This window comes from Dendrobates tinctorius, unplaced genomic scaffold (assembly GCF_039654945.1).
Source record: "Dendrobates tinctorius isolate UK_male_01 unplaced genomic scaffold, ASM3965494v1 ptg000081l, whole genome shotgun sequence".
In the NCBI taxonomy this organism is placed as follows: Eukaryota; Metazoa; Chordata; class Amphibia; order Anura; family Dendrobatidae; genus Dendrobates; species Dendrobates tinctorius.
Window position 1 is genome coordinate 19,144,874 of NW_027361749.1, and position 72,089 is coordinate 19,216,962.

Sequence of the window (72,089 nt, forward strand, 5' to 3'; positions counted from 1 at the left end):
TATATTTATATATATATATTTATTTTTATATATATATATATATATATATATACTGTACATATTTATACAGTCCTCAACATCAAAATTGCCACATCAAGAAGGAAAGTCATGGGAAATGGAAATCATGGGATTGATGGACATGCTACTGATATGCAAATGATAAAAAAACATTTTCTAAACATTTTGATTTATTCAGTATTGAGTCTGATCACCATGCATAGAAATACATGCACCCACTTACACATATGCATGTTATCAATTGGATTATTAATGATTGGTGAGGAATGTTCTGTCACGCTGAGCGCACTTGGGAACGCAAATCATCAAGATCCACTGCTGACAGCTCCCTTTGCAATTGCCAACCAACGATATCTCAGATGGGATTGAGTGAGATAAGTCCGAACATGTTGCAGGGCACGGTAGCACTGTTCGGTCACGCAGGCTGCTTCCAGTTAGACGAGCAATATGTCTTCTGGTGTTGTCATTTTGAAAAATGCTCCATGTATGCTTTGGAGAGCGGGCCACGACGCTGGTTCCGCAGTTGACCATTCTGTACTGCAACTTAAATTAGATGTAGCATACCAAGCTTAAGGTGTCAAACATTGTCTACACAAACTATCAGAAGACATTTTCGTAACATTGGGCAGGGAGAAAGTTGTCAGGCTATTAGTGTAATATTAACCGTATGCCACTGCTCTCAAAGATCATCTTAGTGCAGAGCCAGATGGCAATGGAACCTGGAATGGTGGTCTGTGATCTTTAGCGATATGTCCCGCTTTTGCCTTCAATACAGTGATAGCCAGAGATTGGGTCTGTAGATTAGGTGGGCAGCCCCATGAAGTAGCCTTCAGGAGGGAACATTACTTCAGTCTTAAGGCAGAGACATACTGCTCTATTTTTCGTCCGAGAATCGCATTGTAAAACTCGCACTGGCTGTCTGCTCTACTGACCTGAGCTTGACAGCTGCATAGTAATCCATCATGCTGTCATGCTCAGGTCAGGAGAGGTGCCGGCCAGTCCGTTCAGTGCGCTGCGATTATTGCAGGAGAAATACGCCAGTGTGTCTCTGCCCTTACTCTAAGTTTATAGTGTGGGAGGGCCTAATGAGCAAAATCTGAAGCCCTCTAGTCTTCATCCTTGTGGATCCAGTGGTATGGACTTTCTTCTAGAGTGTCTCAAGATCTGTTTTTCAAAATGAAAACACAAGGTTGCATGTTGCTCGTTCTCCTGTGAGCAGTCTGCACTACCAAAACATACCGCCATGTCCTACAGCATATCCGAACTTGTCTCCCATCAAGCACATCTGTAGCGTAACAATTGCAAAGGAAGCTGATGATTTGCCCAAGTGCATTTAGTGTGGCATAATATTCCTCAAACAACCATTAAAGACCTAATTGAAAACATGATGAGGTGTGTAAGTGCGGTTATATGTGTGTATAAGGCTCATACGCAATACTGAATAAATTAAGAGGTTTTGAAATTTAGTTACCATTTTTCCATCATTTACATATCATAAACATGTCTATCCATCCTGTGAGTTCCATAATTTCACCACTTTTGCTTTCATGGTGTTGCAATTTCAATGTGTGATAATTAACAAATAATTTTAAATATATTGCATGCTAATTTTTTTATTCAATGTTAGAATGTAAAATTGATGTAACATTTATAACAGGAATATGACATTTTTTTTATTACATACGTATATATACAAGTGTTTCTCACTAAATTAGAATATCATCAAAAAGTTAATTTATTTCAGTTCGTCAATACTAAAAGTGAAAATCATATATTATATAGAGTCATTACAGAGTGATCTATTTCAAGTGTTTATTTCTGTTAATGTTGATGATTATGGCTTACAGCCAATGAAAACCCAAAAGTCATTATCTCAGTAAATTAGAATACTTTAGAACACCAGCTTGAAAAATGATTTTAAAATGTGAAATATTGGCAAACTTAAATGTATGTTCAGTAAATGCACTCAATACTTGGTCAGACTCCTTTTGCATCAGTTACTGCATCAATGAGGCATGGCATGGAGGCGATCAGCCTGTGGCACTGCTGAGGTGTTATGGAAGCCCAGGTTGCTTTGATAGCAGCATTCAGCTCATCTGCATTGTTGGGTCTGGTGTCTCTCATCTTCCTCTTGACAATACCCCATAGATTCTCTTTTTTAAGAAATTCTAATTTAGTGAGAAGCTCTTGTATCTATTATAATGTCATCTACTAGAAATGCAGTCTCAGAACTGTGGAGCAGGTGTTCACCTGTAATTACTTGCAGTAAGGTGAGGTGGAGGAGATGGCAGAGGCAAACTCTGCTGTGGGAGGACCCAGGGATGATCTTTTGCTGTCGCATGTAACATTACTAAAAAGCAGAGAGTCTTTTCATAAAAAGGAAAACTGAATTGTAAAGCAGCGCTGAATTCAAGGTAAAATATACAGAAAATCCATTATTCGAAATGCTATTTATTAATTATGTAACTGAAATATTCAATATATAAATATTGATTTGTACAGAGAAAATATGTATGTTGTTATCCTGAAGTAGAATCCTTTTCTCATTTTCTACAATTTGACACCTTTTTATATCATTTGTTTAAGAAAGTAAGATACATATATACTGTGTTCTTGATGTAGTAGAAATGTGATTTACAACCAACACAATCTTCATCAGTTTTAATGTAATGTGGATAATGCGTGTGACTTTTCTTTCTTACATGTTTAATCATATTTAATGGCCTAGGTATGAAAATTATATGAAGAGGTTTTCCTCTAACTAGGTGAAAATGATTTGGCATCCTTCAATATTTTAATTTACCGCCCCAATTTCCAATTTTGCGCTTTTGGTTTTTACCTCTTCTTCCAAGAGTCATTTTTTTCCTCGCCTACAAAGTCTTATGTTTTATGTTTTGTTTTTATAGCATTTAAGAGGTTTCCACTACCTGGACAACTCCTTTTTAAATAAGTAGTTCCCATTGTAAAATAAAAGCTTCACTTACTCACCTCCTGTAGCAGCACCATTACAGCAATATCACTGCTGGGTCTCCTAGAACTTTGTTATTGTACATAAGCCCTGCAACCAATCAGTGGCCACTAATGACTTCTCTCACTTCTTCTGCCTTTCCGAGGTTTTTCCAAAGGTGGGGATATCCGATAAGTGGAAAGAAGTGAGAGCATTCAATGGCGGCTGTTGATTGGCTGCAGAGCTCATGAGGCATGACAATGTTATGCGATCTACAGTAGACCCCACGCCATCATCGCTGAAATGATGCCTATATGGGAGGTGAGTATATGGGGGTTCTATTTCATGATGGGGGAATACTTCATTTAAAAAGGTGTTATCCAGTTAGTGGACAAGCCCTTTTAGTTCTTGTGGTTTTATAGAGGTGATTATCACACATTTGATTACTGGCACTTTCTGTCTTAATCAGTAAGGGTGAACTTAATTTTTCGCTCACTGCTTTCGTATTTTGACTTAGTTTTTGTGAAATAATTTAAGAAACTCTCCCATTAATATTTTTTTTTTCATTAAATGTGTGTATGTGTATTGTGTGTAGTTTTTGTGTATTAATATACTCCCTTACCATCGCTCTCTCCGATATCAAGTGCTGTTTTCTCCTCCTCTCAGTGATGTCACTGCATTTCAGACTAGTCAGCTCGCTTATTGGTCTTCAAATATTATATAGAAGTGGGGTACATCCGGGTCACTTTCTATCTAAATAGCCAAGTATTTTAAGTCCGTATCAGGACAATGGAATGATAAGATGGCATTTACAGGTTAATTGCTATCTGCAAGACAGAAATATTTACACTTCACATCTGCTCAGATTAACTTTTTGTAGTTTGAGACTTTTGAGAATGTTTCTAATATTAAAGTATGGCCAAAATTGCCTGAGAAGGGTTATATCACTGAACCTGCACCATATTCGGAGGGAGGGACTGTGTTTAAAGGGTGTTTATTTTGTAACCAGACAGATATCTAAACTCTTGAAAAGTCGCTTGCAAGAGGGTGACGTGTAGTTTACTAAGGCTCATCAAGACATTGTGAAAAATAATATTTTTAAATCTTTATTCTGGTCATTAAAGGGAACCTGACAGCTGATACATGCTGCCCAATCCACAGAGAACTCAACCAGGTATGTTTAACTCTGAAATGCTACATTAAAAGCCGCTGGGAATCAAGCCGCACAGTTGATTAGTCAAAAAAGGCTGGTCACTGGTGGTTTCTCCACTCAACCAATGTCTGGCAAGTCTTTCCCTATACATGCACACAGGGAGAGACCTGTCACTTAGGAGACTAGATGGGAAGAACAGGCAAGGGGCAGCCTTTTTCGACTACTCACTAGTGTGACTTGGTCCCCAACTGGAATGTAACATATGTTTTTTTCATACAGTGCCTGATACATGCTGCCCTTAGACTGGCAGGACAGGGTTTCAAGTTGGAAGGGGCAGGGTGAAAACCCTCCTTCAATGAGAGCATATCCATAACTTCATAAAAGAGAGCTTTAAGATCACCACCAAACCACATGGCTGCTGGTAATAGATTTTGAATAATATCTAGCATTTTATACAGGAAGGGTATTTGGGCACTTTTTAGGTATAGTTGTTACAAAAAATAATAGATGTACCTGGAAATGCGCCCTCCAAAACAATATGACAATCCTCAGGGTCTTTATGTAACTTGGAGATTTGGACAGGTGCATAAGAGAGACATAGCTTTTTATTGTTATGTGCCAAGTAAAAAGTAGGAAAGTGTCTCTCTGCAAACTGAATGTTTCCAAGTTTTTATAGTGGGTCTCTTGCAGAAAGACCACTTCCAGCCTCTGTACTGTCTATCTGTAGCTGGGTTGTTCTTCTGAGCTAGTGGATCCACTGGTAACTGCCATGAATTCTATGGTTTCAGACAGGAACTATTTACCTGTTATTCTTATCACATACGTTTCCTGGACATGGCCCAGTGGAGAATAGTTTAACGACTTTGTAACCATCTGATCAATCATTTCTTTCATCATTTATCTACTATATGTTCTTCTAGTGACTTTTTGCCATGTATGGAAAAGCTACTTGAGCAATCCCATCTCTATAACTACATTGATTATTAGACCAAATACTCTCATGCTTTGTTTGTGCCAAATCTCTGGAATGTTTAGAGAATGAATAATGTAAACTGAATTCTCATTTCTCATTTACCGCTTTACAACAGATGCCATTGATTGTAGATCGAGCTTGGTGGATCTTATAACAATCTTCTTTTATGTGCCAGGAATCTCACTGAAGAATCGATATGGTAGCTTTTAAAGGTGTATGGACGCAGTCATTCTGGAAAGCTGTGTCTGGAGAATTTGTTGCCACTCTCATTTTTGTATTTCTTGGTCTTGGTTCAACAGTCAACTGGGGAACAGCAGATAACCCTCAACAAATAGATCTAGTACAAGTATCTCTGTGCTTTGGACTTGGCATTGCAACAATGGTGCACTGTTTTGGACACATAAGTGGTGGTCATATAAACCCAGCGGTATCTATTGCACTTCTGTGCACAAGGAATATATCACTTGCTAAGGCAATATTTTACACCACCGCTCAATGTCTTGGGGCATTACTGGCGGCTGGACTACTGTATCTTTTAACACCACCCAGTCTTATTGGAAACTTAGGTGCAACAATGGTAAATATCTAGTGTTTAGTCTATACTTAAATATGTCTAATATAACAAACAAGTATTTCTGAAGTTTTCTCTTTATAAAAAAAAAAAAAATCCTAGATTTCATATTCAAATCCAATAATCATCATCTATTGAGAATTTTTTTTTCAGGTGCCAAGGTTTTTAGAATGGATTTAGGCTATTTTGAGGGGGCTGAATTAAAACATCTCATTACTTTTGCTGAATTGGTTCTAGTTTTTGAGATAATTCATCAATGAAAATAATGCATTCCCCCAATTCCCCCATTGTGTGTTGTGACAAATGCAAAAGCGTTTGGTCTTTTTGCCTCTTTAGCGATGTCATATATAATAAAATATCCCATAGAATTATTTTGCATTTCAATTCGCAGGCTTACAATGCTATAAAAGTGACTTTTGAAGCCAAAATTGTACTGTAATTAATTAACTATTAAATAACTCATACTAGAACCAATCTAACAAAAGCAAAGTCATATTGTTAACGAGCACCATAAACTTAATATAAAACCGTTCAGACATCGTTGGCACCAAAATCACTGTACACCAGTGATATCCTCAGATTATATAGATAAAATATATTGGCCTACAGTTATCAAAAATTATATAATTTGAGCCAAATCTTGAACTCACTTCAACTCCATCACTCCATGTTTTTCCACAATAATGATAACGCTGGTGTAAATTCTACCATTGTGCCCAATGTTAAATATGAGCCTGAGAACAATGTATCAAATTTTGCACGTGAAAGCAACTTTTTTTGGTCAAATTGCTTCTTTTTGCACTTTCATTGATACACTTTCCAGTGTTTAAATAGAGTGGGAAATCCGGTGTACAAAATGTTTGGTCGCATAAATTACAACTTCTTATGCATGTTAAAAATTATTGCAATAAAAAATGTCTTTGTTCCACAGCTATGACCAGTTTAAAAACATCCAATTTTTTTGCAACTTTTATATAGAAATGCAATTTTAGAAACATGTCATACTTCACCCCAAAAGATTAACTATTTCTCTTTACTCATAATTTTTAAAGGGGATTTAGACACCTGGAAGGTATTTCTGCATTCACTCTACAGAATATGACTACATCTTGCTGAATACTAACAGTGTGTAATATACTCTCTTTTTGCCTGCTGAAAAAGACGTCACATCACCGCTCGTATGCAGGGCTCGTTCACACAACCATATTTTCGGTCCGAGTGCTGGCTGGAAAAAAAAGGACAGCAATTGGACCAATGTTATTCAATGGGGCAGTGCAGATGAGCAATGTTTTATTACTGAACGAATCTTTGTGTGTGAAAAAAATTGTAGCATGGACTAGTTTCTTCTGTAAATCGGATGAGACTCAACCAATCGAGACTGTAGGTGCTTAAAAAAACGGATGACGCACTATAGCATCTGACTTTTACAGATACATTACAATTCTGTAGCATAGGAAACTGTAGATGGTTTTCTAAATGATTAATAGCTGATGTAAAACATGGATTGCATACCAACTGCACACAAATTGCACAATATAGAAGTGAGAAATGTTCCCACTTTTGTGGATGACTGATTTTTTTTATATCTTCATATGAACCTACCCTAAATGTTTCTGTTCCAATGACAGAGGCAGTAAGAGAAGCTAGTGCTATTTCTCTGCAAGCTTGCATAACACGTATGAATGATCATGTTACGACTGCTCTAGCAGGCAACAGAGCAGAATCCAGACAGTGTGCATGTTTCACAACGTTAGGATTTGTCAAAATGCAATTGCTTGTAAAACATGGCATGAAGTTTTACCTTAAGCATTTAAAACAATGAAATATAGCAATTTGCACATAAAAGTGTCGCAAGTGCATTAAAAAAAATCCTCACACTGTGTTCACATATCTGTACTGTGCCTTCTAAGGACATCATTATACAAATAAACTGCATATTGTGTTTATTTTTCTTTATTTAGGATAGGGAGACATTTATGTTAGACTAGGTTTAGCAGAAGAATCAAATAAAGCAAAATAGGGCAAGCTCATCTGTCCAGCAGTTCTGTATCCATAAGGAGAGTTCGGCACCTTTCTCTTGAATGTCACTAGAACATGTCCAGGTCAATCCACAGATTAAATATAGAAACCTTCATTATACTGTAGATCCATTAACTCCTTCACAACATAAGACACTAAGGCTAGCTTCACACTAGCGTTCTCGGGTGCAGCGCAGGGATGCTGCTAAGCCCTGCCCCCGGCCACTCCCCCTCCGGTCAGCTCCTCCTCTGATCGCATGAGGCTGCATGCGATCAGCGTATCCTATATTTAGCGTTGGATACACTGATCGTGCGCTGACCTTGCGCTGGTCTGATTTTGCTGGCACTGCACCCTGTTGATGCTGCGCCCAGCGCACAAAATACGCTGTGTTGCATTTTTGTACGCAAAACACAGCGCGTTTTTGTGCGTTGGGCGCAGCGTCAAAAGGGCGCAGCGCCAGCAAAATAAGACCAGTGCATGGTCAGCGCACGATCAGGGTATCCAACGCTAAATATAGGATATGCTGATCGCATGCAGCCTCATGCGATCAGAGGAGGAACTAACCGGAGGGGGCGCGGCCGGGGGTGGGGCTTAGCGGCGGCCGTGCGCTGCGCCCAAAAACGCTAGTGTGAAACTAGCCTAATACATCATTTGTCAAATCCCTGTTTTTGATGCAGGAGCAGAGCCAGCATCTTTTCTTGGAGAAGAGAGATGTGTTTACCGTAATTATCGGTTTCTATGGGCTCGATTATAAGAGTGTAGGGCACAGCCGAGTTCTATACAAAGTTTTATCAGATAGCACTGGGCTCAATGTTATACTATGGTGCAGTGCAAATCTGCGATTATTTTTTAATGCCTATTCAGCATGAGAAAAAAATCTCTGAAAGTTGCGAGTTGCTCCGATATTTGGATCACGCACACCCATACAAGTCTAATGGTGCGTGTGAAACATAGGACTGCACTCAGATGTCAATGAGGAAGATGGAGAAAATAAGTTTGCCATCTTCTTTGCGACTGTGCTGCGATTGGATCACACTCAGATGAAACTTGACCCAAACTCTGACAGGGACTAAAAAATGAAGGTAAAAAGAAGTATAGAATGAAAATAAAAATATTCTATTCTTTTTCGTCATTATAAATAAATTAACCCTCACCCCCACATATTATGTATTACCATGTCTATTAAATTCTGATCCATCAAAATATAGAAATAAATAATCAAAATATCAAATTATAAAATCAAAATAATTATTGATACCAGTTTTACTGAATCGGTCCCAAAGTCTGTAGGATGTTCCAGAAGAAAAGGACTGAGGGAATACTAGTTCTTCTCCCACACGAGTTGTCAAAATCTGTTTTAAACAGCATGGTAATGGATTATTGGAAAATTATGATATACAGTACAGTTGTGTGAAAAAGTGTGTGTCCCGACCTGATTTCCTAATCTTTTGCATGTTTGTCACACTTATATGTTTCAGATCAAACAAATTTAAATATTAGCCATAGATAACACAAGTAAACACAAAATGCAGTTTTAAATGAAAGTCTTTATTATTCATGAAAAAATAACTCCAAACTTACAGGGCGCTATGTGAAAAAGTGATTGTCCTTGCCCCCTTTAAAACATAAATTAATTGTGGTTTATAACATCTTTGGGAAGCTGTTTTCAAATTCCCAAGCCACACCCAGGCCTGATTACTGCCACACCTGTTCTCAATCAAGAAATCACTTAAATAGGACCTGCTGTTATGAGCGGAGGAACGCACTAAATAAAATTAAAATAAAGTGCGTTCACCGCTCGGGGTCCACCGTGCGGTAGATGGGGTAACCGCTGCTAAAAGAGGCAGGGCACTCAGGCGGTAATGTGCACAGGGTTTTAGCTGCACTCCGTGCACTAAAGCAGACTCTGTTATATGCACAGAGCTGCCAACAAAAACATAAATACCGCTGAGTCTGTATAGGGTCACAGACTTCAGCGATGTGGACACGGTATTAAAGGTCACAGAAATAGCTTAAACACCAGGACTATCCCCTACAGACCTACCGTAAAAAATAAGGTATGAGGTGTCGCAACTGCGAACACCCGGGAGGCTGCAATCGCAGCGCGGCGTGAACAGAGCCGCAAGCAAGGCACTGCAAAGACGCTGGCGCAATGCAGGACGCTTAGCTGCTGCAAAAGGTATTGCTGGAGCGCGCTGGCGCTAGCGCTGCTACTGGTGTCTGCCCAATCACTCACACAATCGTAATATCAGAGGGAAGGGGTTTCATAATAAGTCATTCACCAGTCCAAGCATCCAATACCAAACACACAGCAGCAAGTATGAAAAATACTAGCGCATGGCGGAACAGCCATGCGCACCTTTTATAGTGACCGGGACCTTCCGGAAATCTCCAGAGCCCTGAGCTGAACCAATGGAATCAGGAGCAGGACCTGAGCACCTGACTTCTGAACTCCAATGGGAGCTCATTCCAGGAGCATACTCAGAAGCTGGCTGAAAGGACTTAGCCTCTGGAGACAAATGTGAGGATCTGGATCTCTGCATAAGTATGGCAGGACACAGATTCCTAACATTACCCCCCTCCTAAGGCCCCCTCCTCCCCGAGCCCTCCGGGCGCATACCCTGTGCCCTACGGTGGCATAGGGCTCAAACTCGTCCGAGGGCGAGCTTGGTGTCCAGGTAGGAGTTACCGTAACCCAAGACACCTGGAAGGCATCAGAGGAACCAAGGTCACCAGGTTTCAAGAGGGACACTTGGGAGATAGTAGGAGCGGGAGTGACAGAGGCACGCTGCCGCGTGTCGGCAGATGTCGCCACCCTCTGCCTAGGAGGGTTAGGCTGAGCACATAAGGTGCAAGCCTGAATAAATTTTTTTATGTCCCGAGCTCTATGGGGCCACCAATACGCATCAGCCAACATTTTTGAGACCTGCATATAGCCCCGATGGTGGTGCGTGTTAGGCACATGCGCCCATGCGAGCACCTGAGCTCTGAGATGAGGAGGGATAAAGGTCTCGCTAGCCAGTTCAGACTCTGACCTTTGCGGGAAGCTGGCTTCCGGAGAAACCGCACAGACATGGTGACAACCGCAGATGGATTCCTGGTCAGAGTCTGTATTAAAGTTGGTGCGAGACACCTCCATGGGCTCAGGAGGTAGAACCTCCAGCTCGTCTAGCTCAAGGGGTACAAAAAATTTGGGAGCAGAAACGGATTTGCGCTTGGAGTGAGCTTGCTCCATACCGCGTTACGAAAAACGGAGATCGATGCGTGAGGAGACTGAGATTAGCTCTTCCAAGCTAGTGGGAATCTCTCTAGTGGAGAGAGCATCCTTCACATGCTCCGCTAGACCTCGCCAAAAAATGGGGATTAGGGCCTTGTCAGACCATTTCAACTCGGACGCCAGTGTCCGAAAACGGACGGCATACTGGCTAACTGAGAGTGACCCCTGAGTAAGGGCGAGTAACTGCAGGGACGTATCATGCGTGACTCGAGCACTGAGAAAAACTTGCCTGATGGCAGTTAGCAAGTTAGCCATGGACCGAATCTCGGGGTCACCACGCTCCCACAGAGGCATAGCCCATTCCAGCGCCTTCCCCGACAGTAGGGAGATAACAAAAGCCACCTTGGCCCGCTCCGTAGGGAATTGCGCAGCCAGCAGCTCCAGTTGTATCGAGCACTGGCTGATAAAACCCCAACAGGAGGCGCCATCCCCAGCATATTTATCGGGCAACGGGAGGCGGGTAACTGTCGGTGCAAGGGCGGACATGGACATATGTCCTACCGCATCTGTGAGTGCCTGGACGGCAGCATCTGTAGCCTGCGCAGCTGCGAGAGACCTCTCAAGAGTAGCAAGACGAGCCTCGATCTGACGCACAAGCTGTAACAGCTGCTGCTGATCTGCCATCACTAGCCAGACCTTGGAGCTAGAATTATGTTATGAGTGGTGGAACGCACTAAATAAAATTAAAATAAAGTGCGTTCACCGCTCGGGGTCCACCGTGCGGTAGATGGGGTAACCGCTGCTAAAAGAGGCAGGGCACTCAGGCGGTAATGTACACAGGGTTTTAGCTGCACTCCGTGCACTAAAGCAGACTCTGTTATATGCACAGAGCTGCCAACAAAAACATAAATACCGCTGAGTCTGTATAGGGTCACAGACTTCAGCGATGTGGACACGGTATTAAAGGTCACAGAAATAGCCTTAAACACTAGGACTATCCCCTACAGACCTACCGTAAAAAATAAGGTACGAGGTGTCGCAACTGCAGACACCCAGGAGGCTACAATCGCAGCGCGGCGTGAACAGAGCCGCAAGCAAGGCGCTGCAAAGATGCTGGCGCAATGCAGGATGCTTAGCTGCTGCAAAAGGTATTGCTGGAGCGTGCTGGCGCTAGCGCTGCTACTGGTGGCTGCCCAATCACTCACACAATCGTAATATCAGAGGGAAGGGGTTTCATAATAAGTCATTCACCAGTCCAAGCATCCAATACCAAACACACAGCAGCAAGTATGAAAAATACTAGCGCATGGCGGAACAGCCATGCGCACCTTTTATAGTGACCGGGACCTTCCGGAAATCTCCAGAGCCCTGAGCTGAACCAACGGAATCAGGAGCAGGACCTGAGCACCTGACTCCTGAACTCCAATTCCAGGAGCATGCTCAGAAGCTGGCTGAAAAGTCTTAGCCTCTGGAGACAAATGTGAGGATCTGGATCTCTGCATAAGTATGGCAGGACACAGATTCCTAACACCTGCGTGACAAAGTGAAGTATACCAAAAGATTCTCAAAAGCTAGACATCATGCCGCAATCCAAATAAATTCTGGAACAAATGAAATACAAAGTAATTGAGATCTATCGGTCTATTCTATTCTATTCTAGCAGACATTTCTCAAGCCTTGGGACTCCAGCGAACCACAGTGAGAGCCATTATCCACAAATGGCCGAAAGCATGGAACAGTGTTAAAACATTACCAGGAGCGGCCGGCTGACCAAAATTACCCCAAGAGAGCAGCTATGACTCATACATACAAAAGACCCCATAACAACAGCCAAAGGACTGCAGGCTTCATAACCACTTAAATATAACACCTAACAAGCAAAAACTTGATAATGAACAACAATCAAATATGGTTAAGAAACCACTAAATGTGAACAATACTATGAAAAATATAGAAATTAAAGTTAAAGCTAAATGTGAGAGATACCGTATAGACTATAAAACTTCACAATGAGAATAATATTCCAAAAAGGAATAATGTATAACAAACTAAAAAAATGAATAGAATAGAACCTACTGAACATTGTATTTTTTTGTGTAACACACATTTCACATGTCATATCACTCATATAATTCTGATTAGTTTTTGCTGCATGGTTTCATATTGTGGAGTGCATTGCAATACAATATTTTAGTGCTAGCCACTAGTGATGAGCGCAAGTTCTCGTTACTGGAGTTTGCATAGCCTTCTCTGCTATGCACCGAGTATCGTGGGTGCTTGAATGATACAGTGGGGAAAAAAGTATTTAGTCAGCCACCGATTGTGCAACTTCTCCCACTTAAAAAGAACAGAGAGGCCCGTAAATGATATCATAGATAGACCACAACTATGAGAGTCAAAATAAGAAAACAAATCCAGAAAATCACCTTGTCTGATTTGGCAAGATTTAGTTTTCAAATTATGATGGAAAATAATGGATTTTCCAATCCCTCCAAAGGTTTTCTATGGGGTTGATATCTGGAGACTGGCTATGCCACTCCAGGACCTTCATATGCTTCTTGCGAAGCCACTCCATTGTTGCCCTGGCGGTGTGCTTGGGATCATTATCATGCTGAAAGACTCATCCATGTTTCATCTTCAATGCCCTTGCTGATGGAAGGATGTTTGCACTCAAAATCTCACGATACATGGCCCCACTCATTCTTTCATGTACACGGATCAGTCATCTTTGTTCCTTTGCAGAGAAACAGTCCCAAAGCATGATGTTGCCACCCCCATGCTTCACAGTAGATAGTTTGTTCTTTGGATGCAACTCAGCATTCTGTCGCCTCCATACACTGAGTTTTGTTTCTACCAAACAGTTCTACTTTTGTTTCATCAGACCATATGATATTCTCCCAATACTCTTCTGGATAATCCAAATGCAAATTTCTGATGGGCCCGGACATGTACTGGCTTAAGCAGGGGGACATGTCTGGCACTGCAGGATCTGAGTCCCTGGCGGCGTATTGTGTTCCTGATGGTAGCCTTTGTTATGGTGGTCTCAGCTCTATGCAGGTCATTCACTAGGTCCCCCCTGTGGTTCTGGGATTTTTACTCACTGTTCTTGTGATCATTTTGACCACACGGTGTGAGATCTTGCGTGGAGCCCCAGATCGAGGGAGATCATCAGTGGTCTTGTATGTCTTCCATTTTCTTATTGTTTCTCCCTAAGTTGATTTCATCACACCAAGCTGCTTGCCCATTGCCGATTCAGTCTTCCCAGCCTGGTGCAGAGCTACAATTTTGTTTCTGGTGTCCTTCGATAGCTCTTTGGTTTTCACCATAGTGGAGTTTGTAGTGTGACTGTTTGAGTTTGTGGAAAGGGGTCTTTTATACTGATAACAAGTTCAAACAGGTGCCATTACTACAGGTAATGAGTGGAGGACAGAGGAGGCTCTTAAATAAGAAGTTACAGATCTGTGAGAGCCAGAAAACTTTCATGTTTTTAGGTATCCAACTACCTATATTCCACTATAATTTGAAAAATAAATCTTACCAAATCAGACAAGGTGATTTTTTGGATTTGTTTTCTCATTTTGACTCTCATAGTTGTGCTCTACCTATGATGTCAATTACAGGCCTCTCTCATCTTTTTAAGTGGGAGAACTTGCACAATTGGTGGCTGACTAAATACTTCTTTTTCCCACTGTATGTTCGCGTCCCCAAACCCACATGTTTTTCGGCTATTAGATAGTCACAAAACATGCGGTGATTGCCTGTGTATGTCAGCCAACCCCTACATATTTGTGGCTGTATAGCAGACCTGAAACATGCGGGTGCAGGGATGCGAACATGTCACTCAAGCATCTGCAATACACGGTGCATACCCCAGCACCCAAGGCAAACTCCAGTGATGAGAACTTGCCACTCAACTTTTCATGTTACTTTATTAGTACAATTAGTGTTTTGCCAGTCATTTTCAGCCCTGAGACCAGCTTAGATTTCAATCAACTTGGAAACTTAATTATTTAAGAAATTTGCTCTAGAAGGCGCACACCCATGTGCCAGAAGTTAATACTTAAATTTCTGCTTCAGAGAGAAATAGTTGTATCTTCATATCCGAAAACACAAGTACTACACAAGTTGAAGTTTCTCACTGCACTGTATATAATTCAGAAACATTTTAATGTATCTATAATAAAGGTTTCTATTTTAATCCGTGGATTGAGCTGGACCATATATATTCCCTTGATAAAAGTCTAATCTCAAGAACAAATGATCCAGTCACCATTGCCAGACATGTTTAAATCTGGCGACTGGTATCATTATTAGCACAGGTCTTCTGTGGTTCTCAGTCAAATTTTAGCAAAGTGTCCAATGGCCCACCCTGTACTTATGAGCACAGCACTTTGGGTATGTGCACAGAATTTTTTATTTTTTTTTGAGTCAGTCAAAAACTAAGTGTTCTAGTAGAAACTGCTTCAGGAAATGCCATCTGTCTTTGTTGTGGTTTTGGAGGAATTTTATTGTTTCTTAAAGCTATTTTAAGAGTTTTTGAAGCATTTTGGAAGAGTTTTTTTCTGAAGCATCTTTTGCAGCATTTTGGTAGGACAGTGTTTAGTTTGGAGCAGATTTCATTAGGAATCACTTCAAAGAAATTACATTTTTTTTTCCCCATCAGGCATTTTCCAAAACCTAAAACAGAAGAACAATGCTCAAAAGACTTAGGCCACATTCACATATTCAGTATTTGGTCAGTATTTTACATTAGTATTTGTCAGACAAAACCAGGAGTGGGTGAAAAATGTAGGCATGGCCGTATTTGCCACTAGGCACTTGAGGGCGTGTGCCTAGGGCGGGAGAATGCGCCATCTGAGCAAGGTTGTTTTTTTTTTTTTCACATATAGTCCGGGAGCCCGCCCACCTAATAACAATCCGCCCACCCTCACTCCCACCTACGTCTTCCGGCTGCTTCGGGGCTCTCGGATCCCACGTGTCACTGTCTGTACTGCACAGAGAGGAAGAGGAAACATGTCACACTGCAGGCCCCACCCCCTCCTCGCTGTGGCGCAAAGTTCAGTTCAGTGCCCACTGCCCTGAGACAGACAGTGCTGATGGAGCAGCTGCGGGGGAGGATGGTGCAGAGAATGTTGTGTCCAGTTCAGTTGTGCAGTGCTTGGTGTACAACTACTAGTCCCAGCCAGGCAGTCAGACTCGCCTGCAAATAACACAGTAATCGTGATGCATAATTACTCACACAGCCGGCGGCAGCTTCAGCTCTAGCAGGAGAGACCGGGCCCGCTCTGTTTAAAAAAGTTTGCAAACTGTGTTTATTGTTTTATTTCATTAAAAGACTTTTTCTGGCTGTGTTTATATTTAACCTGTAACAACTGTAGGATTAGTAATAGATTTGGATAGGTGTCTTATTGATATCTCTCCATTACTAAGCCGGGTATAATGTCATCTTACAATACAAAGGTGACATTAACCCCCAACTATTACCCCACTTGCCACCGCTACTGGTCCGAGTGTTATGCGATTTTTTTTCTTGCATAGTACTTGTCCGTATTCCTCACTAGTGTGACTCCAGCCTTAAGGGGGTTTTACACATAGCAATATCGCTATAACATCACCGATTTTGTGACGTTATAGCGATATCGCTAGCGATATCGCTATGTGTGATACTTACCTACGACCAGCTCCCCCGCTGTCCATCGCTGATCGCACGAGAATGTCCGGCTCCATTTCTCGTCGGGCGCTTCCTGCTGGGCTTCCTGCTGGTGCCGACGAGCGATGCGTGGAGGTGGGCGGGAGGACATCAGGATCACTGTGTGTGAAAGGTGAGTATCATGTGCTGCGTCGCTGCTGCATCGCTGTGAGGTCTGCCTGTGTGACAGCTCACTAGTGATCATTTAGCGATGCACCAGCGATCCAGCCCGGGTCGGATCGCTGGTGCATCGCTAAATGTAAAGGTGTCTTAAGTCATACTCATCAATGGGGAGGCAACACTAAAAGTGACTAGGGCCGGATAAACTCTAAATACGGCCCTGAATGTAGGGAAGTGGTGCACATATTTCTATTATACTATTCCTCTGATTGTTCCACTCCTGATTTTGGCTTAAAAATACTGATGTAAAATACTGACCAAATACGGAATATGTGAACAAGGCCTTAATGTACGAATTGCAAAGTGTTCTTTTAAATGAACAGATAGAGTCTTTCAAGCATTTTTGAGCAATTTTTCAGGTGCTTTTTAGAGTGAAAAAAAAATATAAAACCAAAACCAATATTCATTCCAAATAAAGGCAGCACTCCATAGTAAATCGTTCAAGTGGTAGTGAGTTTATTCAGCCCACATATCAAGGTAACGTTTCGGCTCAACTGAGCTCAGTTGAGCTGAAACGTTGCCTTGATATGTTGGCTGAATAAACTCACTACCACTTGAAAGATTTACTATGTAGTGCTGCCTTTATTTGGAATGAATATTGGATATTGTGGCTGAAAATGGGACTTTCTGCCAGGGGCCAGGCACCCGAAGCTAAGTACTGTGCTGTTTCCTTTTTTTCAATAAAACCAAAACCAGAGATATTCAGAGTACTGACTATTTTTATTATTATAATTCACATCCAAAAAAAAAAAGAAAAAATCAAGGATACTGAAGACAGTGTATTATCACAAGAATTTTATTTATATCTCACAATTTTTATATAAAAATACGGTTAAAAACAAATGCACAATTGATGTGCAGGGGGCACGAAGAGACACAATATGGCCAACAGCAAAACACATACTGTATAGCGTTCAGTAAATATCAGAAAGTCAGTGATATGATCCAATATACATAATCAATATATATAATAAAAATAAAGTACATATATATTCACCCCAATATGCAGAAAATATGTATAAATATATTATAAATATAAAGTGTCCTGTGCACATATAAATAAACCATTTATTAATTATATTCCATAAATTAGTGTGGTAATGTTTATTTCAATATGCAACCACCTTCAAAAATAAAAAAGTGCCCAGTGCAAAAAATATAAGAGGCTATATAACCTTCACTACATAAAAATAAGAGATGAACAATAAAATAAAATATTACGTGCAAAAAGAATTGACAACTTAACGCTACTATGGATCACCGCTGATCACTGCCAGCCACCAACACCAATGTTGCAGTATAATTGAGTGAATGAAATAATATCACTTCTTATGGTTACTGACCAGAGTCTCCTCCTGCCCCCTGCACACAACACTCCAGCGCACGTTTCGCTCTTGCTTCGTCAGGGAGCTTTTTAGAGTGAACCCATCCAACAAACTCCACAAAAAACTGTGTGCACATATCCTTATTCTATCTCTGTGTGTTACAATAAGAAAAAAATGGGAAAATGAATACAGGGAAGAATAAATCCTCAATATTGAATGCTTTTAATAAAATGTCTTCAAATTTAGCCCAATCCTACACCAGAACTCTAATTCTAATATACTTAATTAGGAAACCACATCATAGTGTTAAAATAAATATTCCTGTCCCGAGATATTATAAATGTACTGGATGTGTCCAACCATGCAGGAACATGGTGGGATATACAACAGCTCCTGGACAGGGGAGAAAGCAAAGGAGTGTATAGACATTACAGCATGGGATCACAGTTGATTCTTTCTGTGAGGTAAAACATGTTTTTAAACGGGAAAGGAATTGTTTTGCCTCACAAAAAGCATCAGCTGTGATCCCATGCTGTCTTGTCTGTATGTCTGTATACTCTTTTTCACCCTCCACTGCCCAGGAGATGTCGTGTAATCAGACCATGTCCCTGTACAGTTAGACACGGCCATTACACAGTACACAGCAGGGGCACATTTATAAGATGATCTCAGCGCAGGAATTTTTTTCAACACATCTAATTGTGGAAATTATGATTATTTCATGATCTGTTGATTAAAATTAACTGTATTCATGGGAAAACCCCTTTAATGAGGAAGCCACATTCAAGTGATCTGCTTTGACATACAGTAGGTGTACTTACTTGTAGGTGTTTTCATAATTTCAAACATTTTTTTTAAATATTTGCAAAGTTTTGACGTCACTTCATTCTTTTTCTCATCAGATAAATGAAAGGCTTTCCATTGGTCATGGACTCTTAATAGAAATTATCATTACATTCCAGTTAGTTTTTACTATTTGTTCAAGTTGTGATCCCAGGAACAAAGACAAATCTTCAGCACTTGCAATTGGGATTTCTGTTATAATTGGACATTTATTTGCAGTAAGTTGCAATTTTTTTTAAAATCTGGAAAGACATAAATAGTGTTAATGCGCTTAAAAGAACTGAAGATGTTACCATATCATGTGTAATTCTAAAGTTTGGGTCCCCATTAATTTCAATGGTGTTCAGATTCAGCTTCAGGTACTCGAACTGAGCTTTGGATTAAAGTTTGGTCAGGTACCAGAATCCGAAGGGCTACAGGTCCACTCATCCCTATTAGCGACACTTGTTTTACACACATTTTGGGTATGTGCACATGTTCAAGAATTTTCTGCTGCAAATCCTGATGCATTGGCAGAAAAAAACACTGCGTAAAATGCATGCTTTTTTGCTGTGTTTTTTACATGCGTTTTGTGGCAGAATTTTCCCACTCTTTAGTATGAGTTAAATCTGCATTAAAATAGCTTAAAAAATTGACATGATGCAAAAGAAAAGAAAGAAAAAAAATAATGAACGTGTGCAAGGGACTCCAGGAATCTTATTCACTTTGTTGGTACTGGGAATTGTTTTGGTTTTGTGACAAATCTACATAATATAAAGCATTCAGTGAATTAAAATGTAACTTTTAATGATGTAAAATATAAAATAACACCATATGTGTCACCAAAGTACATAAAATTGATCGGTCAAGTAAGGAAGCTGATAATATGACATTTAAATCAGGCCCAAAAACTGACCATTGAAGTTACCTAAATACAGTTAGACAACAAGGAAAGTATAGATAAGACGAATTATTGATACAGTTTTAAACGCCTTATCCAAAACTTTGCATATAAATACAGATGTTTATGCATCATGCAAGTGAGATCATAAGTATAATAAGAAATGGAGTATGGTTAATGGGTATCACAGCTGATAGGATTATAGCAACATGTGTTATCCATCTTGGTGATTATATGGGAAGTACATTCTTTATAAAAATGCCCGTTTTCTTTCACTCTCTGCAGACAGCATTGAGAGTAGTAGGTTATAATGTCTCTCCATCTTTAGCACTGTGGCACTTTAGGACAAGCTAGTCCCCTGAGGATTTCGCTTGGATGAAACGCGTTGGGACAAGGTTACCCCCCGCTTTAGGGAAAGTGCAGGGCATGCTAATAGGGTTAGCTGTGGACTGCCCTTGTCAGGGCGGGAGTTTTGGGGTTTAGATGATTGCTAGCCCCCTAGGGATTGACAGGGTATTGTCCTCCCAACTTCTTTGATTTAGGAAACATGGTTTTGATTTGATCATTGAAGACTCCGATCCTGATTTCAACTTTTGGTGAGATCACTCCATTTCTTATTATACTTATGATCTCACTTGCATGATGCATAAACATCTGTATTTATATGCAAAGTTTTGGATAAGGCGTTTAAAACTGCATCAATAATTCGTCTTATCTATACTTTCCTTGTTGTCTAACTGTATTTAGGTAACTTCAATGGTCAGTTTTTGGGCCTGATTTAAATGTCATATTATCAGCTTCCTTACTTGACCGATCAATTTTATGTACTTTGGTGACACATATGGTGTTATTTTATATTTTACATCATTAAAAGTTACATTTTAATTCACTGAATGCTTTATATTATGTAATTTTCGTTGGTGATATCAGCACACGTCAATTATTGACTGAGTGCTTATTGCTTTGTAGTTTAATTTATATTTCTTTGGGGATATGGCAGGTTTTTTGTCAGTGGGCCTTAATACCGATAATTGGCTTACAGAGGCTAAGGAGGTTTTCTCTGAGCATACGTTTACACAAAAGAAATACCTACCAACGTTTAATGTTGCTTTTAAGGAACTTCAACAGGTTTATAGAGATCAGATTACATCCTGGTGGGAGGTGCAAAGTTTGGAAAATTATTTGAAAGCCAAAATTGTTCCACGTGGTCTAAGGATCAATCTAACAGCAGGTAACAGGCATAAAAATCCAACATTTATTCATAAATGGGAACGTGAGGCCACTGAGAGCTCCTTACGGTTCATGCAATTATTCCTTGAAGAAGAAAAAGTTACCTTAAATGCTCTTAATGAGAAATTGAAAGAGCATATTGAGATAACAAAAAAGTTTTCCACTGAGACAGATTTTTCAGTGAAAGAAACTAAGCTGCAGACACATATTGAATGCTTCCAGTACCATCTAAAGGAGAGGAAGCATAAACAATATTTGCGTGACGTACAGGACTTCAAGGATAATAAGGCTTATTTGGTGCTGACCCCACGTACTGGTCCCCTGGATAGAGATACTGAACTCTCATCCACGGATACAGATTATTCAGAAACAGAGGGTAGAAGTCGTCCAGTTAGGGGGAGAAATAGGGGCCGTGGTAGAGGCCGTGGTACACGGGGCCCCTCTGAGAGACCAGATAATACAACCAGTGGGCATTTTTTAGATCAAGTCTATGCTCTCAGGAACAGATCATCACAGATAAAGAAATAGGTTATCCTTTGACCGAGGTATTCTCCTCTACTCAAAATATTCAAATTATTAATCTTTCAGAGAGGATAATTGATGATCATGAGAAATCAGTATTGGGTAAGGGCCTTTCGTTTGTACCTAATTCTGATTTTGACCTTTTCAGAGCAGTCAAGGATTTGAATCTTTTTTTACGGAAGGTCAGGTGGAAAAAGTTTTTTCACAAATAAGATCTACGCATCAGCTCAGATTTGGGTATTCCAGAAGATATGCTATCTGATGTCAGATTGTTAAATTCTATTTCTGAGGTAAATCCCAACACCATGGGCATTGGCCCTTTTACTGAGTTAAAGGGGAAAAGTACCAGAATGCCACCACCTACTGGTGACCTGTCAGCAATTGATATCTTTCCAAATCTGGTTACCCAGGATCTGATTGAGCTCTCAAATAAACAGATTCATTGTCAATATAACTGTTCCAGAGATGAAATGGCAGCTATCAGCAGGTTAGAACGGGACAAGAGCATTGTGATTAAACCCTCAGACAAGGGGGGCAATGTTGTTGTCCTGGGTGTGGATCAATATCAACACATGTGTGATACAATTTTGGCAGATAGTGACACTTATGAGATCTTGGCAAATAATCCGATGGATATTTATCGTGAAGAACTACGACAACTACTGTTGGAGGCTCTTGATAAAAAGGTCATTTCTAAAACGGAATTTGACTTTATATTTCCCAACCATCCAGTGATGGCTACCTTTTATTGTCTACCTAAGATCCATAAAGGATTGGATCCCTTGAAAAGTAGACCTATTGTCTCGGGGGTAGGCAGTCTTTGCCAAAATGCTGGGATCTATCTAGATCGAATTCTATCCTCATTTGTTTCCTCCCTGCAGTCCTTTGTTAAGGACACGCCAGATCTCCTCCGCCGTTTGGAGGGTCTTACTATCGACCCCAAATCCTTTTTGGCCAGTATAGATGTGGAAGCACTTTACTCGTCTATTCCCCATGTTTATGGTTTGGAAGCAGTGAAATACTATCTAAACATGAGGGGGTGTCAACATCAGGAACACAGCCAATTTGTTTTAAAACTTCTTCGATTTTGTTTGACACGGAATTTTTTCACCTTCAACCAGAAGGTCTACCACCAGCTAAGGGGGACCGCCATGGGGAGTCCATGTGTGCCAGCTTATGCTAACCTCCTCCTTGGCTGGTGGGAAGAGACAGTGGTTTTCCGTGATGATCCTATCGAGGGGATGTCTATGTGCCGTGTCCCTGAGCTATGGACACGGTACATAGATGATATTTTCATTGTATGGGAAGGTTCAAGAGATGACTTTGTTGAGTTTGTGGCAAAACTTAACCACAATGAGGTTGGGTTGTTCTTTACATCTGTGACTGACGCATCAACCTTGCCCTTCTTGGATATTCTTATTCAAAAGAATTACAAAGGGGAGTTGCTGACATCTACATATAGGAAACCTACCTCAACCAACTCCTTACTACATTGGAGTAGCCATCACCCTCAACATTTAAAAAGAGCAATCCCGAAGGGACAGTATCTTAGGGTGCGAAGAAACTGTTCCAATATGTCTACCTTTGAGTCACAGGCTAGAGACTTGAGGGATAGATTCCTTGACAGGGGCTATCCTCCTAATGTTCTAAGGGAGGCCTATCAAGGTGCAAGTGGTTGTGTACGTTCTGATTTGTTGAACCCTACTGTAAAGAAACCAGAAAATGATACCCTCAGATTTATTACCACATTTGATAACGGGGCAATCCCAGTGAGAAATATCATAAAAAAAATTGGTCAATTTTACAAATGGACACCGATATTTCAGCCTATTTGGACAATCACCCAACAATCACTTATAAAAAATCACGATCTTTGAATGATCGATTGGTACATAGCCATTTTTCTGGTCCAAATTTGAAAACATGGCTGCACAGTGATGTGGTGGGCTCTTATAAATGTGGACATTGTGTGGCATGCTAGCACATCTGTATAGGTAAAAATTTTGTAAGTAATGTGACAGGAAAGAATTATTCCATCAGACATTTTATGAACTGTAGTACCAAGGGGGTTATCTATAAGGTTACTTGCATGTGTGGACTCGAATATGTAGGAAAGACAATCCGAGAGTTTAGGAGAAGGATTGGGGAGCATGTTGGAGATATCCTGCATAAAAGAGATACCCCGATTTCTCGACATATTCATAGCCTTCATGGAGGGCAAACTGAGTATATTAAATTCACTGCTATTGATAGGGTATTCAAACCAAAAAGGGGAGGCAACTGGGATCAGTTGCTGTTACAACGAGAAGCTAAATGGATCTTTTATCTGGATACGGTTGTGCCTAGAGGCCTGAATGACCAGATAAATTTTAATTGTTTCATTTGAATTCTTTCCTTTTTCTCTGTTTTTCAATCCCTACTGACCATCACCATTTTGCCTAAATCCCTGGTCACCTGTATAATTTAATAGGATTTATATTTGCATATATATTTATTTTGTTGCTATTGCATGTGGTCCCTATATTTTGTAGGTTCCCGTTATATCATATCCTTCTGCTCATTTATCGTTCCTCTATCTCATATGAGATAACCATTGGTTGTCATTATGATTTGAGGAACGGTTATTAACGGAACTGATGTTCCTGTTGTATGGTCGTCATCTGGTGGGTGGATACTTTGAATGTTGCACTCCATAGACGCTCATATGACATCACAGGAAATGACACTTTAAACTGATGCACTCCAGACGCTTATGTGGTGTTACAGGGAATGACATGAGCGTTTCAGGAGATTGGGCGTTTTGGTTAGCGTGCGCTCCAAGGCCCGGAAGTATGGGCGGAGGTGACGCGCAACTCTACACCGGAGGTAGATCTCCTTGTAGCCGGAAGTGACGTTCATCCCCTGTGGGTGATGTGAACGCGCGGTCCGGTATCCACCAGTCTAAGAATAGGTAAGCGTGCACGTTTTTCTGGTGTGGGCGGTGTGATCGCGCGGCCAGGTTAACGACAGGTGAGCGTGCCCGCTGTGGATTGTCCCGCATATGGGAGTGGGCGGTACATTTGGTGCCATCTTGGTAGTGGCACAGCTTGGACGCGCAGCCTGATCTTGTCTGGTGTGCGCGCCTACACCGCTGTGAGTGATGCATACTGATGACAAACATTGCGGCGCCTTCCTTGTAGGTGATTACAAGCAGGTATGATACTGGGAGACCATTTCATTATTAATGGGTATCACAGCTGATAGGATTATAGCAACATGTGTTATCCATCTTGGTGATTATATGGGAAGTACATTCTTTATAAAAATGCCCGTTTTCTTTCACTCTCTGCAGACAGCATTGAGAGTAGTAGGTTATAATGTCTCTCCATCTTTAGCACTGTGGCACTTTAGGACAAGCTAGTCCCCTGAGGATTTCGCTTGGATGAAACGCGTTGGGACAAGGTTACCCCCCGCTTTAGGGAAAGTGCAGGGCATGCTAATAGGGTTAGCTGTGGACTGCCCTTGTCAGGGCGGGAGTTTTGGGGTTTAGATGATTGCTAGCCCCCTAGGGATTGACAGGGTATTGTCCTCCCAACTTCTTTGATTTAGGAAACATGGTTTTGATTTGATCATTGAAGACTCCGATCCTGATTTCAACTTTTGGTGAGATCACTCCATTTCTTATTATACTTATGATCTCACTTGCATGATGCATAAACATCTGTATTTATATGCAAAGTTTTGGATAAGGCGTTTAAAACTGTATCAATAATTCGTCTTATCTATACTTTCCTTGTTGTCTAACTGTATTTAGGTAACTTCAATGGTCAGTTTTTGGGCCTGATTTAAATGTCATATTATCAGCTTCCTTACTTGACCGATCAATTTTATGTACTTTGGTGACACATATGGTGTTATTTTATATTTTACATCATTAAAAGTTACATTTTAATTCACTGAATGCTTTATATTATGTAATTTTCGTTGGTGATATCAGCACACGTCAATTATTGACTGAGTGCTTATTGCTTTGTAGTTTAATTTATATTTCTTTGGGGATATGGCAGGTTTTTTGTCAGTGGGCCTTAATACCGATAATTGGCTTACAGAGGCTAAGGAGGTTTTCTCTGAGCATACGTTTACACAAAAGAAATACCTACCAACGTTTAATGTTGCTTTTAAGGAACTTCAACAGGTTTATAGAGATCAGATTACATCCTGGTGGGAGGTGCAAAGTTTGGAAAATTATTTGAAAGCCAAAATTGTTCCACGTGGTCTAAGGATCAATCTAACAGCAGGTAACAGGCATAAAAATCCAACATTTATTCATAAATGGGAACGTGAGGCCACTGAGAGCTCCTTACGGTTCATGCAATTATTCCTTGAAGAAGAAAAAGTTACCTTAAATGCTCTTAATGAGAAATTGAAAGAGCATATTGAGATAACAAAAAAGTTTTCCACTGAGACAGATTTTTCAGTGAAAGAAACTAAGCTGCAGACACATATTGAATGCTTCCAGTACCATCTAAAGGAGAGGAAGCATAAACAATATTTGCGTGACGTACAGGACTTCAAGGATAATAAGGCTTATTTGGTGCTGACCCCACGTACTGGTCCCCTGGATAGAGATACTGAACTCTCATCCACGGATACAGATTATTCAGAAACAGAGGGTAGAAGTCGTCCAGTTAGGGGGAGAAATAGGGGCCGTGGTAGAGGCCGTGGTACACGGGGCCCCTCTGAGAGACCAGATAATACAACCAGTGGGCATTTTTTAGATCAAGTCTATGCTCTCAGGAACAGATCATCACAGATAAAGAAATAGGTTATCCTTTGACCGAGGTATTCTCCTCTACTCAAAATATTCAAATTATTAATCTTTCAGAGAGGATAATTGATGATCATGAGAAATCAGTATTGGGTAAGGGCCTTTCGTTTGTACCTAATTCTGATTTTGACCTTTTCAGAGCAGTCAAGGATTTGAATCTTTTTTTACGGAAGGTCAGGTGGAAAAAGTTTTTTCACAAATAAGATCTACGCATCAGCTCAGATTTGGGTATTCCAGAAGATATGCTATCTGATGTCAGATTGTTAAATTCTATTTCTGAGGTAAATCCCAACACCATGGGCATTGGCCCTTTTACTGAGTTAAAGGGGAAAAGTACCAGAATGCCACCACCTACTGGTGACCTGTCAGCAATTGATATCTTTCCAAATCTGGTTACCCAGGATCTGATTGAGCTCTCAAATAAACAGATTCATTGTCAATATAACTGTTCCAGAGATGAAATGGCAGCTATCAGCAGGTTAGAACGGGACAAGAGCATTGTGATTAAACCCTCAGACAAGGGGGGCAATGTTGTTGTCCTGGGTGTGGATCAATATCAACACATGTGTGATACAATTTTGGCAGATAGTGACACTTATGAGATCTTGGCAAATAATCCGATGGATATTTATCGTGAAGAACTACGACAACTACTGTTGGAGGCTCTTGATAAAAAGGTCATTTCTAAAACGGAATTTGACTTTATATTTCCCAACCATCCAGTGATGGCTACCTTTTATTGTCTACCTAAGATCCATAAAGGATTGGATCCCTTGAAAAGTAGACCTATTGTCTCGGGGGTAGGCAGTCTTTGCCAAAATGCTGGGATCTATCTAGATCGAATTCTATCCTCATTTGTTTCCTCCCTGCAGTCCTTTGTTAAGGACACGCCAGATCTCCTCCGCCGTTTGGAGGGTCTTACTATCGACCCCAAATCCTTTTTGGCCAGTATAGATGTGGAAGCACTTTACTCGTCTATTCCCCATGTTTATGGTTTGGAAGCAGTGAAATACTATCTAAACATGAGGGGGTGTCAACATCAGGAACACAGCCAATTTGTTTTAAAACTTCTTCGATTTTGTTTGACACGGAATTTTTTCACCTTCAACCAGAAGGTCTACCACCAGCTAAGGGGGACCGCCATGGGGAGTCCATGTGTGCCAGCTTATGCTAACCTCCTCCTTGGCTGGTGGGAAGAGACAGTGGTTTTCCGTGATGATCCTATCGAGGGGATGTCTATGTGCCGTGTCCCTGAGCTATGGACACGGTACATAGATGATATTTTCATTGTATGGGAAGGTTCAAGAGATGACTTTGTTGAGTTTGTGGCAAAACTTAACCACAATGAGGTTGGGTTGTTCTTTACATCTGTGACTGACGCATCAACCTTGCCCTTCTTGGATATTCTTATTCAAAAGAATTACGGAGATATCACCTCAACCAACACCGGAACTGCTGCAACCCACCAACCTACTGTCTCCTTCCCCACGATCCTGTAGCATGTAAGCCCGAAAGGGCAGGGTCCTCTCTCCCCTCTGTATCAGTCTGTCATTGTTAGTTTGTTTACTGTAAGTGATATCTGTAATTTGTATGTAACCCCTTCTCACGTACAGCACCATGGAATCAATGGTGCTATGTAAATAAATAATAATAATAATGATAATAATAATAACATGTGTTTACTAAAATGAAAAAAATTTGTAAGAAAGAGTCCCAATTTTTATGGCAGTTGCTTTCACCATGATGATCACCATTTCTAATGGTCTCTTCTCACAATGATGGATTATTTTGCTGATCTATATATTGTATATAAAATGGAATGTATGTGTGTATCACCAACAATCACGAAGCATCTTTCATTTCACCAGAGCTGTTCAAATGAAGATGAGCTGTGATTGGTTGCTATGAGCAACAGTTTTCCCACTCCACGACAACACCTCTGCAGACACTGACCGGGTGGGAGAAATCTAGCATCCCCGAGAACATAAGCTCCCAGACATTGTCTGTCCCCCAGAAAGGAGCTGAGAGCACATGACAGAAATTAATCAACCCATCCTGTTGTTGAGGTAGCTATTTTGGGAGGGCTAAATTAATCCTTCACGGTTGATGCAGTGATTTCCAAATTATTCTACAGTGTTGCTAGCAACTCAAATGACCACACGGAGACTGGGGTCTCTGTACGGGAGGATCGAGGCAGATCACTAAGCCCCTTTATTTTAGTCACATCTTTTATAATCTTTTACTTAATAATGCAAGGTTCTCAAGTACCAATAGCATCATTTCACTTTATAAGCTGTGAGAATCATGTGGGAATAGTGGATGAGGGCAGGTATATCTCGCCCAGATACCTTTCCTATGTGGCCTAGTCTGGTCAGTATCTCACCTGGTGAGTAATGAATAATGGGAGGCGGATATAAAAGGATGCCAGATGGTTGTGTGAGTGTCTCAGCCTGGGAACACAGAGAGCCTGTCTGTGTGAGAGACACGCGAGTGAAAGCAGTGCCCACTGTAATTGTGGTTTGGCTGGACGGGAGAAGCCTGCCAGTTGGTAGTTAGGTTGTACCTTGCTTAGTTAGTGCCGGACAGGCAAGGATTTGTTTTATGTTTTTTTTCTTTATGCATTGCTTTCACCTTTAATAAACCTGACCCAGTGTCAGTTACACCCGAATCCCGGCTGTGCGCCTGAGTTTCATGCTGAACGCACGTGACCTTTGACCCCAGCAAAGGCGATCCCGGAGTGTTTTATCACATTGTGGTGGAGAACGCGGGCATCACGTTAGAAGCATGAGCATGGAGGACGTGGTGAAAGCGATGGTACAGTCCACCGCCGTCCAGCAAGAAGCTAATCGGGTGATGATGGCCCAGCTGAAGGAGTTGGTGGACATGACAGCTACCGATTGTTCGCTTCTCCAGCAGGTGGCGCAGCGCCTGGCAAGCTTACCTGAGGTTATCCTGGAAGCCGAGTCGAGAGTGATTCACGTGAGTCGGTACTGGCAGAAGATGATGACCTAAGATGACGTCGAGGCATACCTGACCACGTTTGAACGGACGGCGGTGCGAGAAAAATGGCCGAAGGCACGATGGGCCGGCCTGATTGCCCCGTTTCTTTCCGGTGAGGCCCAAAAGGCTTATTATGACTTAGAACCTGAAGCCGCGCAGGACTTTGACAAACTGAAAGCCGAGATCTTGGCCCGGCTGGGAGTGACGACCGCTGTCCGTGCACAGAGAGTGCATCAATGGACTTATCATCCGGATAAACCACCGCGGTCACAGATGTTCGACCTGATCCACGTGACGAAGAAGTGGCTACAACCTGAGGTGCTGACAGCGCCAGAGATAATCCAGAGAGTCGTCATGGACAAGTACATGAGAGCTCTACCGCCAGCCCTGAGGAAGTGGGTAAGCAATGGAAATCCTACGACAGCAGATCAACTGGTGGATCTGGTTGAACGTTACTCCATGGCGGAAGGACTCCGAGACAATGCTACCCCTCCTCGTTCTTCATCATCTCCACGTGGAACCGGTAAGACTGTTCCAGGGAGTAGGGGAGAAGGAAAAATCCCTAAGACAGTGGGGGAGGAAACCGGGACTGCCCGCAATGCGAGGCCGAGAGTAACGAACTATGGTCTAAGCAAGGGGCCTGTTAGGTGTTTCCGCTGCCAAGAGATGGGCCACATTGCTGCGAACTGTCCGGTCACTACTGAACCCATGCAGTGCAACGTCACAGACTCTAAAAAACGCATGTCTATGGTTGCATGGGTAGTGAGTGTGAATGCCGGTCAAAAGGATGTGGAAAAATACTTGTGTGATTTAACTGTTGATGGCAAAAATGTGGTGGCATTATTAGACTCGGGAAGTGTGGTGACTCTGGTGAAGGCTAGTCTGGTGTCAGCCCCGGCTGGACCATCAGACAAATTTTCTGTAACGTGTGTGCATGGAGACACCTGTTCGTACCTCACCATGGTCATATGCATTACTACTTCCTATGGGTCTGCGCAAAGTGGGACTCGTCCCTGCGTTATTGCATGATGTTATCTTGGGCCGGGATTTTCCCCACTTCCGGCAATTGTGGGAGAATCAGTTGATGCCCTCGGGTAATAGTGGACATGATTCTTCTCCCAAGGCGCGTGTGGGTCCCGAACCCCTGGAAGAGGTCTCCCTGGAAGACTCGGGGGAAGAGTCTGCTGGAAATGACCTGCAGTTCCCGTTTTCAGTCATGGCGGGTGATACGGAGGAGACCAGGGAAGAGGAGGAGGCCGACAGCCGTCCACCTCCCCGTTTGCCAGATTTGGAAGTTCAGAAAGATGACTTCCAAAGCAAGCAAATAAAGGATCCTACCCTTTCTCAGGCTAGGACAAATGTAAAAGTGATAAATGGGGTACCCGTAGAACCTGGCTCTAGGCTGGCATATCCTTACATGGTCCTGGAGAATGATTTACTATATCAGATAGAGAAAAAGGGGGAAGACACGGTGCAACTATTAGTCGTGCCAAAACCCTACCGGCGACAGGTGCTGGACCTGGCCCACGGACGTGATGGGAGGTCACCTGGGTGTCCAGAAAACCACCGAAAGGATATTACACTGTTTTGTTTGGCCAGGCATGCATCACGATATTCGTGTATATTGTGAGTCTTGTCCTGACTGCCAAGCCTCTGCGCCTAAACGCCTTTGGTACCCCTACCTATTATTGAGGTCCCATTTGAGAGGATTGGGATGGATTTAGTTGGGCCCCTTCCACGGTCTGCACGTGGACACCAACATATCCTGGTCATCTTGGATTATGCCACTCGTTACCCGGAGGCCATCCCTTTGCGTAACACAGCCACCAAGACGATTGCCAAGGAACTGGTGCATGTGTTTAGTCGGGTCGGAATACCAAAACAGATACTCACCGACCAGGGGAACCCCTTTATGTCCAGGGTAATGAAGGAGCTCTGTCGGTTGTTACAAATCAAACCGTTACGCACATCCGTGTATCACCTTCAAACAGACGGGTTGGTCGAACGGTTCAATAAAACTCTGAAGCAGATGCTGAGAAAGGCGATAGACAAGGATGGGAAGAACTGGGACTATTTATTTCCGTATTTGCTTTTTGCCATCAGGGAAGTGCCCCAGTCTACCACGGGGTTCTCGCCTTTCGAGTTATTGTACGCCCGACGTCCTCGTGGACTGTTAGACGTCACCAAAGAATCTTGGGAGGGTCAGGTCACTCCGTTTAAAATGGTGATAGATCACGTATCCCAAATGCAGGACCGTATTGCGGCTGTTATGCCTATCGTCAAAGAACACATGATGCAGGCGCAGGGAGCCCAAAAAAGAATCTATGATAGGGGCGCCAAGATCCGTACGTTTGCACCCGGAGATAGGGTGTTGATCCTGGTCCCCACTGTGGACAGTAAGTTCCTAGCAAAGTGGCAGGGCCCCTTTGAGATTAAGGAAAGAGTTGGTGAAGTAAACTACAAAGTATACCAGGCAGGTAAACGGAAACCTGAACAGGTTTATCATGTAAATCTGATAAAACGCTGGAAAGATCGGTCTGCCTTGTCAGCGGAGCTGGCCCGTCCCGTCTGCTCAGAAAAACCCGGGCAGACTACTCTAATGAAACATGACATGGTAACGGAACCTGTTGTCACAGTTCATGTGAAACCCTACAGAATTCCGGAAGCGCCGTGAAGCCGTTTTCCGAGAAGTGAAGGCAATGTTAGAGTTAGGTGTCATTGAGGAATCGCACAGTGCTTGCTCCAGTCCGATTGTGTTAATTCCTAAACCGGACGACACAATCCGGTTCTACAATGACTTCAGGAAACTGAATGCGGTCTCAAAATTTGATGCCTACCCTATGCCCCGGGTCAACGAGTTAATAGATTGGTTAGGAAAAGCCCAGTATATTACGACCCTAGTCCTAACAAAGGGGTATTGGCAGATCCCTCTAGCGGAGGCTGCCAGAGAAAAGACGGCATTTGCTACGCCGGAAGGTCTATTTCAGTATGTGTATATGCCGTTTGGACTGCACGGAGCACCGGCGACCTTCCAGAGACTGATGGATCGAGTCCTGAGGCCACATAGGCAGTACGCTTCGGCCTATTTGGATGACATTGTCATTTACAGCTTGGACTGGGAGACTCATCTCCAGAAAGTCCAAGCTGTGATTGACGACCTGTGGGAGGCAGGTCTAATCGCGAACCCCAAGAAATGTTACATTGGGCTAGAAGCTGCCCGGTATTTGGGGTATGTAATTGGGAGGGGTGTTGTGAAACCCCAGGTCGATAAGATTCAAGCGGTTCAGGACTGGCCGCAACCTGTCAACAAGAAGCAGGTGCAAGCCTTTCTGGGGATCGCCGGCTATTATCGCCGGTTCATACCCAATTTTGCAGCCATGGCTACCCCCCTGATGGATCTTACCAAAGGGAAAGACTCCGTCATGATTAAATGGAATTTAGCGGCTGAAGAAGCCTTCCATAGCCTAAAACGGGCACTTTGCTCTCAACCCGTACTGGTGACTCCGGACTTCCGCAGCGAGTTTGTGGTACAAACGGATGCCTCTGATACCGGTATCGGGGCCGTACTGTCACAAGTGAGGGACGGAGTGGAACACCCAGTCCTCTATCTCAGCAGGAAGCTGAATAAACATGAGCAAAAGTATGCGGTAGTAGAAAAAGAGTGCCTAGCCATTAAGTGGGCTCTAGAGGCCCTCAAATATTACCTGGTGGGCAGAAAGTTCAGGCTGATCACTGACCATGCCCCTCTCAAGTGGATGCACTTGCACAAGGAACGGAATAGCCGGGTGACCCGGTGGTTCCTTGCCCTGCAGGCCTACACTTTTACGGTGGAGCACCGCCCAGGGGTACAGATGGGGAATGCAGATGCCCTGTCCCGAGTGCACTGTTTGGCGGGTGTCATTGCTCGACCAGAGTGGTCTGAGCAGAGGGGGGGATATGTGAGAATCATGTGGGAATAGTGGATGAGGGCAGGTATATCTCGCCCAGATACCTTTCCTATGTAGCCTAGTCTGGTCAGTATCTCACCTGGTGACTAATGAATAATGGGAGGCGGATATAAAAGGATGCCAGGTGGTTGTGTGAGTGTCTCAGCCTGGGAACACAGAGAACCTGTCTGTGTGAGAGACACACGTGAGTGAAAGCAGTGCCCACTGTAACTGTGGTTTGGCTGGACGGGAGAAGCCCGCCAGTTGGTAGTTAGGTTGTACCTTGTTTAGTTAGTGCCAGACAGGCAAGGATTTTATGTTTTTTTTCTTTATGCATTGCTTTCACCTTTAATAAACCTGACCCAGTGTCAGTTATACCCGAATCCCAGCTGTGCGCCTGAGTTTCATGCTGTACGCACGTGACCTTCGACCCCAGCAAAGGCGATCTCGGAGTGTTTTATCACAAAGCCAATAATATTGCAAGAAAACTGGAAGCTACATATATGTCCGTATCCAAATAGAAAGTAGTATAATGGCATATTCTTCAGAGTTTTACACCCCGCCTCCCTTATCTTGCACCTGATGGGAACAGTCTGGTTTCATGACAGCCCTTGCCAATTACAAAAATGTATCTTACAGCAACAAAAATGAAGAAACAAAACCTTCAGAGAATGGACAAATGAAACTTCAGCTCTTATTTTAGTATTAACCCTTCACATTCCCCCCCTGGATAAATTTTGTTAACACATATGCAGCATCAGAGGTGCTATCCCAAGCTAACAGCTTGAGGCGTACTGGTCTTCACATGGCTGATGCCGTGTTATCAGTCATGGCTGTCGCGGCGCACCCATCCCCCCTGTATACTGCAGTTCACGAATAACAATTTTTGATGACGGTGGTGGAGATCTTTTGTAGGTAGCCCTGTGCTTGGCTTCAACATCTTCATCAAGTAGCCTTTTGAGATCGGTGCAGAGAAGAGCAGGGGCAACGACACCTTTGGTATCATCATTAGCTGTCTTAGTGCAGACTTTCCTAATACATACAGAAATACACCAAAGAACAAGGTTTAGTATCACATATACAACAAGGATACAGGCAGCAATGTGTAACAAGCTTTGTATGATCCCAGCTATCCAGCCTCCAGTTCCCTTAAATCAATTGGCTGGATTGAGAAAGGAGAAGGTGTCTGACCACCAACTGTCCTTAGTACGGTCATTGTCTTTATCGTATCGATCTCTGAGTCATTGAATATCTTCTAACTTTAACTTTTAACTTCTACCAATACTAATATGGAAAATGCGAAAAACCAAAACATTATGCCCCCTTATTTGCTATTGGCTTGTTGGGTGATGAGGAAGACTTGATAGGGACCGTCATACAAGGGTTCTAGTCCGTGCTTCCTGACATGCCTTTTCACGACTACCAAATCACCAGGCTTCAGGTTATGACAAGTGTCGGTTTCTGCTGAATCTGGAAAAGAAGAGGAAACTAGAGCATGGGTGTTAGCAAGATTTTTACTAAGCTGAATAACATATTGAACAACACGGTCAGTTTCTTCTGATAACTGCTGAGGCTGTAAATTTGCAACTGGGGGCCTAGCACCAAACAATATCTCATATGGGGACAGGCCATATTTTGCAATAGGGGTAGTATGAATGTGGTATAACACAATGGGTAGGAGCTCTGGCCATGGAGCCGTAGTCTCCTGCATCATTTTGGTCAATTGTCCCTTCAGTGTGCCGTTCAGCCTCTCAACTTCACCACTGGATTGTGGGTGGTACAGAGTATGGAGGGCTACAGTGGATCCAAGCATTGTCAGAACTTTTTGGTACACATGAGAAGAAAAGGCCGGACCTTGATCACTTTCAACAACTTCTGGAACCCCATATCTGCATATAACTTCCATCACCAGTTTCTTCGCTGTAATTTTTGCAGTCATGTTGGTAACGGGGAATGCTTCCGGCCAACTGGAGAACATGTCAACAACAACCAAACAGTATTCATACCTTCCAGACTTAGGCAACCTGATATGGTCCACCTGGTGCCTTTGGAAAGGATAGTCGGTAGAGTTGAGCGACTTTTGGTTTTTTACGGTCGCGTTTCGTTTCGTGAAACCCGACTTTTCCAAAAGTCGGGTCGAGCAAGATCGTCCGATTATAGGGAAAAGTCAGGGTCGTCCCGAAACACGAAACCCAATGTAAGTCAATGGGGAATAAAAGTCGGCAGTGAGAGGAGGACAGGAAACACACCAACAGTGCCCATTTGAATGCCAAAAGCATCAATTCTTCTTTCTTAAGCTTGTCAACCTTAATTAACTTCATAATACAAGTTACACACTGAAAAATGGGGGTTATTTGGCTACAAACTGTGGGGGGGGAGGGCTGGATCCAGGTTTTCATGTGCCCTGGGCGAAAGAGCGCCCCTTTAACACATACCACAACTCATCATGCTCCGATACGGCAGAGAAATAGCGGTATAGTACAATGAAAAATACCTCACTTTTTACATCTCATGACGAGGCCCATCTATTTCTCCATACAGAATCATTGGTCCCATATAATGTTTGAAACATAATATGATGAGCTCCACATAATACTACAGTATATGTTGGTCCCCATGGATGAAGCTCCACTGTCTTATGGGCCCAAATAATGCTCCAAACATAATGGGCCCCATTTCTAATGCTCTAGTGTATAATGGGCCCTGTAAATGCTGCTCCAGTGTCTGATGTCCACCTTTGGAATGTTCCAGTGTATGGTGGGCCCCATCTATCATTCTCCAGAGTAGAGTGCTCCCCAAAAATTGCTGTCCCAACATTGAAAACAATCAAATAAGTCTCCTCGCTAGGGAATCCCTGTACTTGTCTGGACAGGTGCTGTAGCTTGCTTAACAGCTCGCCAGCCGTTCTCACGCCCAGTATGGATTACACGTGATTGCACAAAGGTGAGAAAGGGTACCGTATCCCCAGATAACATGTATGGATAGCGTACACATTCAAAATATATGTCTCAGGAGGCAGGCTCAGACGGTGTTAGGCCCAGTATGGATTGCACGTGATTGCACAAAGGTTAGAAAGGGTACCGTATCCCCGGATAACATGTATGGATAGCGTACACATTCAAAATATATGTCTATACAGCATGAGGCAGGCTCAGACGGTGTTAGGCCCAGTATGGATTGCACGTGATTGCACAAAGGTTAGAAAGGGTTCCGTATCCCTGGATAACATGTATGGATAGCGTACACATTCAAAATATATGTCTATACAGCATGAGGCAGGCTCAGACGGTGTTAGGCCCAGTATGGATTGCACGTGATTGCACAAAGGTTAGAAAGGGTACAGTATCCCTGGATAACATGTATGGATAGCGTACACATTCAAAATATATGTCTCAGGAGGCAGGCTCAGACGGTGTTAGGCCCAATATGGATTGCACGTGATTGCACAAAGGTTAGAAAGGGTACCGTATCCCTGGATAACATGTATGGATAGCGTACACATTCAAAATATATGTCTATACAGCATGAGGCAGGCTCAGACGGTGTTAGGCCCAGTATGGATTGCACGTGACTGCACAAAGGTTAGAAAGGGTACCGTATCCCCAGATAACATGTATGGATAGCGTACACATTCAAAATATATGTCTATACAGCATGAGGCAGGCTCAGACGGTGTTAGGCCCAGTATGGATTGCACGTGATTGCACAAAGGTTAGAAAGGGTATCGTATCCCTGGATAACATGTATGGATAGCGTACACATTCAAAATATATGTCTATACAGCATGAGGCAGGCTCAGACGGTGTTAGGCCCAGTATGGATTGCACGTGATTGCACAAAGGTTAGAAAGGGTACCGTATCCCTGGATAACATGTATGGATAGCGTACACATTCAAAATATATGTCTCAGGAGGCAGGCTCAGACGGTGTTAGGCCCAGTATGGATTGCACGTGATTGCACAAAGGTTAGAAAGGGTACCGTATCCCCGGATAACATGTATGGATAGCGTACACATTCAAAATATATGTCTCAGGAGGCAGGCTCAGACGGTGTTAGGCCCAGTATGGATTGCACAAAGGTTAGAAAGGGTACCGTATCCCTGGATAACATGTATGGATAGCGTACACATTCAAAATATATGTCTCAGGAGGAGGATTTGACGGCCCAGATTACACAGCAGAGGAGCAGGGAGAGGTAAAGATTGCAAATGCTGGGGCCCTGCCCAAGCAAGGGGGGCCCACTCGTGGGCGTCGGTACTGGCACTGGGCCCCTCATAGTACAGCGGTGTGTCTGACGGCGGGTGTGCACCACCACCGTCAGAGACACTTGATTGCACTATGAGGGACCCTGTGCCAGTGCCCGCGCCCAAGAGTCAGCCTACCCACCTGTCCAGGGCAACGGCACTCGCACGGTGTCGTGCGGTAGATGGTGACCCCGGCCATTGGGGGGAGGCAGCACAGTTAGGGAGTTTTAGAAAGTGGCATATGTTGATGTTGGACATTCAGCTGATGCAAAAGGCGAAATAGGTGAAGTACCAGGAAGAGGTGGACCAAACCAAGCCATTTTTCTGTCACCCTATGTGTCATCAGGGGAAGGTGGGACAAAATCCTTGGAAACCCATGCGTGGTTCATTTTAATGAAGGTTAGATCATCCACATTTTGGGTTGACAGACGGGTCCTTTTTTCTGTCAGGATTGATCCAGCTGCACTGAAGACTCTTTCCGATAGCACACTTGCAGCTGGGCAAGCGAGCTCCTGTAAGGCATATTGGGCCAATTCAGGCCAGGTGTCCAGTTTAGCGGCCCAATAGTCAAAGGGGAATGACCTGTGTGGGAGAACATCGATATGGAAGGAAAAGTAGTTTGTTACCATAGTTGACAACTGCTGTCTCCTGTCACTTTCCATCGATGCAGTATTACCAGTTGTGTGAGCGGTATTTGAAAAATCAGTCCACAACATTGTCATGAAACCCCTGTCTCCAACGCCACTTCTGCTGTGTGCACCACGAACACCTCTGCCAAGCTGCCCCCGGCCCGTACGGCTCGTTTGAGAACCATCACCGCTGCTGTGTGCTGGGAATGCCTCAAGCAACCGATTTACCAGAGTTGCTTGTTTATTAGCCAATATTAGGTCAAGGTTCTCCTGTGGCATGATGTTTTGTAATTTGCCTTTATAGCGTGGATCCAGGATGCTGGCCAACCAGTAGTCGTCATCGTTCATCATTTTGGCAATGCGGGGGTCCCTTTTTAGGATCCGCAAGGCATAATCGGACATGTGGGCCAATGTTCCCGGTGTCAATGATGCACTGCGAGTGCTGGGTGGAGGAGCACTTTCTGGCAAATCCACATCCCTCCAGTCACGCACAAACCCTGTACCAGACCTTGCCACGCCAACATTTTCACTTGCCCCACGAGATGCATCCTCCTCCCCTAAGTAATCATCCCCATCATCCTCCTCCTCCTCCTCTTCTTCCTCCACCTCGTCCAGGAGAGGTCCCTGAGCAGACAATGGCTAAATGTCATCAAGGATTCCCTCCTCATCAACATTGGCTGCAGACGCCTGCTCCTTAAGGTGCGTCAAAGTTTGCATGAGCAGACGCATAAGTGGGATGCTCATGCTTAGGATGGCGTCGTCTGCGCTTACCAGCCGTGTGCATTCCTCAAAACACTGAAGGACTTTACAAAGGTCTTTCAGCTTCGACCACTGCACACCTGTCAACTCCATGTCTGCTCTCAAAGTGCCTGGCCGTGTATCCTCCCACAAATGCATTATGGCCTGCCTCTGCTCGCACAGCCGCTCCACCATGTGCAGGGTGGAGTTCCACCTTGTTGCAATGTCGATAATGAGGCGGTGGTTGGGAAGGTGGAGCAATCGCTGCAGCTTCTGCATACGAACGGAGTGTACAGGCGACCGGCGGATGTGCGCACACAGTCTTCGCACCTTCTGGAGCAGGGCTGTTAACTCCGGATAATTTTTGAGGAAGCACTGCACCACCAGGTTCAAGGTGTGAGCCAAGCAAGGTATGTGGCTGAGTTTTGAAAGGGCTATGGCTGCCACAAAATTACGGCCGTTATCACTAACTACCTTGCCTGCCTCAAGATGTACACTGCCCAGCCATGACTCAGTTTGTCGCTTCAAGTACTCGGCCAACACCTCGGCGGTGTGTCTGTCGCCCAAACACATCATCTGCAACACAGCCTGCTGATGCTTTCCACTAGCTGCTCGATAGGGGGACACATCGTGTGCAACAGTGGCAGCTGCAGATGGAGTGCTCGTACAACTGCGCTCTGTGGACGAGCTTTCGCTTCTGGAGGAGGTGGAGGAGGATGGTCGAACGCCTACAGCCAACTGTTTCCTATACCGTGGGCTAGGCAGCACTGTCCCACCACCGCTGTCCCCTGTGGACCCTGCATCCACCACATTAACCCAGTGCGCAGTGATGGACACGTAACGGCCCTGGCCATGCCGACTGGACCATGCATCAGTTGTGAGGTGCACCTTTCCGCTCACTGACTGCTTGAGTGCATGGACAATGCGGTCTTTCACATGATGGTGGAGGGCTGGGATGGCTTTGCGAGAGAAGAAGTGGCGACTGGGTAGGTCATAGCGTGGTACTGCATAGGCCATGAGTTCGCGGAAAGCTGTGCTTTCCACCAACCGAAAGGGCTTCATCTCAAACGAGATTAGTTTGGCAATGTGGGCGTTCAAACCCAGTGTACGCGGATGAGAGACTGAGTACTTTCTTGACCTACTCATAGTGTCTGGGAGGGTGAGCTGGACTTGAGAGCTGCATATGGTGGAAGTAGCGGTGGACAGGGCGGACTGAGAGAGGGTTGATGATGGAGTTGGTGTTCTTTCTGATGGCCTAGAATCAGTCTTTCGTTGATATAACAGTGGGATTCCCTGACTGCTGTGGTCTTGCAACGACACCTCAACATTTGCTGCTGTGCTAACCGGTGGGCTTACAGTGGGGGAAACAATGTAGCGTTGCTGACTACCTTCGTTGTGATCAGTTGCACATGTGGCACTTGAGGTTTGGTGTTGTGTCCACGCTTGCAAGTGCATGCTGGTTAAATGTCTAAGCATGCAACTGGTATTCAAATTTTTCAGATTTTTCCCTCGGCTAAAGGTCTTTGCACACTTCTTACAGATAACCTTGGCCTGATCATGAGGATTTTGTTCAAAAAAGTGCCACACTGCACTCTTCCTACTTTGGCAGACATTTTGCGGCCTAGCACGCTGTGATCTTTTGACCCTCTGGACAAGCTGTCCAGCAACTCTTTTGATGTTTGGAACCTGTCTTTGGAGTGCTCCGGGCCTGCCAGATAACAGCTGTTGTGATGTCGATGTCTGCTGTGGATGCTCCTCATCTGAGCTATTGGAAGCAGCACCCTCTTCCCCCAATGGATGCCAATCTGGGTCAACAACTGGGTCATCCATCACCTCCTCTTCTATGTCATGTGCACCTTCCTCTGTGTCACCGTGTATGGTGGTATAGTGTGCGGGAAGGGGCACCTGAGTCTCATCAGGGTCAGAATCTGGCTCTGTACACTGCAAGGACAATGTAGTGCTCTGAGTGAATGTACCAGCAGAATCATCCATCAGCGGCTGTGCATCAGTGCACTCCATGTCAGATTCATCTTGGCCTGGGTAATTCACCATTTGACTTGATAATCCAGGCATGGTATGTGAAAACAGCTCCATGGAGTAATCAGTAGTATGGCCTGCGTCATCCTTCAATCTTGGTTGGGGTGAAGGACACAAGGAAAGGTGTGGTTCATGAACATGAGCCTCCAATGACGACTCAGTGCTTTTACTTTTTACAACTGAAGAAGAGGAGGCGATAGAGCTGGAGGCTGAGTCAGCAATGTAAGACAAAACTTTTTCCTGATGCTCTGGCTTTAAAAGCGGTTTGCCAACTCCTAGAAAACTAAGCGTTCGAGGCCTTATGTAGCCAGACGATGACGCAGGGTCAGCACCTCCTGCATTCGGTCCTATTTTGCTCTTGCCACTACCATCAGATCCACCACCAACACCATCATTACCAGCTGCCAACCCCCGCCCAATTCCACGGCCTCTTCCACCAGCCTTCCTCATTTTTGGTAGAAATGTAGACAAAATCCAACAAACTATATAGTAATGTAAAACAAGGTACAAGGTGTCTATAGGACAGGGGAGATTTTGAATTTCTGCACACACTTGTGGACAGTGGACACTTTTGGATTGTGTGAGGCCCACTGATATCTGAGCGCTATGTGACAGGCTCGATGGCACAGCTGTGACAAAAGTGACTAGAGGATAAGGGAGATTTTGAATTTCTGCACACACTTGTGGACAGTGGACACTTTTGGATTGTGTGAGGCCCACTGATATCTGAGCGTTATGTGACAGGCTCGATGGCACTGCTGTGACAAAAGTGACTAGAGGATAAGGGAGATTTTGAATTTCTGCACACACTTGTGGACAGTGGACACTTTTGGATTGTGTGAGGCCCACTGATATCTGAGCGCTATGTGACAGGCTCGATGGCACTGCTGTGACAAAAGTGACTAGAGGATAAGGGAGATTTTGAATATCTGCACACACTTTTGGACACTGGACACTTTTGGATTGTGTGAGGCCCACTGATATCTGTGCGCTATGTGACAGGCTCGATGGCACTGCTGTGACAAAAGTGACTAGAGGATAAGGGAGATTTTGAATTTCTGCACACACTTGTGGACAGTGGACACTTTTGGATTGTGTGAGGCCCACTGATATCTGAGCGCTATGTGACAGGCTCGATGGCACTGCTGTGACAAAAGTGACTAGAGGATAAGGGAGATTTTGAATTTCTGCACACACTTGTGGACAGTGGACACTTTTGGATTGTGTGAGGCCCACTGATATCTAAGCGCTATGTGACAGGCTCGATGGCACAGCTGTGACAAAAGTGACTAGAGGATAAGGGAGATTTTGAATTTCTGCACACACTTGTGGACAGTGGACACTTTTGGATTGTGTGAGGCCCACTGATATCTGAGCGCTATGTGACAGGCTCGATGGCACTGCTGTGACCAAAGTGACTAGAGGATAAGGGAGATTTTGAATCTCTGCACACACTTTTGGACACTGGACACTTTTGGATTGTGTGAGGCCCAATGAATATCTGAGCGCTATATGACAGGCTCGATGGCACAGCTGTGACCAAAGTGACTAGAGGATAAGGGAGATTGGATTGCTTTTAAAAAAGCAGTTTGCGGAGCAGTGGGTAAACAGCAATGCCAGCCTGTCAGGAAGCCTTAGAAGGCAGCCCAACAACCAACACCACTGATACACCACTATATAGCCTCCCCTTGCACTGCACACACAGTGACTGGTGTGTTGTGCAGGCCAAATTGCTAGCAGCAGAAGCAGTTTTTTTTTCTTCTCAGCAGGACAAAAAAAAAAAATTGGGATTGCTTTTAAAAAAGCATTTTGCGGAGCAGTGGGTAAACAGCAATGCCAGCCTGTCAGGAAGCCTTAAAAGGCAGCCCAACAACCAACACCACTGATACACCACTATATAGCCTCCCCTTGCACTGCACACACAGTGACTGGTGTGTTGTGCAGGCCAAATCACTAGCAGCAGAAGCGGTTTTTTTGTCTTCTTCCCTGCCTAACGCTCTCCCTACAGAATCAGCAGCAACCTCTCCCTATACTAAGATCGGCAGAAGTAAGATGGCGGTCGGCGTGCACGCCCTTTTATACCCCCTGTGACGCCCACCAAAGCAAGCCAATCACTTGCATGCCCTTCTGAAAGATGGTGGTGACCCGTGCCTTGTCATCACGTTGCCCACAGTGTCCGTGGATCCTGATTGGCTGAAAAAGAGCGCAAAACAAACTTTTGAAACGCGACTTTGGCGCGTAAGTCGCCGACCTCGTGGCCGACCTCATCCTAGGGTCGGGTTTCGTTTCATGAAACCCGACTTTGCCAAAAGTCGGCGACTTTTGAATTTTTTCGACCCGTTTCGCTCAACTCTAATAGTCGGGCTTAGCAAGATGCTTTGGGGGTACACGTTGAAGTTGACCGGGATTACAAGTATGACAGATATTACAGGCACGGTTGAGTGCTGACAAAATTGTGGAAATTCCCGGGGCCCAGTAGAATTTTTGCACCAGTGTGAGGGCCTGATTCTTTCCTCGATGTGTCGGTCCATGTGCCCATGTGGAAATAGCAGGGTACATCCGCTTAGGGAGACACACAAGTTGTTCCTTTTTCCAGAGACCATTATCCATTCGTGCCCCATCAGTCTTCCATTGCTTCACCTCTTCGTTTGGAGACATTCTCTGCGTTGCCATTAAGCGGTCTCGCAGGGTTCGACAGAAAACTTCAGTCTGTGGTAGATCATCAGGTTCTTGTAGGGTCAATGCTTCTTGTAACTGTTTACGCTGAGAGCATGTGGTCACCATAGTTGGTATAGTTGGTTCAACGGGTAAGAGAGTGGCGGCTTTTGCTTGCATATCCGCAAATGCGTTGCCAACAGTCTGTGGTCAGGTCCTAGGACTGTGCACCTTAACTTTGATAATAGCCACCTGAGTAGGTAATTTGATCGAGTCCATGAGGGTTTTAACAGCTTCAGCATTTTTCACCGGGGTTCCGGCAGTAGTAATAAACCCTCGATTGGCCCATAGAGCCCTAAAATCGTGAGCAATACCAAATGCATACCGTGAGTCCGTGTATATATTAGCCCGTCTGTTCTTGGCCAAAGTACATGCAGTAGACAGAGCCTGGAGTTCTGCTTCTTGTGCTGACTGTGAGGGCGGGAGCACAGCTGCGTGCACTACAGTGTCCTCTGTGGTAACAGCATATCCCGTGTGGAATCTATCAAACTCATCAGCATATTTTGAATCAGTCAGAAGTTGGGAACAATCATGTTGGAGGTAATTCTCATCACTGCCATCTTTCCTTATACTTCATTACACCGTCTTTCAAGGCATTGTAAAGGGGTTGCATTATGCGGGATGCATCCGGTATCCACTGACAAAAATAGGTGCATAGTCCAAGAAAACGCTGGAGTTCAGTTTCATCTTTTGGGAAAGGAAGGGAGCTGACAACTATTTTTCTTTCTTCTGTGAGGTGTCTGGCACCCTGAAGGAGACAGTAACCCAAGAATATCACTTGACCAAGGCAGAACTGAAGTCTGGAGGCCGAAACCCGACAGTTCAGTGCTGCCAGATGCTTAAGGAGGCTAACAATGGCAGCAATGGCAAAAGACACCTGCTCATATTTTTTTTTTGCAAACTGGTTGGGACTGTTTTGGGCCCCTTGTGACATAACTGTCCATGTTAACTGTCGTCTCTGATAAGTGAATGCAAATAGAAACTGGCAGTCTGGGTGTAACGGAATGCTAAAGAAGGCATTGGTAAGATCAATAACTGTAAACCAAGCAGCATCCTGGGGTATTTGGGACAAAAGAGTATGTGGATTAGGCACCAGGTTTGAGAAACACTTTTACTGGTTCTACAGGCATTTTCCCTATATCATTTGGCCCTTTTGACCAGAGTTTAGATGGTATCTCTGAGATGTATGGGGTGAGTCATTGATCCTCAGGCAATATTGGGGGTGGATCTGAGCCTATCAGGGCCATCATAACCGTAAGAAGGGCATGCAAAATACAGATTTCCTCACTGTCTTCATCTACATAGGGATTATATAACGTAAGAACCATCTGACCATCATCTTGGAATTGTATTCTGGAGCGGAACTGTGATAATAAATCTACCCCCAATAAATTTACTGGACATGTGGGGGAGATTACAAACTGAATAGTAACCTCGGGGAAGGGTTTTATGGGGTTTATAAAAGTATATTAATTCGGTCTGCCATCTACTCCGATTAAAACAAGCTCTTGATCTGAGAATTGAATAGGGATATCCGTAGGTACATCTGATGACTTGATTATAGAATTGGCCGCCCCAGTGTCTACCATGAACTTAACAAGGGTGTCCCCTACAGGGAGCGTGACGGATGAGCATGCCCCAGGTTTGGTGGAGGACATTGTGATGGCAGACCCTGGTTGGCCACCCCTTCAGTATGGACAATTATCAGGATTTTGGGGCTGTCCGTAACCGGGGTATCCTCAGGGGTTCCCAGTATTTAGATTACGATTGGAAGAGAGAACTTGAGGGTAGCATCTATCAGCGGGAGTGTGACAGTCGCTCTGAAAGTGACCAAGTCGCCCGCAGCGCCAGCATTAGCAGGGAGGGGCTGAGGAGCAGGGTTCCCAGTAGCTGAAGTCTGAGGGGGGCCAGAGTTTGCTGTGTGCTCCAGTGATAAGGAACCAGCTGTGTACTCGCAGCCGCGCTGTGCACAATAGTGGGGGCTGCTGTTTTTGGAGGAACTGGAGCTGCTACAGCTGCAGCTGCTGGCTTATTTTTCTGTTTCCCTGCTGCTGCAGAACGGGTTAAATTCTTCTGAAAACTTTTTATTACTTTCAATGCATCATCCAGAGTGGAATTCTCAACATCAGGTCTAACTGACCTTATCGCCTCTTGCAATTCGGGTCTGAGGCCGGACATCAAAGCTGCCACAAAAAGATGTGTATGGGCTTTATTATACAGTGAGAATCCCAGATCTCTAAATACTACCATACGACGCCCATAGAACGTCTTGGCAGTCTCCCCTTTGGCCTGTGTGATATCTGTGAGAGAGATAGCTTGGTCTGCTAATTTATCTTGTGCCCAAACCTTTAAAGCATTGCAGAAATCAACACCACTCTCATAGGTTTCCCCATCCAGATTCAAATTATACATTATGCCACCCTCGATAATTGGAAAATACCCCTCCCCAACTTTTACTCGAAGTATGTGTAATAGATCTCTTTGGGGAGTGGAATAAATCTCTCGATTTGCTGCCATTTGTCTGTAGAAAGCAATGGGGGAAGTCTCTGGATCGGGTAATTGATTGCCAACAGTGTTTATTTGTGATGGGGTGAAGGAATTATACTCATAACCACTAGCAATATTAGACATAGCGGGGACTGAGGCTAAAGGTGGATGATAATAGGTAGCAAAGGTGGGGGCTGCTACTCCCGGTCTCTTTGTACAATTGTCATCTAGCAGGGAGACCTCTTCTTTCAAATCATCACTTTTAACTATTCGTCTTCCTAACACATTAGTATCAATCTTAGTGTCTTCTTTAATCACATTCTCAATTATTTCCTGTACCACAACACTTTCAGTCTTTTTCACAGTGTTAGACAATTTTCCTTTTTCCACATATCAATAAAAACAATCAGAATTCACTTGCTGTTCAATTTCCACATAACCTTCATTGTTATGATTGAGTCACCGTAGGAGGCAGACACAAAAATAGAAGCTAAGTCCAGAAAAACAGAGAAGTTGGCAACTATCAGATTGCAGACCCCTGAACCTATCAACACAACTAGCAGTAGCCGTGGGGGGTTCCTACAATGCCCTAGACCCCTCGATCACAGCCGGAGCGCTAAATAGCCTAAAGACAGAAAAGGAAATCTAAACTGCCCCAGAGCAGACCCCAAAGTAAAAGGCAGCCCCCAACATATAATGACGGTGAAGCAAGATGAAAAAACACTCACACAGATAGAAAGATAGGCTGAGCAAACGATGGGGCCCAAGCTAGCTAAACAGAACAGGAAAGGAAGGTTGCTGTCTGAAATCTGCCAAAACCCTATCAAAGACATAAGCCAACAAGCTGATATGAAAAAGACCCTGAAGCAGCTAGGCTTCAAAAACTAAATCATCACTCAGGTATTTTCAGAAGACAGAGCTAAAGGAATTCAGCACACCCCAGCAGGGAATGGCAGAAATCCAGAAAAACAAAGCAAAACAAAGTCTAAGCACAAATGCAAAAGGCCGAGCAGAAAACTTAGCTTTAGAGGAGCAGGAATTCAGACTGGTCTCCAAGGATCCCACAGAGAAATCACCCGCAGGGCAGAAGGGCGTTGGCAGCCTTATATCCAGTCAGTAACTCCACTCAGCCAGTCATCATCATCAGACTCAGGTGTTTGATAATCAGGCTCACTACCTTTCTTTACCGGAAGAGGGAGCTCCTCGGGTCTCAGTAGTGAAGGGGAAAATGAACTCACAACACTTCATTATATAATTCATGTGCCAAGCCACGGAATTCCTCAGCGCCTTCAAGTAATCCATCATCAGTCAACCTTCCTTTATTCTTTTTAATGCTTTCATCCCTTAGCGTAGGCTGCAACCTCCCACCCTTAGGAAATCCCAGAATCGAAAATATTTTTCCTGCATGCCTGACAGATTTATTTCCTCGTCTTTGAATCATAAGACTAACAGTATCTGATCCTTCACACAATTCCAAGCTTTTCTTTTTCTTCCACAGAAACATAATTCTCTCCTTTAGAGCTAAATACCCTTGCTTCAATTGTGCACAATACTGGAGAGGCCATCTCAGTCTGTTCCACATGGTCAATAATCCCCCTCTGGGATTGCCCAAAATTCGCGGTACTCAGTGAAAGGAGGAGGGCGTCTCAGACTATCCCTCCGGACACCTCTGGTTATATATATCTATCTATATAATTTAGATTGTGAGCCCCCTCGTGAACAGTGATGAAAATGTGTGCAAACTGTAAAGCGCTGCGGAATATCTTAGCGCTATATAAAAATAAAGATTTATTATTATTTTATTATTATCTATATATACCTGAGTTATGTATCCTACCCATCTTCGATCACATCACCATGCCCAATACTAATAATGATTGGGAATTTCAGGATATTTTGACTATAAAGAGAGTCACAATCACTGGTCAATCCGGGGTGTCTGTCCCTTATGAGGTACGGTTCGAGCACTGGGCCCCCAACGGGACTACACCTCTATATGATTCCACCCATGAATCACCCCACCACGGGGACAAACCTCAGATCCTCTTTGCAGCAACAAGCACAGGAAAACCACACCAACCGTCAGTCTGAACAGTATAACTGCCAACTTACCGTGGTTGTCGTGGGGGATGATCAGTCCCAATTTTCCAGCACCTGTGTCCGCTCTGAGGGTCCTTTGTCTTGTTGTCCTCTGGGGGCAGAGGGTTCCCAATTCCTGGGCCCCACGTTGCGTGCCAAGCTGTCGAGGTAGCTATTTTGGGAGGGCTAAATTAACCCTTCACGGTTGATCCAGTGATTTCCAAGTTATTGCACAGTGTTGCTAGCAACTCAAATGACCACACGGAGACTGGGGTCTCTGTACGGGAGGATCGAGGCAGATCACTAAGCCCCTTTATTTTAGTCACATCTTTTATAATCTTTTGCTTAATTATGCAAGGTTCTCAAGTACCAATAGCATCATTTCACTTTATAAGCCAATAATATTGCAAGAAAACCGGAAACTACATATATGTCCGTATCCAAATAGAAAGTAGTATAATGGCATATTCTTCATAGTTTTACACCCCGCCTCCCTTATCTTGCACCTGATGGGAACAGTCTGGTTTCATGACAGCCCTTGCCAATTACAAAAATTTATCTTACAGCAACAAAAATGAAGAAACGAAACCTTCAGAGAATGGACAAAACGAAACTTCAGTTCTGATTTTAGTATTAACCCTTCACACTGTGCCCATATACCCATCACACGTTCTCCATCCCATAGGCACATCTTCCCTCTTAAAGGGATCTCCGGTATGGAAGTCAGGGCAAATCCATCCAGTGCTTTGGTTTTGACCCCAGGCCTCTCTTAAAGGGATCCCCGGTATGGAAGTTAGGACCGTTCCACTCAGCTCTGTGGTTCTGACCCCAGGGTCTCGTAAAGGGACCTGTCAGGAACACCACACTGCACTTGCTCACTGAGACAGTGCGCATGTCCTGAGTAAGACAAACTGTGCTCTAAGATACCTGTGGAGTGGGCAGCAGCAGAGAAGATGTGTGCTTCAGACCAGCAGGACCTGAAGCTTGTGACTGCTGGGGGCATGGCCTAAACTCCAGAGAGCTAGGAGCTGAAGGAAAACTCCTAGCAGGGTAAATACGGGACAAAGTTACCAAGGGGCATAGACAGGGATATAAACAGATCAGACCGGGGTCAAAGCACGAGATAGCATGACAATACCAAAGGATTAGACTGAACGGATAGACAGGACGTAGCCAAGAAGTCAGAAACCAGAGAAACAGATATACAGTACAGAATCAACAGGCAAACTCACAACGGAGGACAGAACCGGGTCAGAACCATATAAGCAAGCTAGAAAACAACGAACAGGCACATAGGGGTCCACACACTCGGCCAAAGACAAAAGTATAACTGACGGGGATTGGATTTTCCCAGGGCTATAAGAAGCTCTCCCTGAACCAAACAGAGGCCACAATAATTAACCCCAGGCGTGCAGATCAAAGCCTGCACTGGGCTCAAGACATTAGCCCCTGACATGCAGGTCAAAACCTGGACTGGGATTATGATAGGATCATTGGTATGGAAGTTAGGGCAATTCCACTAAGCACTCTGGTTCTGACCCCAGACTCCTCTTAAAGGGATCCCCGGTACGGAAGTGAGGGCAAATCCACTCGGTGCTCTGATTCTGACCTCAGGCTTCTATTAAAGGTATGGAAGTTAGGGTAAATCCACTCAGCACTCTGGTTCTGACCCTAGGCTCTCTTAAATGGATCATTGGTATGGAAGTGAGGGCAATTCCACTCAGTGCTCTGATTCTGACCCCAGGCCCCTCTTAAAGGGATCCCCAGTATGGAAGTGAGGGCAAATCCAAACTGCGCTTTGATACTGACCCCCGGCTTCTCTTAAAGGGATCTCCGGTATGGAAGTTAGGGTAAATCCCTCAGCGCTCTGATTCTCACCCCAGGCTTCTATTAAAGGGATCATTGGTATGGAAGTCAGGGCAAATCCACTCAGTGCTCTGGTTCTGATGCCAGACCTCTCTTAAATGGATCCCCGGTGTGGAAGTTAGGACCGTTAAACTCAGCGCTCTGGTTCTGACCCCAGGCTGATGGGATGATGTGGGATATTAGGGGGTAGTAGTGCGGTGGCTCTGGCTGACGGGATGTGGGATATTAGGGGTAGTAGTCTGGTGGCTCTGAAGGGATGATGTGGGATATTAGTGGTAGTAGTCCGGCGGCTTTGACGGGATGATGTCGGATATTAGTGGTAGTTGTTCAGTGTCTCTGGCTGATGGGATGATGTGGGATATTAGAGGTAGTAGTCCGATGGCTTTGACGGGATGATGTGAGATATTAGGGGTATTAGTCCGGTGGCTCTGACGGGATGATGAGGGATATTAGTGATAGTAGTCCGGTGGCTCTGGCTGACAGGATGATTTGGGATATTAGTGGTAGTAGTCTGGTGGCTCTGGCTGACTGGATGATGTGGGATATTAGGGGTAGTAATCCGGTGGCTCTGGCTGACGGGATGATGTGGGATATTAGTGGTAGTAGTTCTGCATCTCAGGCTGACAGGATGATGTGGGATAATATAGTGAATGTGGCTATGCGGAGTGGGTGGGGCTCTACACTCAGCTTTATATATATAGATATATAATCATGATAATTTGTTATAACTAACCATAGTTAGTTACTATGCCTGGGCAACGCCGGGCTCTTCAGCTAGTATATTATAATAATGAACCCAAAAAAGGTGTGTATCTTCTGAGAGCTGTTTCGTAGGACTGCCTGATTCAAACAGGGGACAATTATTGTAAGTAGTATCCTCTAGAATATAACCAGATGGTACAGTAATGGGGTGGCTGCCTTGTGTCTGAAGCACTTTCCACCTAGATCAGGGCAAGGGTCTCACCATTCGCAAATTAAATTGTTCATTAATTAACCATCACAGTTGGTGGGTCTTTGAACACATGGAGCCACCCATACCAAATGGATCTACCCTTATTTTTATAGTGAGTCCCTCTTTATGTTGCTTGTTCTTTCAGATTAACTACACTGGAGCGAGCATGAACCCAGCAAGATCCCTTGGCCCAGCTGTTATTACATGGAAGTGGGAAAATCACTGGGTAACTGTTAACATCCCTCTAACATAAATAGTTATTATAAAATGTTCCTTTTCGTCTGGTATTTAAAATATTTTTAGTTTTCATGAGTATAATCCCAAATCTAATATTTATTAATTCAATTAATCTGTCTCATACATGAACCTTCACTTGCATGGCAGAGCTGGTCACCATTCACTTAGGGTGCTTTAACACTGCATTAGTTACACATTCATGGGTCCCTTCGGGGCTAGTGTCCGAACCTCCCCTGAAAACGGGAGTTTTTCACTCTACGTTTTTGTATTTCATGTTTAACCCTCCGTCAGGAACAATATTCGCACTAACTCAAAATGGAACAATGTGCCTGTCAAGCGCAGGCTAGAAAAATGCCTAGAATATCTAATTTTCTCAATTTCAGTGATCTAAAAGTGATCAGAGACCTTCATAGGGATGTAATAAAAGAGACTACACATTATCAGGTGCAAAACAAACCCATTTACTCAACATAAAAGTAATAACTTTGATATACACAAATTTCAAAACTCCTGAGAAGTACACTTTCATTTGTAAGAAAATCTGCCTTATTTATATGAAATATCCACAAACCTTTCTCTATCAATTCATAAAACAATCTAAATAAACAATAGTAATGACTAAAAACATTACATACCATCCTTATAAAGTGTGATGTGTTCGGGACCAATGAGCCTGAGAAGCCAGCACAGCTATATCTTCCTTCCTGAAGCTCTGCAGACCAACTGTGGTATCAGGTTTCACACAGCAGCTAGAGCCAGGAGACTATCTAGAGGGAGGGGGTTTCCTGAAAATCTGGTGAGAAGGGAGAAATGAAAGTAGAAGAGCTGCGCCTGTCAGATCCATTGTTCCTGACGGAGGGTTAAATAAAGCTGTTTTGATTTTGATACCTCCTATTTGGCTTTTACAAAACTTTATCAATACAATTATACGCCTATTACATGTGTTCTCAGTGTGCGCTAAACATGCATATATGTTTTTTACCTGCAAATTTTCCACATCTGAGGCCACATGCACACGTTGAGTATATGGTGATGGTGAATTTTTTACCTCAGTATTTGTAAGCCAAAACCAGGAGTAGATGAAAAATACAGAAGTGGTGACGTGTTTCTATTAGACTTTTCTTTTGATTGTTTCACTCCTGTTTTTTCTTACAAATCCAGAGATAAAAACTCACCAAATACAGAACATGTGAATGTTGCCTTATGCAATTCTATGTGGAAAACCACACATAAAACTTAGTGTACCCGCAAGAGAAACCTACAAGCTGCAGATTTCGAACCTACACCTTAGTACAGTTTGCACTGAGTAAGAAAGAGCACAAAGGTTGTGAGATTTTTAGAAATCCCATTCACTTTGCTGGAACTATAAGATGCAGCAAAAATAAAAATTGATAAAAATTCACCAAAAGCTCCTTGTAGAAACTTACCTTACTGTACAGTGATGGATGCCCAGTTTGGCATAGATGCTGGTCACACTGTGCCCACATCACACTAGCTACTGTATGTCCAGTGTATAACATTAAGAGTCAGTGATGAGTGGTCATAAAGGAGCACTTAGGAAGCAGCCCAGGGGTGGACAGGATGTCGGGTCTCCACCGCAGCTCCAGCCGAGAACCTCGGATGGAGGATGGGAGCAATGAGAAAATGAAAAACTGTCTTAGGAGCTCAGGAAGGAGACTCAGACGAGAGATGGGGTTAAACCACAACGAGTTTCGACGGGGATCCTCCATCAAAACGCATTGTGGTTTAACCCCATCTCTCGTCTGAGTCTCTTTCCTGCGATCCTAACACTGTTTTTCATTTTCTCAGTGTATAATATTGGCCTGGTACAAATTAGTGAGCATCATGTAGTGGAGCGTTGGCTGCTTAAGGTCTGTAATGTGTCTTAGATGGTTCAGTTCTGAGGTTTAGTAGACTAAATATAAGCATGTTCGGAGTGGTTGCCTTGTATGAGGTGTGAAATATGGGAAAATACATTTCCTTGATTTTAATTGACTTTGGCTATTGTGCCCTTAAAAGTGAAAAAGTGAGACTACTCATCCATGTTTTATATATCCCTGTCATATGTATGACAATGAAGATCATTTTCTGTACTTGTTACTTGTTTTTATGCAGATTTACTGGATAGGACCAATTATTGGAGCAATCTGTGCTAGCACTGCCTATGATTATATATTTTGTCCTAACATTGAACTCAAGCAACATTTGAAGGAAGCTCTTCAAAAGGCAAAACAGAAGGCAAAAGGAAAATATGTTGAAGTAGATGACATAAGAAGCCATGATGACAATGAAGACTTAATCTTTAAGACAGGACCGATCCATGTTATTGACATTGACCAAAGAGAAGGGAAGAAGGGAAAAGACTCTGAAAGTGAAATATTGTCCACTGTATGAAGTGCGGGTATAGTTTTTTTTTCCACAATGAAGGCAAAATTGAGATATCATATAGGTACTTTAATTATAACATCTGTATCCAAGCTATAATAGACAGCCACAAGTAGGATGTTAAACCGACAACAGGTTGGCGTTTGGAATGGAAATCTGGATTGTACATCCATAAAATATGATTAAAATGATTCAAATCTAGCAACATCATCGATATACATTCTTATATGTGAATTGTGTAATGTAATACTGACAATGCCAAAATAGATAATAAAAACCTAAAGTGTTGTCGGGGACAATTCATAATTTGAATGATTCTCTATGCTGTCATTTATATTAAAGGAAAGTTCATGCCTGGTTCAACTACATATAGAGATGAGCAGATCAGTCAAAATTTGAATATGCCTGTTCATGGGAAAATCCATTTCTCCACCAATTTAATTTCCAGGTCCTTATCCAGACCCCAAAGCATAATAAATGTGACATGTAAAAAAAAAAAATCTTATACCCACCTTACGGCTCACCTCTCCAGGAGCTCTGGCTTTTTATGAGCCTGCGATGGTTATGCCCGAGTACACAGGATTTCATGGTGTAAAGTCACAATATGTGCCATAACTTCCCGTGCGCAAGCACAGAACCAACTGGGGCCTCATGAAAACCAGTAATCCCAGCTTAGCATGAGAGGTACAGGAATTGCAGTGCAAGTCGAGAGACTGGAGAGGTCCAGGAAAATGGCAGCCAGCACAAGATCTACCGCACAGAAGTGAATTACAAAATATCTGGATTTTGGTAAATGGAGAGTTTTGGAAAATTCAAGTCAAATTTATTCTCTCATCTCAAAATACACACAGAATCTATCCCATATTTATCTATTTGTCTATCTATCTATGATAAAGTTAAAGCAGCAAAATGTCATGATCCATGCGGGATCATGTCAGATAAGAGCACTGGTAACTTTTTTTTTTCTCTCTCTAAGCTTTGTGCTTAGAGATAGTTTTGCCCCCGGTGGCCAGTATGGTCATTGCACTGGTGTGCTTAGAGATAGTGTTGCCCCGGTGGCCAGTATGGTCATTGCACTGGTGTGCTTAGAGATAGTGTTGCCCCGGTGGCCAGTATGGTCATTGCACTGGTGTTTTTAGAGATAGTTTTGCCCCCGGTGGTTAGTGTAATTGCACGGGAATCACTAACAGGTGTGTTTACTCAATAAAGGTGTGTCAGTTGTGCTCACTGATGTTGGTGATATTGTTGGGCTTTTCCAACCATGCTGGGTGAAGGAAGGAGTAGAGGAGAGTTCAGGACAGCTCAGTCAGAGTCCTGGAGTGGCAGCTATGGTATCAGTGAGGAGTTCGTGTAAAGCATGGTGGAGTGGCAGCTATGGTGTCAGTGAAGAATTCTTGCAAAGCTTGGTGGAGTGGCAGCTTTGGTGTAGAGCTGCACTCAGTTGCTGGACTCTGTTGCTGGAAGCTGCACTCAGGTGCTGGACTCCGTTGCTGGACAGCTGCACTCAGGTGCTGGACTCCGTTGCTGGACAGCTGCACGCAGGTGTTGGACACGGTGGGAGGAAGATGCACTCAGGTGTTGGACTCTGTTGCCTGGAGCAAGTGCATCAGAGCAAAGCTAACTGTTTCCCTGTTTGTCACTTTTCCTCATGTTGGTGTGTTAGTACAGCTGTGGGGCGAGTGCCTGCACCACCCAGCTCCCTAGTAAGGAATAGGTGTAGGGTTTGCTAGGGTGACAGGTATCCTGATCGGCGACAGGCGAGGAGCCTGTATAGGGAACGTTAGGAGTGTTTGGGACACTGACTCAGGGGAGTGCAGGAGGTCTCCACATCCCCCGTCCCCTATCGCAGGGCCCACCGTTGTAAATTTTTCCCTATCCCCTGTGTCTGGTTGTATTAGTTACCGGCCTGCGGGCCGCGTCACACTGGACAATTACATGTGACGTGTCCTGTTGTTTTAGTTACCTGCATGCTGGCCGTGTCACACAGGACGGGCACGTGACACAAAAGCTTAAAAAATTAGAAAGTGGTTGCAAGTTGCAACCCATCAACCATGCTATATGTAAGCTGAAGTAAACAGCACTCATAGTTCAAAAGTGAAAAGGGTTTATAATCAGCTCATGTGGGTCATGGAAACATTTTGTCAAAAGCTCTGTGTATCCGAAACTTTACCATCTATCTGCTCATTATACGTATACTCTATGGTGAAAATTATGTAGATATTCTATCATAAGATCTTGTGTACTTGTTGGTCATCTCCTTCCAAAAACCACGATTGCAATGGGTTTGGCTCTCCTTTCGTGTCTCTGCAAAGGCTTTTTACTTGATTTTTAAGTTGTGGGAATTTGAGCTCAGAGTGGGACTTCACTTTCTCCTCAATAAACTCATTAATTACCATATCTTTATGATCCTCGCTTTGTGCATAGGTGCACAGGTATCTTGACACAGGGCCTAACATGGAAGATATGTTGTGAACACAAGCCAAAATGGACTTCTTCATACCATTATCCCCCAGAGTATCATGGTAATCAGTGTCTTCTGGGCATCCAACAAGCCCTGAATCATCCATCACACTGCAGATTGTGAATTCAACTGAATTCATTTCTCCTGTTGAGAGAGAATGGGCAAGTTTTTTTCATTTTTGCTATCATCACAAATCAAATTGCAAAGTGTTGGAATTTGAGTGGACCCGCGAATTTCAGTAAATTCAACTTGAAGTTGAGTTTCCATGGACTCACTCTTCTCTTAATATACAGTTCCTGTGCTGATGTCACCTTGTTCAGCAGTGAGTTATGCAGCAGAGGAATACACAATTTTTATATGCTACAAAATTTAGGTTTCAGCAGCCTTTATCTGTGAATTTAATTGGTGGGCTGCTTTGTGTTTGACCGGTTGTGAATACTGACTCTTCAGCTTCACAATAAGTCTACAACTACATAATGACATGTCATGAGACGCTGCATCTAAGTATTTCCTATGGTATCACAGTGTATATAATTATCTTTTATACAAAGAATTTGAATCTTTTCCTGACACGTCAATTGCGATGTATGGATCAATGAGTGTATACACCTCTTCAGGGATGAACAATTTGTTTTACCAAATTACCCAGATGGTAAATAAACCATAATTAAGGGATGGAATAAAACATGACCCTCTGGTTGGCTATGAAAATGTTATGAGCCTAGATTGATTCACATGAATGGTGAGCTTCATTGAATAGAGGTTAATCTGTTGGTCCTTTATGGACCTATAGTGTTTAAGCAAATGCTTTAAAAGGTGGGTACCTCCATTTTTTCACTCATTATAGCCCCAGCCCCCTGTTATGGTGAAACTTGTTAGGGTGGCTATATGATTGTTTTAGTTAGCACTAGAGTTGAGCGACTTTTGGTTTTTTAGTGTCGCGTTTCGTTTCGTGAAACCCGACTTTTCCAAAAGTCGGGTCGAGCTAGATCGTCCGATTATAGGGAAAAGTCGGGGTCGTCCCGAAACACGAAACCCAATGTAAGTCAATGGGGAATAAAAGTCGGCAGTGAGAGGAGGACAGGAAACACACCAACAGTGCCCATTTGATTGCCAAAAGCATCAATTCTTCTTACTTAAGCTTGTCAACCTTAATTAACTTCATAATACAAGTTACGCACTGAAAAATGGGGGTTATTTGGCTACAGTTGTGGGGGGGGAGGGCTGGCTCCAGGTTTTCATATGCCCTGGGCGAAAGAGCGCCCCTTTAACACATACCACAACTCATCATGCTCCAATACGGCAGAGAAATAGCGGTATAGTACAATGAAAAATACTTCACTTTTTACATCTCATGACGAGGCCCATCTATTTCTCCATACAGAATCATTGGTCCCATATAATGTTTGAAACAGTATATGATGAGCTCCACATAATGCTACAGTATATGTTGGTCCCCAGGGATGAAGCTCCACTGTCTTATGGGCCCAAATAATGCTCCAAACATAATGGGCCCCATTTCTAATGCTCTAGTGTATAATGGGCCCTTTAAATGCTGCTCCAGTGTCTGATGTCCACCTTTGGAATGTTCCAGTGTATGGTGGGCCCCATCTATCATTTCTCCAGAGTATAGTGCTCCCCAAAAATTGCTGTCCCAACATTGAAAACAATGAAATAAGTCTCCTCGCTATGGAATCCATGTACTAGTCTGGACTCCTCGTCGTCCCTATCTTCCATCTCACTGCACAGTATTTCAACCTTGCAAGTGCTGTGATCCTGAGCAAGCAGGGGGGGCCCACTCGTTGGCGACAGCACTGGCACAGGGCCCCTGATAGTACGGTGGTGTGTCTGACGGCGGGTGGGCCGAACCTGCACTTTCATCTGCAGCTTCCTCTTTGTCGAACTGTGTATGGGAAGGGTAACCTGAGTTTCATCAGGGTCAGATTCAGGCCATTTAGCGTGCGAGGGGAATGTAGTGGTCTGGGTCAATGTACCAGCAGATTCATCGAGCAGTGGCTGAGCATCAGTGCACTTGTGTCGCCCCGAGGAGTACGATCGCCACAGTGGCATTACCTTCCTCCTAGGGAGTGTGATGTCATGCTTGGGAGCAACGAACGATCTCTCTAGCAGGTTAACTGATTGGGCGGCGTTATTCCCACGAGTCATGACCCTCCAAACAGCGTTCATGAAGGCAAAGTGTTTGTTTTACGTGGGCAGTATGGTTGCAAAGCTGAACCTTAAAGGAATGTCCAGAAGGGCACCACCAGGAGTGGAGCCTACGGTTAAATTCGACTCCACCTGGGAAACCTCAAACATGCCAGCTACAGAACAGATGCACACATTGCAAGCTTAATTCCGTTAACGAACGAGACGTCATGCCCCGCGGTCCGAGTCCGGCTTACTAGAGGGACACGTGAGGCTCTGGCACATGAGATTGGCCAATAACTGGTGTGTCATGCCCTTACATGTCCGTGGCTGCATGTGCGCTACACTGAAAAGGCCAGCGTTTGTCGCTTACAGGTGCAGATAACCCGCTGAACAACGTTAGTGATGGGGATCACTGATTACAATTATTACCCGCGAACAATGATTTCCCAGTAAGTGCAGGTCAACTGCAGTTCCGGAATTAGGCCTAACCGTCATTCCTGAAAAAATGAAAAACTTACGTGTGCAAACCACAGGTGCTGTAGCTTGCTTAACAGCTCGCCAGCCGTTCTCACGCCCAGTATGGATTGCACGTGATTGCACAAAGGTTAGAAAGGGTACCGTATCCCCAGATAACATGTATGGATAGCGTACACATTCAAAATATATGTCTCAGGAGGCAGGCTCAGACGGTGTTAGGCCCAGTATGGATTGCACAAAGGTTAGAAAGGGTACCGTATCCCCAGATAACATGTATGGATAGCGTACACATTCAAAATATATGTCTCAGGAGGCAGGCTCAGACGGTGTTAGGCCCAGTATGGATTGCACGTGATTGCACAAAGGTTAGAAAGGGTACCGTATCCCCAGATAACATGTATGGATAGCGTACACATTCAAATTATATGTCTCAGGAGGCAGGCTCAGACGGTGTTAGGCCCAGTATGGATTGCACGTGATTGCACAAAGGTTAGAAAGGGTACCGTATCCCCAGATAACATGTATGGATAGCGTACACATTCAAAATATATGTCTATACATCAGGAGGCAGGCTCAGACGGTGTCAGGCACAGTATGGATTTGACGGCCCAGATTACACAGTGGAGGAGCAGGGAGAGGTAAAGATTGCAAATGCTGGGGCCCTGCCCAAGCAAGGGGGGCCCACTCGTGGGCGTCGGTACTGGCACTGGGCCCCTCATGGTACAGCGGTGTGTCTGACGGCGGGTGTGCACCACCACCGTCAGAGACACTTGATTGCACTATGAGGGACCCTGTGCCAGTGCCCGCGGCCAAGAGTCGGCCTACCCACCTGTCCAGGGCAACGGCACTCGCACGGTGTCGTGCGCTAGGTGGTGACCCCGGCCATGGGGGGGGGAGGCAGCACAGTTAGGGAGTTTTAGAAAGTGGCATATGTTGATGTTGGACATTCAGCTGATGCAAAAGGCGAAATAGGTGAAGTCCCAGGAAGAGGTGGACCAAAGCAAGCCATTTTTCTGTCACCCTATGTGTCATCAGGGGAAGGTGGGACAAAATCCTTGGAAACCCATGCATGGTTCATTTTAATGAAGGTTAGATCATCCACATTTTGGGTTGACAGACGGGTCCTTTTTTCTGTCAGGATTGATCCAGCTGCACTGAAGACTCTTTCCGATAGCACACTTGCAGCTGGGCAAGCGAGCTCCTGTAAGGCATATTGGGCCAATTCAGGCCAGGTGTCCAGTTTAGCGGCCCAATAGTCAAAGGGGAATGACCTGTGTGGGAGAACATCGATATGGGAGGAAAAGTAGTTTGTAACCATAGTTGACAACTGCTGTCTCCTGTCACTTTCCATCGATGCTGTATTACCAGTTGTGTGAGCGGTACTTGAAAAATCAGTCCACAACATTGTCATGAAACCCCTATCTCCAACGCCACTTCTGCTGTGTGCACCACGAACACCTCTGCCAAGCTGCCCCCGGCCCGTACTGCTCGTGTGAGAACCATCACCGCTGCTGTGTGCTGGGAATGCCTCAAGCAACCGATTTACCAGAGTTGCTTGTTTATTAGCCAATATTAGGTCAAGGTTCTCCTGTGGCATGATGTTTTGTAATTTGCCTTTATAGCGTGGATCCTGGATGCTGGCCAACCAGTAGTCGTCATCGTTCATCATTTTGGCAATGCGGGGGTCCCTTTTTAGGATCCGCAAGGCATAATCTGACATGTGGGCCAATGTTCCCGGTGTCAATGATGCACTGCGAGTGCTGGGTGGAGGAGCACTTTCTGGCAAATCCACATCCCTCCAGTCACGCACAAACCCTGTACCAGACTTTGCCACGCCAACATTTTCACTTGCCCCACGAGATGCATCCTCCTCCCCTAAGTAATCATCCCCATCATCATCCTCCTCCTCCTCTTCTTCCTCCACCTCGTCCAGGAGAGGTCCCTGAGCAGACAATGGCTGAATGTCATCAAGGATTCCCTCCTCCTCATCAACATTGGCTGCAGACGCCTGCTCCTTAAGGTGCGTCAAAGTTTGCATGAGCAGACGCATAAGTGGGATGCTCATGCTTAGGATGGCGTCGTCTGCGCTTACCAGCCGTGTGCATTTCTCAAAACACTGAAGGACTTTACAGAGGTCTTTCAGCTTCGACCACTGCACACCTGTCAACTCCATGTCTGCTCTCAAAGTGCCTGGCCGTGTATCCTCCCACAAATGCATTATGGCCTGCCTCTGCTCGCACAGCCGCTCCACCATGTGCAGGGTGGAGTTCCACCTTGTTGCAATGTCGATAATGAGGCGGTGGTTGGGAAGGTGGAGCAATCGCTGCAGCTTCTGCATACGAACGGAGTGTACAGGCGACCGGCGGATGTGCGCGCACAGTCTTCGCACCTTCTGGAGCAGGGCTGTTAACTCCGGATAATTTTTGAGGAAGCACTGCACCACCAGGTTCAAGGTGTGAGCCAAGCAAGGTATGTGGCTGAGTTTTGAAAGGGCTATGGCTGCCACAAAATTACGGCCGTTATCACTAACTACCTTGCCTGCCTCAAGATGTACACTGCCCAGTCATGACTCAGTTTGTCGCTTCAAGTACTCGGGCAGCAACTCGGCGGTATGTCTGTCGCCCAAACACATCATCTGCAACACAGCCTGCTGATGCTTTCCACTAGCTGCTCGATAGGGGGACACATCGTGTGCAACAGTGGCAGCTGCAGATGGAGTGCTCGTACGACTGCGCTCTGTGGACGAGCTTTCGCTTCTGGAGGAGGAGGAGGAGGATGGAACGCCTACAGCCAACTGTTTCCTATACCGTGGGCTAGGCAGCACTGTCCCACCAACGCTGTCCCCTGTGGACCCTGCATCCACCACTTTAACCCAGTGCGCAGTGATGGACACGTAACGGCCCTGGCCATGCCGACTGGACCATGCATCAGTTGTGAGGTGCACCTTTCCGCTCACTGACTGCTTGAGTACATGGACAATGCGGTCTTTCACATGATGGTGGAGGGCTGGGATGGCTTTGCGAGAGAAGAAGTGGCGACTGGGTAGGTCATAGCGTGGTACTGCATAGGCCATGAGTTCGCGGAAAGCTGTGCTTTCCACCAACCGAAAGGGCTTCATCTCAAACGAGATTAGTTTGGCAATGTGGGCGTTCAAACCCAGTGTACGCGGATGAGAGACTGAGTACTTTCTTGACCTACTCATAGTGTCTGGGAGGGTGAGCTGGACTTGAGAGCTGCATATGGTGGAAGTAGCGGTGGACAGGGCGGACTGAGAGAGGGTTGATGATGGTGATGGAGTTGGTGTTCTTTCTGATGGCCTAGAATCAGTCTTTCGTTGATATAACAGTGGGATTCCCTGACTGCTGTGGCCTTGCAACGACACCTCAACATTTGCTGCTGTGCTAACCGGTGGGCTTACAGTGGGGGAAACAATGTAGCGTTGCTGACTACCTTCGTTGTGATCAGTTGCACATGTGGCACTTGAGGTTTGGTGTTGTGTCCACGCTTGCAAGTGCATGCTGGTTAAATGTCTAAGCATGCAACTGGTATTCAAATTTTTCAGATTTTTCCCTCGGCTAAAGGTCTTTGCGCACTTCTTACAGATAACCTTGGCCTGATCATGAGGATTTTGTTCAAAAAAGTGCCACACTGCACTCTTCCTACTTTGGCAGACATTTTGCGGCCTAGCACGCTGTGATCTTTTGACCCTCTGGACAAGCTGTCCAGCAACTCTTTTGATGTTTGGAACCTGTCTTTGGAGTGCTCCGGGCCTGCCAGATAACAGCTGTTGCGATGTCGATGTCTGCTGTGGATGCTCCTCATCTGAGCTATTGGAAGCAGCACCCTCTTCCCCCAATGGATGCCAATCTGGGTCAACAACTGGGTCATCCATCACCTCCTCTTCTATGTCATGTGCACCTTCCTCTGTGTCACCGTGTATGGTGGTATAGTGTGCGGGAAGGGGCACCTGAGTCTCATCAGGGTCAGAATCTGGCTCTGTACACTGCGAGGACAATGCAGTGCTCTGAGTGAATGTACCAGCAGAATCATCCATCAGCGGCTGTGCATCAGTGCACTCCATGTCAGATTCATCTTGGCCTTGACTTGATAATCCAGGCATGGTATGTGAAAACAGCTCCATGGAGTAATCAGTAGTATGGCCTGCGTCATCCTTCAATCTTGGTTGGGGTGAAGGACACAAGGAAAGGTGTGGTTCATGAACATGAGCCTCCAATGACGACTCAGTGCTTTTACTTTTTACAACTGAAGAAGAGGAGGCGATAGAGCTGGAGGCTGAGTCAGCAATGTAAGACAAAACTTTTTCCTGATGCTCTGGCTTTAAAAGCGGTTTGCCAACTCCTAGAAAACTAAGCGTTCGAGGCCTTAAGTAGCCAGACGATGACGCAGGCTCAACACCTCCTGCATTCGGTCCTATTTTGCTCTTGCCACTACCATCAGATCCACCACCAACACCATCATTACCAGCTGCCAACCCCCGCCCAATTCCATGGCCTCTTCCACCAGCCTTCCTCATTTTTGGTAGAAATGTAGACAAACTCCAACAAACTATATAGTATGTAAAACAAGGTACAAGGTGTCTATAGGACAGGGGAGATTTTGAATTTCTGCACACACTTTTGGACACTGGACACTTTTGGATTGTGTGAGGCCCACTGATATCTGAGCGCTATGTGACAGGCTCGATGGCACAGCTGTGACCTAAGTGACTAGAGGATAAGTGAGATTTTGAATCTCTGCACACACTTTTGGACACTGGACACTTTTGGATTGTGTGAGGCCCACTGATATCTGAGCACTATGTGACAGGCTCGATGGCACAGCTGTGACCTAAGTGACTAGAGGATAAGGGAGATTTTGAATCTCTGCACACACTTTTGGACACTGGACACTTTTGGATTGTGTGAGGCCCACTGATATCTGAGCGCTATGTGACAGGCTCGATGGCACAGCTGTGACCTAAGTGACTAGAGGATAAGTGAGATTTTGAATCTCTGCACACACTTTTGGACACTGGACACTTTTGGATTGTGTGAGGCCCACTGATATCTGAGCGCTATGTGACAGGCTCGATGGCACAGCTGTGACCTAAGTGACTAGAGGATAAGTGAGATTTTGAATCTCTGCACACACTTTTGGACACTGGACACTTTTAGATTGTGTGAGGCCCACTGATATATGAGCGCTATGTGACAGGCTCGATGGCACAGCTGTGACCTAAGTGACTAGAGGATAAGTGAGATTTTGAATCTCTGCACACACTTTTGGACACTGGACACTTTTGGATTGTGTGAGGCCCACTGATATATGAGCGCTATGTGACAGGCTCGATGGCACAGCTGTGACCTAAGTGACTAGAGGATAAGGGAGATTTTGAATCTCTGCACACACTTTTGGACACTGGACACTTTTGGATTGTGTGAGGCCCAATGAATATCTGAGCGCTATGTGACAGGCTCGATGGCACAGCTGTGATGAAAGTGACTAGAGGATAAGGGAGATTGGATTGCTTTTAAAAAAGCAGTTTGCGGAGCAGTGGGTAAACAGCAATGCCAGCCTGTCAGGAAGCCTTAGAAGGCAGCCCAACAACCAACACCACTGATACACCACTATATAGCCTCCCCTTGCACTGCACACACAGTGACTGGTGTGTTGTGCAGGCCAAATCGCTAGCAGCAGAAGCAGTTTTTTTGTCTTCTTCCCTGCCTAACGCTCTCCCTACAGAATCAGCAGCAACCTCTCCCTATGCTAAGATCGGCAGAAGTAAGATGGCGGTCGGCGTGCACGCCCTTTTATACCCCCTGTGACGCCCACCAAAGCAAGCCAATCACTTGCATGCCCTTCTGAAAGATGGTGGTGACCCCTGCCTATGTCATCACGTTGCCCACAGTGTCCGTGGATCCTGATTGCTTTGCGCTCTTTTTCAGCCAAACTTTTGAAACGCGACTTTGGCGCGTAAGACGCCGACCTCGTGGCCGACCTCATCCTAGGGTCGGGTTTCGTTTCATGAAACCCGACTTTGCCAAAAGTCGTCGACTTTTGAAATTTTTCGACCCGTTTCGCTCAACTCTAGTTAGCACTAGTGAAGCCTGCATATATCATAGCAAATAGATACTCTGATTATGCTGTTTCAACACATGGACTGCAGCCATGGCTGAGATTGCACAGCTTTAGCAATGTAATCAGGTTGATCAGTGATATATACATGTCCTAGAAATTATACTTGTGTAGAAATAACACAGGCTCACTGGTGTAGTTTTAACCATTCACCAGGATTTTAAAAATTAATAATAAAAGTTAATTAGGGTTTATTTACCCTCTGGGTAATTTGGTAATAAAATGTATGGAGCAGCCTCAAGAGTTGATTCCGCTCCATATAAAGGAGGTTGTGGTTGTGTTATTTATCCATCATTTCTGTCTCTAACAGAGGTGACCAGTGATAGCTCCGATCGTTACTGTTTAACCATTTAGATAGCACTGACTAGCATTTAAATGGTTCTGACATTGTTAGTGTGACAATGAAAGACCTACTAAAGGTTCCCAACACATTAATCTTGGTGCTAGTTTGAAGCTCAGTCTGTGGAATACAAATGCATTACTGCCTATAGCACATATAACTTCAGCCTCAAGTCTCGTAGGAGGACTAAAAAAATATGTAAAAAAGTAGTAGATACATATTTACTATTTTATTTTGTAATCCAGGTCATTTTCATTAGTTTGTTTTATTACATTTTTCCGTTTAACCACAATTCTGATTTTCATTAGTTAAATTTAAATTGAAAATGACTTTTGTCAGTTTCATTTTTTTATTTCAGTGACCATTGTGAGTTTTTCTTAATTTACCAGAAGGATACAAACAATTTTGTCCTCATCTGTAGGTCATGTGTTTTATTTGATAGTTTTGCAGCAATGTAAGAATTAAACATATTACGCATATGTAACTAATTATGTGTTCTAATTGGTTTGGCAACTATGCATCTTCATCTTGTAATATTTTCATGGGTCATTTTCAATTACCAACCGCCACTGTAATAAAGGGATCTCGAAGGCCAGATGCCAAGAAACTACTCTGTATTCACCAAGGCCCCGATTCATCAAAGTAATTATGCCAGGAATCTGGTGTATATCGCTTTGCACAATTGTTGCGCAATTCAGAGTTGAGCAAAATTTTTGACTTTTGAACTTGGGCATAACTGGGACATGATGCCACAGCACGTCAATTCATGATGATTTGTGGCATACCTTACTCCAAAAATCTTATTACAGCCCCAGTCTGGAGTAAGATTTGTGGTGAGTTGCACACTGAGGCACACTCCACTTGTCAGACACATTGGATTCATTAAGATGTGTGCACCTCTAAATGAATCAAGAGCATCTGACTCCATCATACCCACTTATAAAAACTGGTTTTGTTAACATTGGTTCTGAAAAATCGGGGCCAAAGTGTGTGTGTCTCAGTCCCCTCCCGATCGGCTCATCTCTTGCACCAGAGTGAAAGATCTTATGCTGATTTAAAATCCCCAGACAAGTGTTTTCAGTGCAATGTTTTCTAAAAGGTTAAATGTTTTTGCAATCTTGCAGTAACATTGCCAACATAGACCAGCGAGGATTGAAATAAAATGTATAAAGAAAACGTTGATAGTCTATTCTTACCAAAAAAGAGATCAATTGCATCACAACATCATTATCATAAATTGCACCACACAAGCATACTTGCAACCAACTGAACATAGGTTTGGTATATAGCCCTATGACTGATGTAATGTTGAACTGATAACATTTCAGCACTTTTCGATGCCCTATCATCTGTAATTCTGTTTGTAGTGATGACATCCCATCACATGAACAAGTGACCACTGCAGCCAATCAATGGCTACGTCACTGCTGCAACCAAAATTAGAGACTGAACAGCATCGGACTGGGAGTCATGGAGAAATCAGTGAGGTGGGTAACGGTTTATTTTTTTTTTTTAAACCCAATTTCAGTAATTTAGAAAAGAAATATCACTCCCTAGACAACCCCTTTAACATCTATGATGTTATCTCATTTAAAAAGCAACATATGTGCCCAAGCACAGGATATATAACTTCTTCTATTTGTCTAAAACACTTATGTTAGTGTTTCTGAAAATCCAGAAAAATCACACTGTATGATTTTTACATAATTAACTTGCATTTAATAGCATGAAATAAGTATTTGATACAATAGAAATACAAAATGTAATATTTGGTACAGAAACCTTAGTTTGCCATTACAGAGGTCAGATGTTTTCTGTAGTTCTTGACCAAGTTTGCACACACACTGCAGCAGGGATTTTGGCCCATTCCTCCAAACAGATCTCCAGATTTTTCAGGTTTCGGGGTTGTCACTGGGCAAAATTGAATTTCAGCTCCCACCAAAGACATTCTATTGGGTTCAGGTCTGGAGACTGGCTAGGCCACTCCAGTACTTTGAAATTAATTTTATGGAGCCACTCCTTAGTTGCCTTGGATGTGTGTTTTGGGTTATTGTCATGCTGAAAGACCTAGCCATGACCTATCTTCAATGTTCTTTCTGAGGGAAGGAGGTGGTTTTCCAAAATCTAGTGCCACTTTACCCCATCCATCCTCCCTTCACTACTATGCAGTTTTGTCCCGTCCCTTTTGCAAAAAAACCCCACAAAGTATGATGTTTCCCCCACCATGCTTCACAGTTGGAACGGTGTTCTTGGGGTTGTATGCATCCTTTTTCTTCCTTCAAATATGGTGTGTGGAGTTGATACAAAAAAGTTCTATTTTGGTCTTATCTGACCCCATGACTGTCTCCAAAGCCTCCTCTGGATCATCCAGATGGTTATTCGTGAAGTTTAAATGGGCCTGAACATGTGCTAGCATGAGCAGGGGGCCTTGCGTGCCATGCAGGATTTTAATCCATGATGGTGTACTGTACTCTCTTAAGGTCATTGACCAGGTCCTCTCATATAGTTCGGGGCTACTACTGACCTTTCTCAGAATCATCCTTACCACATGAGGCGAGATCTGGCATGGAGCCCCAGACCAAGGAAGATTGATAGTCATCTTGTGTTTCTTTCATTTTCTAATAATTGCGCCAACAGTTGTTGCCTTCTCACCAAACTGCTTGCCTATTGTCCTGTAGCCCATCCCAGTCTTGTGCAGGTCTACTATTTTGTCACTGGTGTCCTTAGGCAGCTGTTTGGTCTTGGTCCTGGTGGAGAGGTTGGAGTGTGATTGATTGTGTGGGCAAGTGTCTTTTATACAGGTAACAAGTTCAAACAATTGCAACTAATACAGGTAATGAGAGAAGTGTAGGAGGTCTTCTTAAAGTAAAACTAACAGGTTTATAAGAGCCAGAATTCTTTCTGGTTGGTATGTGATCAAATACTTATAGCATGCAATACAATGCAATTTAATTATTTAAAAATCATACAATGTGGTTTTATAGTCATATGTAAAAGTTTGGGCACCCCTATTAATGTTAACCTTTTTTCTTAATAGCAATTTTGGTTTTGGCAACAGGTATTTCAGTTTCATATATCTAATAACTGATGGACTCAGTTATATTTCTGGATTCAAATGAGGTTTACTGTACTAACAGAAAATGTGCAATCTGCATTTAAACAAAATTTGACCGGTGCAAAAGTATGGGCACCCTTATCATTTTCTTGATTTGAACACTCCTAACTACTTTTTACTGACTTCCTGAAGCACTAAATTGGTTTTGTAACCTCATTGAGCTTTGAACTTCATAGCCAGGTGTATCAAATCATGAGAAAAGGTATTTAAGGTGGCCACTTGCAAGTAGTTCTCCTATTTGATTCTCCTATGAAGAGTGGCATCATGGGCTCCTCAAAACAACTGTCAAATGATCTGAAAACAAAGATTATTCAACATAGCTTTTCAGGGGAAGGATACAAAAAGTTGTCTCAGAGATTTAACCTGTCAGTTTCCACTGTGAGGAACATAGTAAGGAAATGGAAGAACACAGGTACAGTTCTTGTTAAGCCCAGAAGTGGTAGGCCAAGAAAAATATCAGAAAGGCAGAGAAGAAGAATGCTGAGAACAGTCAAGGACAATCCACAGACCACCTCCAAAGACCTGCAGCATCATCTCGCTGCAGATGGTGTCACTGTGCATCGGTCAACAATACAGCGCACTTTGCACAAGGAGAAGCTGTATGGGAGAGTGATGTGAAAGAAGCCGTTTCTGCAAGCACGCCACAAACAGAGTCACCTGAGGTATGCAAAAGCACATTAGAACAAGCCAGTTACATTTTGGAAGAAGGTCCTGTGGACTGATGAAACAAAGATTGAGTTGTTTGGTCAAACAAAAAGGCGTTATGCATGCGCTGTATTGTTGACTGATGCACAGTGACACCATCTGCAGCAAGATGATGCTGCAGGTCTTTGGAGGTGGTCTGTGGATTGTCCTTGACTGTTCTCACCATTCTTCTTCTCTGCCTTTCTGATATTTTTCTTGGCCTGCCACTTCTGGGCTTAACAAGAACTGTACCTGTGTTCTTCCATTTCCTTACTATGTTCCTCACAGTGGAAACTGACAGGTTAAATCTCTGAGACAACTTTTTGTATCCTTCCCCTGAAAAGCTATGTTGAATAATCTTTGTTTTCAGATCATTTGAGAGTTGTTTTGAGGAGCCCATGATGCCACTCTTCATAGGAGAATCAAATAGGAGAACTACTTGCAAGTGGCCACTTTAAATACCTTTTCTCATGATTTGATACACCTGGCTATGAAGTTCAAAGCTCAATGAGGTTACAAAACCAATTTAGTGCTTCAGGAAGTCAGTAAAAAGTAGTTAGGAGTGTTCAAATCAAGAAAATGATAAGGGTGCCCATACTTTTGCACGGTCAAATTTTGTTTAAATGCAGATTGCACATTTTCTGTTAGTACAATAAACCTCATTTGAATCCAGAAATATAACTGAGTCCATCAGTTATTAGATATATGAAACTGAAATAGCTGTTGCAAAAACCAAAATTGTTATAAAGAAAAAAGGTTAACATTAATAGGGGTGCCCAAACTTTTACATATGACTGTATGTTTTTTTAATTTTAGATTCTCTTTTATAGATGAATTGTACCTATGATAAAGATTACAGACCTCTCCAATCTTTGTAGGTTTGAAAACTTGCAAAATTGGCAGTGGATCAAATACTTGTCTTCCCCACTGTATGTGGTATTTTGAAAAATACTTAGTTGTGTCGGAAAATAAATGTTTCAAGAATGTAGAAAAATTTGTTCTTAATCACAAGGCAAGATAGAAAACACTACAATAATAAATGCCCACAGTCAGCAGCGAGTGTTCCTACAATGCAAGCATGACACTTATGAAATATGTAAAATGTCATAAAACACAATAAATACCCTCCACTAAAACAAGCCTGTAGAATCAAGAAAAGTAATAGTAGTTTATATAGCAGTGGTATATAAACAATTAAGTCATAAAATGTTTTTATAACAAAGAAGGAAAGCATTTGAGGAAAAAAAATGTATTTATGGGAACCTCGAGGAATGAAATAAAATCACGTAAATCATGTAAAATGATAATCGTTTAGATACAACAGTCAAATTCATTTCCACAAGGAAAAAAATAATGATGCTATTACATATTCAATCATGACTTGCCCTATAACTAGTGGAAAAAAATGTAAGTATTAAGAAACCAAAATATATTTATCAAATTAGAAATCTTAAATATTTTGTCTTACGACATATGTTACACACTCTGAAACATCAAATGAGAAGTTTCGTAGAGAAAAATTGTAAAATCCATTACGACATCTCCGGAGAGAAGGCATATCATCCTTACATTGAACATATGGGATTAATTATAACTGGTGAAGTGATAAAGAGCTGACACTTCAACCTCCATTGAAGTAGGATGTCCTTTCATAAACAGGTAGGAGATCTGCTGAGAACCAGTCATTATTTATAAATATTTTGTTCTATGGAAATGTTTTTCATGTATATACTGCTATATTCTATTTACTTCACATGATATGTTGTATATGTATTATGAGTTGTAATTTGTGTTCGTTTTATATAATCAATACTTGGATTGTTCCCCTTTTGGGATATTTGTATATGTATATCTATTTATATTCTAGAACAATTGATATCATTCTTTCCATGAGTTTCATACATGATATATGGAACCAATAGATTTAATCACACACTCAGGTTTTGTACATAGTTGTGCGCATCGCCGATTGACGTCCGAACAGACTGCAAGGTGGTGGCGTCTTTATGCACTCATTAACATGCACTGCTGTGCGGTAATTAAAAGCATGACGCGGACTAACCTTGTGTGTCTGTGGTGGGCGTTACGGCGCATGCGCCACTTTACTCTGTACACCTGAGTCTGTGCCCTATATATAGACCTTCTAACTGTGATAGCAATATCCCCCTGACGAAGGAGTTCTTCCGAAACGTGCGTCGGGACGCGTTATTGTGGCCATCTGCCTCTACCACTGCTTCTCGCCTACCGGGTAATATATTATGTTCTACCCAGTTTTATGCCCTTTTTATTACTGAGCACTGGACATTTTGTTTAGTCCACTATATTATATATTCAATCTTGTGCTGGCTTGGATTTAAGACGTTTGTGTCCTTGGTGGATGTCACGGCACATGCGCCAGTTTACTCTGCACACCTGAGTCAGTCTTATGCTCCTTTCATTACTGAGCGCTGGACACTTTGCTCAGTCCACCACACCATATATCCAGTTTGGTGCTGTCTTTGATCCAAGTCTTGTACTGGCCCATGTCTATGATATAGCGCTATATGATAATCCAGTTTGGTGCTGTCTTTGATCCAAGTCTTGTACTGGCCCATGTCTATGATATAGCGCTATATGATAATCCAGTTTGGTGCTGTCTTTGATCCAAGTCTTGTACTGGCCCATGTCTATGATATAGCGCTATATGATAATTTAATCCACCACACGGGTTACCATATTAGTTTATGTATTCTTATATTTAGCACTCTATTTAATGGAAGATTTATTGCACGGCTTAAATTAGCATTCTCCTTGTGCTGGTTCATGCCTTATATTTAGCGCTATATTGTGGTTTATTATATCATATTTGTTTTTTACTTTTTGTGTTATAATAGTGCTGGACAACTCAATTACTATATACATTGTGTGCTGGAGACATATATACAATTTTTTTCACATAATCGTTTATTAGTATCTTGATTGAACACTTTTTTCTCCGTGTTGGCCCATGTTTACTACATAGCGCTACATGGCAATTTAATCCATCACATAGGTTCATGTGTTAACACTTGAGGATTCGAT

The 72,089-nt window shown here is 43.6% G+C and overlaps 1 protein-coding gene across 1 annotated transcript; it reads left to right on the forward strand.

Moving 5' to 3' along the window:
• Positions 1 to 5,287: 5,287 nt before the first annotated feature.
• LOC141096902 (aquaporin-4-like) lies at positions 5,288 to 53,765 on the forward strand. Its single transcript, XM_073583807.1, has 4 exons — positions 5,288 to 5,668; positions 18,995 to 19,153; positions 51,193 to 51,273; positions 53,400 to 53,765. Exons 1-4 carry the CDS (start codon positions 5,288 to 5,290, stop codon positions 53,676 to 53,678), a joined length of 900 nt encoding a protein of 299 aa, XP_073439908.1. The 3' UTR covers positions 53,679 to 53,765.
• The last annotated feature ends 18,324 nt before the right edge of the window (positions 53,766 to 72,089 follow it).

Coding starts and splice junctions, on each gene's coding strand:
- LOC141096902 (XM_073583807.1), top strand. CDS start 5,288: ATGGTAGCTTTTAAAGGTGTATGGACGCAGTCATTCTGGAAAGCTGTG. Junction 19,154..51,192: donor TAATTGGACATTTATTTGCA/GTAAGTTGCAAT, acceptor TTGTTCTTTCAG/ATTAACTACACTGGAGCGAG. Junction 51,274..53,399: donor GGAAGTGGGAAAATCACTGG/GTAACTGTTAAC, acceptor GTTTTTATGCAG/ATTTACTGGATAGGACCAAT.